Below are 60948 nucleotides of genomic sequence, written 5' to 3'. Positions count from 1 at the left end.
TTATTTTATTTATTGAAAAATACAAATTTACAAAACGTCAGAAAAAAAATAAATAATAAGGGTAAATGAGTTATCATTCCACTTCCAAAATACTATTGTATATCGTTTAAATGCTGCTTCCTCCAAGAGCACATGTTTGCACAGCCGGAAACCATCGGTCTCGGACCGGCTGTGCAAACACACTCCTCGCTTCCTCCTCCTCTTCCTCAGAGGAAGGCAGTGACGTCATGTGGGAGGGGCTTAATCGGCCTACACAGACAAACCTCATCCCTCAGTCTCTATTCTACTCCACATGTCAGTAAGTAGTTCCTCCGTCTCTCTCTCTTCTCACTGCTCAGTGTTTTTTCTCCATCCGTTAAAACGCTTTGTTGCTTTGTTGTGCGCGCGCGCTTGTGTTTGTGTCGCCGCTCAGGGCTCGTGCACACACACAACACGTCTGTTACACAACCTCCTGCAGATCACACGTGACAGTAAAAAAAATCAAATTAAAATCCTCAATGAATCAATAACCATCATTTGTTTCTTTTCAGAAGGTGACAATGGCATATTTTCTGAATAGTCTGGTGAACAATGACAGCAGGTACCTGATGTGCTTCCAGCTGTTCCTAGAGCGCTCCTCTGAGCATCAGTGCATGAAAGACTTCATCCACCAGCAGCTGCCTCACATACTGGACAGGTACATGACTGAGGGAGGGGGTCCATTACCTGGAAGAGCAAATCATATTTATTATCCAATCACATGAAACAAATCAATGTTTTTAAGCTGCAAAGATGTGCATTTCTTTGCTTTATTAGCTTTATAACAGCAGCACTGAACTCTATACTCATTTTAATAGTCTGGTGGGTCATAAATCTCACTTTATGGTGTTACAGATAATAAACATCCATAAAGCACCAGTGTAATAAACCTTGTTGTTGTAGTGAACCTACTTTTAAGCAGGCAATAGAAGAAACAGGCCTTATTTAATCTGGATTAAAAAATATTAATAAATACTTAATGAAAATTATTCTGACAACAAATAAAAAAGATTTAAAAAAAAATATTTACTAAAAAGTGGATGACACTCATTCTCCAGTTCATAGGGTTTTAATGTGTTTCTGACTGTTGATTCTTTCCAGTGTTGGTGATGGGAAATCTGATCTGAATGTGATTGGAGTTGGAAGTGGAGCGGGTAAGAACACCAGAGAGATATTATAGAAGTATCAGCTGTTAAGGTTAATAATAAATATTATCAGATCATTTCACCCTGTTATTTATTTATTTTATTTTTTTCCATTCAGTGTGTTTTATACTTTTATTTTGAAGGTGATTAATTTGGGTGATGACTTATATGTGATAATTGGGACAAAATTTAACTGATTTTTTTTTTTTTTTTTAATCAACGGTAAAATGTAAAAAAAAAAAGTAAAATATTTAATTTATTTAAGAATATGAGTTGGTGAGGGATTCATATTATGTGTTAAATATATATTCTGTTTATTGTAAACCTAAATAAATGTATTTTGGGATAGAATAACTATGTTCCTAAGTACCTAAACTCATTTTCTAACAGTCTACTAATTAATCTTAACATGAATAAAGAAATGACTGATACTTTTTGCTTGTTCTGCCCAGGGTTGCCAGATCTAAATGGCATTGTTATCTACAAAGTTTATGCTAAAACATAAACATAAAAAACATGTTTTTTTTTAACAGTTTTTGGCCATAGAAGAGAAGAATTTTGGGTCATCAAAGATGATATTATATATAAGGCTATATATGTATAAACGTTCTCTGCAAAACTGAAACAAAACTGGTAATGGGTCAATACATGACACCTAAATATTCTGTCCAACTGCGTTTCTTTTAGTTAAAAAATGTTTAAATTCATAAAAATATACAAAATATGTAGTGACTTGGTGTATTTGCACTCACTTTATTTTTTATTTTTTACATGTTACTTACTAAATTTGTTCTGTAATTTATTCTGTTATCCAAAGTGTCAAAATATCATGTTGTGCTACTGTACGGCCTTGAATGCTGTTTTGGAAAAAAAAAATCTTACTCTGTCTATTCAAATGTATTTTTTTGTTGTATTATAAGATTTCAAAGTATTTGTATATTTATTTATATTATAATATTCACGCAAACCTTGCCTGATGATGCCCATTTTCTGAAATATCATGCAGTGAAATCCTTATATTTAATTAACATATTCTAAATAAATTAAAAGTAAACCTATTTATTCAATGATAATTATGAATATACTTTACGTAATATTAATATTAAGTCGTGACATTTGTTCATGTGTTCGTGTGTGTAGGTGAGATTGACCTGGAGATGCTGTCTGTGCTTCATCAGAAACATCCAGGGCTGATGGTGGATATGGAGGTGGTGGATCCCAGCAGCCTGCAGCTGCACAGCTACAGAGGTATGGCCTCTGTGGGAACACATTTCTACATTTCTTGGCTATAAAAGCGTTGTTATATCTGGAATTCATTTCCTCATATTTGTGGTCCCACATTTTATTCTACTATCAAAATAAGGTCATGACGTTCTTTGGGTTTTGAAACTACCTGGTACTTTAGAGATGCTATGTCTTTAGCTGTGTAACATAAATAAATAACATAAGTTAATACAAATAACAAAAATGCATAAAACGGCAACAAAAACTACACAAAATGACAGAAAAATGTACAAAATGACAATACTGATTCAGAGAATTACTACAAAATGGTAACAAATACACATAGATTGATAGATAACTACACAAAACGCCTCCAAAAACATACAAATCAACAACAAAAATAGACAAAACGGCAAGTTTTTATAGACAACACAAACAAAATGACACAAAACGACAATACCATAGAATAGACTGAATTCTTTGTTTTTGTTTTTTTTGTTTTGTTTCATTAACATTTTTTAGATTGGCCATTGTGATCAAGAATGCTGAATCTGGTATTTTTAATAGAATGTCATATTGGACATTTAACACTAGAGGGCAGTAAATGGTAGCTTTTCTTCTAAGTTTAATGTTTTCATTGTCTACGATCAATCAGAAGAAAAGTACATTTTGTTTAGTTACTTCATAAAAAAATCTCTATTAGATATTATGTATTCTATTAGTTTTTATTAATCAATGGTCTCTGTGCAGATTTGGTTTCCAAAAAGCCAGATTTAGATTATGTTAAATTCACCTGGAACGAGATGACGTCATCAGAGTTTGAGGAGCGATGGCAACTGAAGAGAAGCACCAAGAAGGCCGACTTCATTCACATGATACAGGTTGGTCACGAGGAGGTTTTCACTACTGATATTTAATAAATGCATTCACGTGCTGTCATTTTTTTTCTGCTGAATTTGACAGATGCTGTACTACGTGAAAGATCCAGGTGCTACTATTAGCTTTTTCCAGAGTCTCCTCAACAAGAATGGGAAGCTTCTTATTATTCTAGTATCTGGTGAGTAGATGGAAATATAAGTCATTGAAACCTCTTTTTTTGTCTGATAAATTATTTTAATTTAATCATATTTCAGTTTTATTATAGACAAGTAGGACAATTGTTTAAGTCCATCCATCCATTCATTTTCTTCCACTTTATCCGGGGCTGGGTTGCTGAGGCAGCAGTCTCAGCAGAGATGCCCAGACCTCCCGATCCACGCACACCTCCTCCAGCCGTTCTGGGGGAACTCCGAGGCGACACCAGGCCAGCTCAGAAACATAGTCCCTCCAGCCTGTCCTGGGCCTTCCACGAGGCCTCTTCCCAATAGGACATGCCTGAAACACCTCCCGAGGGAGGCGACCAGGAAGCATCCCAAACAGATGCCCAAGCCACCTCAACTGGCTCCTTTCGACGTGAAGGAGCAGCGACTCTACTCCGAGCTCCTCCCGGGTGACTGAGCTTCTCACCCTATCTTGGAGGGTGCGCCCAGCCGCCCTGCGAAGGAAACTAATTTCGTCCGCCTGTATCCGCGATCTTGTCCTTTCGGTCATTACTCAAATCTCATGACCATAGGTGAGGGTAGGAACGTAGATCCATCGGTAAATTGAGAGCTTTGCCCCCCGACTCAGCTCCCTCATCACCACAACAGTCCAATACAGCCACCGCATCACTGCTGATGCCGCACAGATTCGTCTATCGCTCTCACGCTCCATCCGACCCTCACTCGTGAACAACACCCCAAGATATTTGACCTCCTCCACTTGAGGCAAGGACTCTCCACCGACCCAGAGAGTTGAAACCACCTTTTACCGCTTTAAGTCTGCTGTCTTTAATCCAGTGGTTCTCAAACTTCTTTGGGTATTCCCCACTTTCTTGACTAATAGCACATTTTCAAATTCTTTGAAGTAACAGGGAACAAGTAACATTCCCTCAATCAAAATTCAAAACCTATATTATTAAACCAATCACCAGCATGGAAAACAAATATAAAAGTGCAGTAGTCAAAAATACATGAATACTATTTCACATGCCTACATAAATAATTATTTTTGCACTTTAGTTCCGTGTTACATTTGATTCCCGGTCGCATTTCTAATGCAGTCAAATAATTGAATGCTATTTTTATTTCTGCTACATTTTTAGACTTCGCATTATTACTTTCTTTGCGTGTAGCCGTTTTGTTCAGTGTTACTGATCTTATATGAAAGTTCCCTCCTGTTTGTTGCGCCCCACACACTTTGAAAAGCACCGCTTTAAACTAAAAATATGAACACACATCATTATAGTGACACCTGCTCCAACACATTCTTGCCTTTTTTCTGATTTCTGTTTCTTTTCCATGTCTTTTATCCATCGCACCTCGTAGGAGAGAGCGGTTGGGGAAAACTGTGGCAATCCTACAAAGACCAGTTGTGTTGCACTGACATCAGTCAGTGTGTGACCACAGGAGACATCAAAAACCTCCTCAGCACTAAAGGAGTGAACTTCCACAGCTACGAACTTCCATCTCAAATGGACATCAGCGAGTGTTTCATTGAGGGAGATGAGAAGGGAGAGCTGCTTCTGGATTTCCTTACTGAGGTGCAGGACTTCAGTAAAACAGCCTCGCCTGAGCTCAAAGACGGGGTGTTGGATTTGCTCCGGCATCCAGACTGCAGCGTGCAGTCCAATGGGAAAGTTATTTTCAACAATACGCTGGAGGCCATAGTCATAGAGCAGCTGAACTGAAAACACAGGCAGGAGACTGGGTAGTTGGACGAAGATAATTGTAGAATTTATTATAAAGTGATTCAGCACATGGGCTCTTAACCAATCAAAACGCAGCCACGAGCGAGATAATGAAGGTGTCATTTGCTAATTAAAGATTAAACTTTTGCATAAAATGTGGTTATGGGGTCAATGGCCCTCATTTATCAACCGTTTGTACAATCAGGTCGAGCAAATCCACTTATACTTCGGTATTTATCGCTTCTACGCTACGCCGTGATCAGATCTCACGTCAGGTCTGACCTCATGTACGCAGCAAAATCTGACTGAGACTATTAAACAAGCCTCAGCTGTCATTTAAACATAAGCAGACACACTTTCAGAACAGATCAAAACTGACTGATTATTAAAACAAACTAAAATTATTTTTAAAAACCCCATGTTATTACTGATACCTGCACTTTTTTGGTTTTCCTTCAATAAACGCACTAATAAACTCTGCTAGGAGCACCGCTCACCAGCCTGACTCCTCCACTTTTTCTTGACCAAAATGTAAAGAATTGTCTTGATCAAATAGCAGAGATTAATTCAAACCTTAAATACGTAAATGCTGTTCATTGCCTCCCTTATTCTCTTCCACAGAGCGTTTAAAATGTGCTCTTTAAATTCCAGTTTTCATACTATTGAAAAGCACATCTTTGGTTTTTTTTTTCCACCTCAGCTGTAAGAACGTTGATTTTCATCTCGGAAACTTTTATTTTGTTTGACCTCAGTGGGCGGGGCCTCCGAACCAGGAATATTTGAGGATGTAACATGTTAATGATGATCGTCTATCTTCACCCAATCATTTGTGCGCTGGGATTGGTCAAATACAAAGGTTTCATCAAATGTCCTGTCATACGACCCAATGCGAACTCAGATTAGCACTCGTTTTCACGTAAGGTTGATAAATGAGGGCCAATGTGTTGAAAATCAGTGCACGACTGGTTTATCAAGAGTGCATTTTGATTAAAAATAAAACAAGTTTAGCTTGGATGGTGTGAGCACCAATGAACCTGGAAAGCTGTAACGAGGGCACAAAGCTAGCGCTGAGTCATGTTTGACACTGATTAACAAAATATCAATATTGTTTATTTTCTCTGACCATAGTTTGCCACGACTTCTTCAATCCAAGGGTTGCCAGGAAACAGCTGATCAGCTGTTATATTTTACATGTTCACAAAATGCCTTCTTTTTTAATCGCCTACGTGAAGTAATGTGAAAATGTAGCTTTGGATTTATTCATCATGTGATTCAGGATACAAATATGACTGCTGTGTTCTTTAGACTGTTATTATTGAAATATTTAGCTTTATTAAAACAAAATGTAAGACTCACCAATAGAATAAATGTATGATAAATAAATACTGTACACATTCTATTATCACTAACAGGCTTAACTACTGTAATATTATCCACTTTGGTCTACAAAAGAATATAATAAATCAACTCCAGATCATTCAAAATTCTGCATCAAGACCAGAAGGAAAGCACAAATTAGTATTTTAAAATCATTGCACTGTTTGCCTGTTTGATAGATTTTCAAGTTATTTTATTATTTTTTTGAAGCACTACACATTCTCTGGTACTATTCAAACTGTTCCAAAAAGATGGTGGAACGTCGCCGCACAAGGTGGAAACCTATTTATTTAGTCTGGCTTTAATGTAGTGCTTTATAATTTAATTTTTTGAATTATCTGATATGTTAAATCTTTTACTATGTTATTTTATTTTTTTACTTTTACTGTTTTTATGATAATTTTATTGTTTTATTGATTTATACATTATTCCCTTCGCTGCTTTATTTTTCATTTTTTTATTGAATTACTTTTGTGTGCATTAGTTTCTAAGCCTTTTTATAATGCTCCCTTTACTTCAGGAACGTTCTGTGAAGCACTTGGGACTACAATTGAATTTGTGAGGAAGGTGCTCTCGTGTTTAAATAAAGTTTGATTGAGTGGTGGATAAATCTGATGGTAACAGACTGACCACAAGATGACAAAAAAATCATGCTTAAATGTTAATGGAAATAACATTTAGCAGTCATAGGAACGCTGCCACTGTTAGAGGTGATACAGTTAATAGCTCAACTATTAAACGAGGCCAAAAGGCAACAGTTACTGTTTAACAGAAGACACTGTGTTACTGCTGAGGGTTAATGTACATCTATTGAAGTAAAACATCTGTCAGACTCACTCAGCTTTGTTTCCACATCTGATGATAGTATTATTCCTTTTCTCTGCCCCCCAAAGAGGTGTAAGCCTTTAATAAAAACCAATGTTAACAAATCTCTAGGTCATCCATTCATTAATCTCTATTTTTTTTTTTTTTTTTTTTTCAGTTTAAACATCATGATGACTTATCAAAGTTGTCAAGCAGGGGCGTCAAACTCATAATAAAAATGTTTGTCATAGTTTTTGTCGATTTTCATTTTCATGAGAATAACTAGGCTATGACTTATTTTTAAAAAACTGTTTTGTAATGTTAACATTAACTAAATCATAATGTATTTATATTTATATTTTTGTCAACTAATAAAAGGAAACTAAATTTTTTATAAAATGCATGAACTCATATCCTGAATATTTTTGACTACATATGTTTTAGTTTTAGTTGGCTAAAATGCTATTTACATGACTAAAATGAGACTATAACTGAAATAGTCCTGATGACTATATTTTGACTAAAACTAAGTTGCTATTTAGTCAAAAGAATATGACTATAATTAAATCAAAACTTGCTGTTAAAATTAACAGACATTAATAGGCCGTCCTTTGCACTTCCATATATAAATGTTGTGCAAAATATGTCACGCACTACGGAACAGGATTAGGGCCAATTTTGAGGAGAAAATAATTTTGTATAAAACAAGAATAAAGTCGATATTTTGTTTTCATTAGTCAACAAAAATATAAATATATTGTGATTTAGTTTATGTTCACGTTTTGATAAATAACAGACAAATATATAATATGGCCATTAAATTGTTAAATAAGGTAATATTATTATGAAATGTGTTTCATTATTCTTAAATATCTATTTCCACAATGGCCTTTTTGATTTCATAATGTCGTTTTCCACATTGACCTTTTTATTTCATAATATTAATAATGTCGTTCGGTTTGTCAATCAAAGAACATAAGGCGCCAAAAGCAGATAAATATCCATTCACGGACCGAGTAATGTTGTAATTCTCTTGTTAAAACCTTTACTGTTTTCATCTCCTAACCGTGGTTGGGGGACACAGGGGCGGTCCTTGCTCTCCAGAGCTGACTGTAGCTCCTCCTCCAGTGTTAAATGCTCAGAACTGCGCAGAAACAACAGCATGTGTTGGAGAACTGTACTTTATTAACTACCTGCACTGTAAACATTAACCTCGCTACCTGTCACGGTCACAGTGTTGGACTGAACCAGGTCTTAACACACGTGCACATCTGCTCCACTGACACGCACACACGCACGCGCATCGGCCACGCGCATGCACCCGCTCCCTCACTCAAAATGAATACATTCTGTCTGTCTGGGGCGCATCGCGCGGGCAGCATCAAGGAAAGGCGATCTGGCGCGCTCTGGAGTGCCTGGTCGGTGCGCCTGGGGGCCGGCGGGGCAGCTTGCAGCATCCCCTTGGTGCCCTCGGCGACTATGGGCGTGGTTGTCGTCCCTGGGGGCGCTGCTCTCTGTGCTGCTTCCGTTCCGGGTCCTTCTGGTCCGGACCCTGCTGGTTCTGGGCCCACCGGCTGCCCGTTCCGCGCGGCTCTGGGCGGGGGCCTTGGCTCCTCTGCTGGGGTCTCTGGCGGGGGGCTCTCTGGGCCCTTCCCTCGGGGGGTTGGGTGCTTGGGTGTGGGTGGGTGGGGGGGGGGCTGGATGCTGCAGCCTTGGGATTGGGGTCGGTGGGGGGATGCACTGGGTGCTCGGCTGCTTGGGGCTTCCTCGGATGTGTGTGTGGGGGGCGGTGGCTGCCTCTCGGCCTGGGATCTTGGGGGCATCTGGGGGGTTGCTCGGCCGTGGGGGGGTTGCCTGGGGCTCCCTGGCCCCCACTCTTTCTGCTGGCCTGGCTGCATCTGCGGGCCCAGGGCAGTTCCTGGGCTTGCAGTAGCAGTTTTTTTTTTGCACATATACTGGTATACGATGCACTGGCACGCCTTGGGATGTGGGATAAAACTCATACTGGGCTTAACTTTAGACACGTTAATCCCAAATACCTGCTTTAGGTACTACCATTCACTCATTCCCCCTGTTCACAGCCACCACCATTATAGCTAAGCTTCACACTTGTCACCATACTGGCTGGATTACACAACATAATAAGCACAATTTATTCTACAACCTCACATCTCACCCTCACTGCAAAACAGTCTATTCTTCCCCACCTTTTCTATTTCCTGCCTTGAGTCTCTCCTCCCTGCTCCCTTCCCCCTCCCCCTCCACTTAGGTGTAACACTGCTCTCCCTTTTTATATCCTCCCTATAATAAAAGATTTCTTACCCTTCCTTAGGGAGGGCTGGTGATGGAAGAAAAAAAAAAAAATGAATACATTCAAGCCAGACACATCTCACTGCACTTTTCTTGCTTTATTTTTTTTAATTTTTTTTTATTATTAATAATACTTTTATTTATTTTCCCTCCCTTTGCTACCACTGTGTCGATCAAAGAACGGCCATGACCGATGTCCAGGAAAACTAATCGATTTTAAAGGATCAAACCGAGGTCCAACCCACTAGCTTTGATTGACAGACTGAAGTCATTCTGCTGAAAAAGGACATTATGAAATAAAAAGACCATTGTGGAAATATATATTTAAGAATAATGAAACGTATTTCATAATAATATGACCTTATTTAACAATTTAATGGCCACATTATATATTTGTCTGTTATTTATCAAAATTGTATTTATTTCAAAATGTTTTTATTTATTTAATTATGACTCTTTTGGGCTTCCATAAAGAAAGGCCTTTAAATTTATATATGTTTTAATAAAGGCTGTGAGTTTCACGTACTGAGATAGTTTGATTTGCCAGCGGGTGCCGCTACAGGCTTATTTTTGCCTTGATGGTCGTAATTCCACACAGCTTCTGTCCATTTATATCACACAAGTGGCCAAAGGGCTCAAAATCACGTGAATTTATCACGTCGTCGATGCGTATATTATGGAAAGCCATCGAGGTAAAAAACACGTGTTAAATTCACGTCATTTTGACTAAGATGGCTTTCCATAGTTATATGGTTTAAACAATGGGACCGTTGACCAAGTTTCAGGTCGAATTCACACCCATACCTCTCGAGTATCCCGTTTTGGCTGGGAAACTCCCGTATTTTACTCCTCTTTCCCGCCATCTTCCCGTATTAGTATTTTCCCATAAATATCCCGTATTTTAAAGTAATAATAAATAAAAATGCCTTACTAAACTGAACACCGTCACTGGCCTCGCGAGAACTGCCACCTGCAATGGCCTGGGTGGCAGTTCTCGGGAGATTAGTGCCGACAGCTGCAACAAACCTGGAAACAACTCAGATCAGAGATGGATGTATGAAGACGTTCCAGTGAAAGAAAATAAAGAACTGGTGTAAATACGTTGTAAAATGTGACAGAGTTTATCTTCCTAAAGAGCATCAGGATGGGACACAGTTACACTGAGATTTAAACGTCTACCACAGCGGAAGGAACAACGCAAGTCATCATGAAAGATCAGCCAATCGCATGCGCCACAAATATACACTGCTTTCAAAAAGTGTTAAAGGATGTAAAGTCTGCAACAAATGTGTTGCGGTCTGGTGTGGACCCAAATGCAGAGAGAGATGGAGGCAGGATAGAAGCATATCGTTCCTGGAACCAGTCCATGTTTTTATTCCTCAAAGCAAAATCCAAAAAAACAAACACTCAAATCCAAGACAAGGGAGCAGGAACAGGGAGCAAGACCAGACACAGCAGGACACGAGGAAGGCAACAATGAACCTAACAACATCACACAATGATCCCGCAGTCATACTGTGTCCAAGCACTCAGCTCAATAGTGAGGTAAGCTTCATTGGGAATGGGCCACACCTGGGTGAAAACATGAGGGAGCTAATCAGGCACCAACCAAGCACACAGACATCACTGGGGGGTGGAGCCACAAGTAGGAAAACCTGAAACACAGACAAGAGTTAAACATGACTAGATTCAAACCGAATAAACAAAGACACATAATAACTTAAAAAGGACCCCAAGGGCTAAATTAACAGAACCTGACAAAATGTGTCTAATAAGTCATTCCTGAATACCAGAGAACCACATGAGTGAGCATGAGAAATTATCAGAAAATATATAATGAAAATAAAATGTAAATATCTAACTTAAAGACAAGCAATGTGAAATTAACACTAAATATGTGTTGACATGTATATAAACTGTAAGTATATTAAATAAACACATGTGCTTCATATACCCATTTATGTTTTTATTTAGGCTGTTTTTATAATTTAGGAATTAGGGCTGGGCGATATATCGAGATTCAAGATGTATCGAGTTTTCTATTTTATACTTTTATATAGGAAACTATAATATTTCATATATCAATATATCTATATCTATAGATTTAGACAGTTATATACAGCTTATTATGTATCAAAATACTAGTTTTAGGAGTCGTTGCTTTTACTTCTCAGAACAACATGTAAAGCTCGGTTAGATCATTTTCTGAGTGCACATATTGTGCAGCTGTTTGTTAATAAATGTCCCTATGTAGTATTTTGCATCAGCAAATTTAACCCAGAATTGTCTTTCTGGTCAGACTTTATTTGATAAAATTATCTAGATTTATATCATATATCACCATTTTGAGAAAATATATTGAAATATGAGTTTTGGTCTATATCACCAGCCCTAGTAGGAATGTTCACAGAATTTCAATGTTAATAAAGGTTGACCTACCAGATTCTAACCACATAATTGTATTTAGTGAGTGGTTGACAAGTGGGTATTTTAGATTTCTTGAACACCTGTCTTAAAATATAAGGGATAATGAAGCTTGGTTGGGCGGGTGGGACGGCTCGTAGTGGGCGCCAGAAAATTTGACAGGAATGGCCACCGCGTCGTGGAGATATTTGCTCCACATACACACAGACGTTCCTTGCTTTTATAGGTAGATGTCGATCAACAATAAAGTCTGATTCATTGATTTCAAACAATAAGCAAACAGTTCAACCCAAAACAAAACACACTAATAAGAACCCCCTCATTTGAACTATTATATTAAATTATATATATTTTTTTGCATTTATGTCCACTTTTTTATTTATTTATATTTAATTTTCAAATTATTTTCTTAATTGTTTTTTTTTACATTTACTTATTTATTGATGTATTTACATTTTTTTTTTTATTTATTTCCCCTTATATTTGTCTATTTGTATTTAATTATCACATTTCTATTTATAATATTATATATATATATATATATATATATATATATATATATATATTTATATAATTTATTTCCCAACTCATTATTTTTATTTTTTGATTTATTATTGTTGTTTGTTTTGCTTCATCCTCCTTTTTCATTATTTATTTTATTTTATTGAAATTTTATACAAATTTACAACAAGTCAGAAATAAATAAATACACATCTCACCCTCACTGTAAAACAATCTATTCTCCCCACCCTTTCTATTTCCTACCTTGAGTCTCTCCTCCCTGCTCCCTGCTCCCTTTCCCCTCCCCCTCCCTCTCCACTTAGGTGTAACACTGCTCTCCCTTTTTATATCCTCCCTCTAATAAAAGATTTCTTACCCTTCCTAAGGGAGGGCTGGTGATGGTCACAATTCAGCATTAAAATAAATACATTTATTTTATTGCAATAACAAAACATGCATTGCTGTCTCATAATGATTGCACTTCTTGTAGTGTTGACCTTTGACAGCATGTGCAGACAAGAGAGAAAAGAAAAAGAAATAAATAATAAGGGTAAATAGCACATGTTTGCACAGCTGTAAACCATCGGTTTAGGACCGGAGGAGTATTCCATGAAGCGGGTTATGTTCAAACTATGTTTGGGATCAAATGAGGAAAACTCTGAGTATCTCATTCCTAAATGCGAGGTATGTTCTTCTCTGAGTATGTTACCCTGGCAACATTGTCTGTGAACTAAACCTGGTTGCTGGCAGGTTTTATCAAAGAAACCCTGGGTTTCTACCTGGCTCCGCTCACCTGAACACCATTTCTGAACACTTTAATGAACCTTAACACTTTTCTCTGAAACACATTAGTAACATCACACACCACAGATGTGTCCACATCATTACTAATGTTGTGTTGCTTCACGGTTTGTTTTTTTTGTATGCAAACGGTAGTTTTCTTTAGAACATTGTGGAAACAGAGCATTACGTGAAAGATACTGAGAGGTTGATCTGCATTAAAACATCTACTGACGTCTGTAGTAAAGTTCCCTGAATACAAACCTGTGGAGAATGTAAAGGATGAAATGACAATTTAGATGAATCCACTTTTAAGGCTCGATTGTTGTTTTTTATTGTTATACTGTTAAATCTGTAGATCTTGTATCTTTGAAGGTATGATGGTGCAGTGAATTGCGATGCTGCTCTTGGAAGTGATGGGTCACGGGTTCGCGCCCCGCTTTAGTGTTTTTTTATGACATTTTTTAGGACGTCGAGATGACTGGTGAATTTATTACATTAAAAATCAATATAAATGATGCAATATCAAGCGGCAGGTCAGTGTCTTTATAGCCAGTGTAACGGGATGGCTCTCTATGTAGCCAACCTATGCTGCTGCCACGTCTCCTCAGACACATTATATTCATATTATTCCCCACTCGTTACATCACTGAAGCAATTAAGTGATGAAGCGACCAAAAACTGTGACTAATTACGGCTGATTTAAGCCACTATTGTCACTGAAGACTGAACGCACCTTTAGAACAGGCTCATATATCTCAAACATTGGCTTATTTCACCCCTTAGGGTGAATAAATCACTCTCTTCCGGGTGGTTGCCATGGCAGCTCGAGTAATCTCTGATCCATTGATGATGACTTTTTATCGCGCGTGCACGAAAGTAACCCAAGGTTTACATACTCAGGATTGATTGACCCACTTCATACGAGCTGTAATGGAATCAGATACCCAGAGTTTCCCATCGCGGGGTATGTTGACCCAGAGTTTATGGATAGACTCAGAGTTTGTTAACCCTCCTTTATGAAATACCCCTCGGCTGTGCAAACACACACCTCGCTTCCTCCTCCTCTTCCTCAGAGGAAAGCAGTGACGTCATGTGGGAGAGGCTTAATCGGCCTACATAGACAAACCTCAGTCTCTATTCTACTCCACATGTCAGTAAGTAGTTCTTCCGTCTCTCTCTCTTCTCACTGCTCAGTGTTTTTCTTCATCCGTTGAAACGTGTTTCTAAAAAAAAAAGCCTTAATTAATCAATAACCATCATTTGTTTCTTTTCAGAAGGTGACAATGGCATCTTTTCTGAATAGTCTGGTGAACAATGACAGCAGGTACCTGATGTGCTTCCAGCTGTTCCTAGAGCGCTCCTCTGAGCATCAGTGCATGAAAGACTTCATCCACCAGCAGCTGCCTCACATACTGGACAGGTACATGACTGAGGGAGGGGGTCCATTACCTGGAAGAGCAAATCATATTTATTATCCAATCACATGAAACAAATCAATGTTTTTAAGCTGCAAAGATGTGCATTTCTTTGCTTTATTAGCTTTATAACAGCAGCACTGAACTCTCAATCTCAATCTCAATCTTTTATTTGTATAGCGCCAAATCATAACCAATGGTATCTCAAGACACTTTACAGTAGAGCAGTCTTAAGGACGGACTCTTCATTTTATGGATACACACATATGCATACTGTATATACGTATATACACATACATATGTATCCCACACCCAACATGAATTCATCATGGTGGCAAGGAAAACCTTCTGTTAAGCAGCAGGAACCTTGTGTGGATCCCATTCCTATGATGAACAGCCATCCACGTTATGCTATGTTGGGTGTGTGCAGAGAAAAGGGTGGAGACAGAGTTGTTGAGACTCTGTAACTCCACACTGAGGATCCCACGGACCTGCAAGACAAAAGCCAGAAGGAGCACAGGAGCAAACACACAAGGGAAGAAGCAGACATAGAGGGAGTGTTTGAAAGAGGAATGGGACCCTCTCCGGTCTCTCTCTAACCTAAATGACCTCTCTCTTAACGCCCTCTCCAACCTCTCTCCAACCGAGCATGCCAGACCCCCCCGGCAGTCTATGCCTATTGCATCTTAATTATGAGCTATGAGCTGGTTCCTAACTAAAAGCTTTACCAAAGAGGAATGTTTTGAGCCTAACCTTAAAGGTAGAGAGGGTGTCTGCTCCCTGAACCGTGGTTGGTAGATGGTTCCAGAGAAGTGGGGCCTGATAACTGAAAGCTCTTCCTCCTATACTACTTTTAGAGACAAATGGAACAACGAGTAGTCCAGCATTTTGAGAGCGTAGTGTTCTGGGGGGATTGTATGGCACTACAAGCTCCTTGAGATAGACTGGTGCCTGTCCATTTAGGGCTTTATAAGTGAGAAGAAGAATCTTGAATTCTATTCTATATTTTATGGGAAGCCAATGCAGAGAGGCTAATACAGGAGTAATGTGATCTCTTCTCCTAGTTTTAGTCAGTACACGTGCTGCAGCATTTTGAACCAGCTGAAGTGTCTTAAGCGACTTGCTCGGGCAGCCTGCTAAAAGAGAATTACAATAATCCAGTCGAGAGGTAACAAAAGCATGGACTAGCTTTTCTATACTCATTTTAATAGTCTCATATATATATATATATATATATTTAAAGGCTGGGACTTAAATGCATTAATTGATTAACTCATTAATTAATGAGAGAAAAATAATGCACCAAAAAACAGTTTATTGCTTTTTTTTTTTTGCACACCAAACAGCATAGAACCTTTTTCATTTCATCAGTTCCTGGTATACACAATATACTGATGCACACAACACAACACAAGAAATGGGAAAACCAGAGGAAAAGTCATTGTTGTGCTTCATAAGCGTTAATTTTAGTTTACAATAACACCGGATGGAAAACAAAAGACCAGTAGTTTTCTGCTCATTCTCTGTGGATCTAAATAAAACTTTTGATTGTCAGAACGTAAAGAAAAAAAGATATTTAACATTGACTATGTAACTATAAATGAAACATGAACATATTATGAGTCATTTTGTTTTTTTGTTTTTGTGTGTTTTTGATGTCATTCTGTCAGTTTCTGTCGTCATTATGTAGTTGGTTTGTGTTCCTTCCGTGTGTTTCGCTGTAATTTTAGTTTATATTTTGCAGGTTTTTTTGGAGTCATTTTGTGCATTTATTTCAGGGGCCTATGTCTGATTTATTGTGTATTAAAGCTCCTAAATGTGTGGCCCTCATTCTCCAGTTTAGTGGCTCTTAATGTGTTTCTGACTGTTGATTCTTTCCAGTGTTGGTGATGGGAAATCTGATCTGAATGTGATTGGAGTTGGAAGTGGAGCGGGTAAGAACACCAGAGAGATATAATAGAAGTATCAGCTGTTAAGGTTAATAATAAATATTATCAGATCATTTCACCTTGTTATTATTACTGAATGATTGTTAAACATCTGTCCTGTCAGTACATTATTTAACTTCTATCAAAGTCACCTCATACATTATGCTGCTCTGAAGCATCGTTAGCTATAAATCACAACCCAATCATTTAATTTGAGCTGTGATGAATTTATAGTATTATAAAAGAGATCCATCACATGTTTTTTTCCATTCAGTGTGTTTTATACTTTTATTTTGAAGTTGATTAATTTGGGTGATGGCTTATATATGATAATTGGGACTTTGTTTTTTATCAAAGGTAAAATGTAAAAAAGTAATCTATTTAATTTATATAAGAATATGAGTTGGTGAGGGATTCATATTATGTGTTAAATATATATTCTGTTTATTGTAAACCTAAATAAATGTATTTTGGGATAGAATAACTATGTTCCTAAGTACCTAAACTCATTTTCTGACAGTCTACTAATTAATCTTAACATGAATAAAGAAATAACAGATACTTTTTGCTTGATCTGCCCAGGGTTGCCAGATCTAAATGGCATTGTTATATACAAAGTTTATGCTAAAACATAAACATAAAAAACATGTTTTTTTAATCAATTTTTGGCCATGGAAGAGCAGAATTTTGGGTTATCAAAGATGATATTATGGGTAAGGCATGGATTTTTCTTCTCAAAAATGTTCCACAATATGTTTAAACGTTCAAAACTGCAAAACTGAAACAATTATGGTATTTATGCGATAAAACTTGTAATGGCTCATTACGTGACACCTAAATATTTTGTCCGACTGCATTTCTTTTATTTAATATATATTTAAATGCATAAAAATATACAAAATATGTAGTTACTTAGTATATACTGTGTGGTCTCACTTTATTTATTTATTTTACTTACTGAAATTTCTTTTGTATTTTATTCTGTTTTCCAAAGTGTCAACATATCATGTAGTGCTACTGTACAGCCATGAATGCTGTTTTGAAAAAAAATCTTTAAAATTACTCTAAATCTATTCAAATGTGTTTTTTGTTGTATTATAGTAGTTTTTTATTTATTTCTATCATAATATTCATGCAAACCTTGCCTGATGATGCCCATTTTCTGAAATATCATGAAGTGAAATCCTTATATTTAATTGATCCACCTATTATAAATGAATTAAAAAATAAACCTATTTATTCAATGAGAGTTATGAATATACTTTACGTAATATTAATATTAAGTCGTGACATTTGTTCATGTGTTTGTGTGTGTAGGTGAGATTGACCTGGAGATGCTGTCTGTGCTTCATCAGAAACATCCAGGGCTGATGGTGGATATGGAGGTGGTGGAGCCCAGCAGCCTGCAGCTGCACAGCTACAGAGGTATGGCCTCTGTGGGAACCCCAGGGCACAGCACATTTTCTGAACACATTTCTTGGCTATAAAAGCGTCGTTATATCAGGAATTCATTTCCTCATATTTGTGGTCCCACATTTTATTCTACTATCAAAATAAGGTCCTGACGTTCTTTTGGTTTAAAAACTGCCTGGTACTTTAGAGATGCTATTTCTTTAGCTGTGTAACATAAATGTTATTATTATCAAAGAAAAGAAGCTGTACTTTCAATGACATCAACTAACAACACTATAATTTAGATGAAAGAAGATGTTCACTGGTGGCCCGTACATATACACCAAAAACACAAAAAATGAGTCCAAAAACACACAAATTCACAACAAAAATAAAAAAAAACAAGCCACTTCAAACACAAACAAGTTGACAACAGTGCACAAAATTACAACACTGACATGGAAAATGATTGAAAAATGACAACAAAAATTACACAAAATGAAGTAACAATATACAAAATTACAAAACTGACACAGAAAATGACTACAAAATGTACAAAAAATGGATAACTGTACAAAATGCCTCCAAAAACATATATATCAACAACAAAAATACACAGAATCACATAGGTTAATACAGAAAACAAAAATGCATAAAACAACAACAAAAACTACACAAAATAAGAGGAAAATATACAAAATGACAATACTGATTCAGAAAATTACTACAAAATGGTAACAAATACATATAGATTGATAAATAACTAGAGATGTAACGTTTCACTCAACTCCTGGTATGATTCGATTCACGATACTGGGTTCACAATACAAATCTTTCACGATTTATTTTTACAAAATGGGACTGTAGACAAATAATGATTGAAAAAATTTTTGGGAAAAAAAACTAGAAAATACTGTACTATTTTCTTTTTATTTTTCATTGTCAAAAGAATCCCTTGATAAACTATTCAGAACAATGCAATTTATCTAAAAATAAATCTTGAATGAAATAAATAAAGGAATAATACAAATGAAGAAGAAGCCTATTAATTTAAATTCTGGTTCTATAGTAAACAATGCAAAACTGCATAATAGTTCTTTTTCTTTTTAAAAGTGCAACTGAAAATGTATTTTGTGTCTTAACAATTGGACTTTAAAAAAAAAAAAAACAGTCTGCACTGTATTTATGTCAGATATTTATTTGGACCAGCAGAGGGCGCTGGTAACACAGTGATCGGTTGGCATGCAGCTAATCTGTGCTCGTGAAGAAGAGATGCTATGCTAGCAGACAGAGCTAAGAGAAAAACGTGACTTTTACAGATATTCACGTAATATTACAGATATTCTTTCGGTGCTAAACGGGTAAGGAATCATTTATTAACATGTAACATTAACATGTTTTAAGAGTAGAAGGCGGCCAGACAGAAAGTAGTAGCAGATTCCGCCCGCCGCCTCAGCATTTGGACAAGAGAAGGCTGTTTGAAAAGAAGTACTGCGATTCAATTTTCAGAAAATCGATATCAACCGTGATACCTATTAATCGATTTTTAACTGCCTTACGATTAATCATTACATCCCTATAGATAACTGCAACAAAAAAAAGCCTCCAAAACCATACAAATCAACAACAAAAAGTTTTTATAGACAACACAAAAAAATGACACAAAACGACAATACCATAAAATAGAATGAATTATTTGTTTGTTTGTTTTTTTAATTAAAAATGTTTAGATTGACCATTGTGATAAATAATGCTGAACCTGGTATTTTTAATAGAATGTCATATTGGACATTTAACACTAGAGGGCAGTAAATGGTAGCTTTTCTTCTAAGTTTAATGTTTTCATTGTCTACTATCAATCAGAAGAAAAGTACATTTTGTTTAGTTACTTCATAAAAAAAATCTCTATTAGATATTATGTATTCTATTAGTTTTTATTAATCAATGGTCTCTGTGCAGATTTGGTTTCCAAAAAGCCAGATTTAGATTATGTTACATTCACCTGGAACGAGATGACGTCATCAGAGTTTGAGGAGCGATGGAAACTGAAGAGAAGCACCAAGAAGGCCGACTTCATTCACATGATAGAGGTTGGTCATGAGGAGGTTTTTTTAATTTAATAAATTCATTCACGTGCTGTCATTTTTTCCGCTGAATTTGACAGATGCTGTACTTCGTGAAAGATCCAGGTGCTACTATTAGCTTTTTCCAGAGTCTCCTCAACAAGAATGGGAAGCTTCTTATTATTCTAGCATCTGGTGAGTAGATGGAACTATAAGTCATTGAAACCTCTTTTTTTGTCTTATAAATTAATTTAATTTCATCATATTTCAGTTTTATTATAGACAAGTAGGACAATTCTTTAAGTCTGCTGTCTTTATTCCAGTGGTTCTCAAACTTGTTGGGTATTCCCCACTTTCCTGACTAATAGCACATTTTCAAAATCATTGAACTAACAGGGAACAAGTAACATTCCCTCAATCAAAATTCAAAAACTATATTAAACCAATCACCAGCATGGAAAACAAATATAAAAGTGCAGTAGTCAAAACTACTATACTGTTTGTCGCGCCTCACACACTTTGAAAAGCACTGCTTTAAACTAAAAATATGAGCACACATCATTATAGTGACACCTGCTCCAACACATTCTTGCCTTTTTTCTGATTTCTGTTTCTTTTCCATGTCTTTTATCCATCGCACCTCGTAGGAGAGAGCGGTTGGGGAAAAGTGTGCCAATCCTACAAAGACCAGTTGTGTTGCACTGACATCATTCAGTGTGTGACCACAGGAGACATCAAAAGCATCCTCAGCACTAAAGGAGTGAACTTCCACAGCTACGAACTTCCATCTCAAATGGACATCAGCGAGTGTTTCATTGAGGGAGATGAGAAGGGAGAGCTGCTTCTGGATTTCCTTACTCAGGTGCAGGACTTCAGTAAAACAGCCTCGCCTGAGCTCAAAGACGGGGTGTTGGATTTGCTCCGGCATCCAGACTGCAGCGTGCAGTCCAATGGGAAAGTTATTTTCAACAATACGCTGGAGGCCATAGTCATAGCGCAGCTGAACTGAAAACACAGGCAGGAGACTGGGTAGTTGGACGAAGATAATTGTAGAATTTATTATAAAGCGATTCAGCACATGGGCTCTTAACCAATCAAAACGCAGCCACGAGCGAGATAATGAAGGAGTCATTTGCTAATTAAAGATTAAACTTTTGCACAAAATGTGGTTATGGGGTCAATGGCCCTCATTTATCAACCGTTTGTACAATCAGGTCGACCAAATCCACTTATACTTCGGTATTTATCGATTCTACGCTACGCCGTGATCAGATCTCACGTCAGGTCTGACCTCTTGTACGCAGCAAAATCTGACTGAGACTATTAAACAAGCCTCAGCTGTCATGTAAACATAAGCAGACACACTTTGTGTACACAATGTGTTTTTTTGGTTCTTTCTGTTGTGTTTTTGTATAATTGTAGTTTTTTGTTGCCATTCTGGGGTCATTTTGTGTATTTTTGTGCATTTCTGTTGTCATTTTTATTATTTATTATTATTTGTCATTGTTTTTTTTTTAATCTTTCAGTTGTCTTTTTCTGTATTTTTTGTATAAATATTTAATTTTGTGTATTTTGAGTCATTTTCATTTTTTTGTTGTATTTTTCTGTTATGTATGTTTTTTGGTCATGTGTATTTTTTTTTTTCATCTTTCAAGTTATCTTTTTGTATAATTGTTTTTGGTTGCTAGTAAAGTGCCTTAAGTAGAGTTGTCAATTATAGCCAAATGAGTATGTGTTTGAAGGTTGGATGTACAAAGAGTTGTACATACTCTGTAATCAGAATCAGAATCAGAATCAATTTTATTGTGTTATTTTGTTGTCATTTTGTGTATTTTTTGTGTAAATATTTAGTTTTGTGTATTGAGTCATTTTTATGTTTTTGTTGTTTGGTGTATGTTATGGCAATTATTATATTCATCATCATATCGTCAAATGTGTGTTCATGTGTACAATTTGTCATGTTTTAATATGCAATGACTGCAATACTCTTTGCACTTTTGAACAGCTGATTCATGTTAGATTAACAATACAAATTGTATTGTATCCACAGTGCAACACACTCAAACTCACATGCAGATATACACGCACACACACTATCAAGGACAGATACCAGTGGCGCAGGCCTTCCTCGTAATATACACGTCTTCATCATCCTCCAAGGTTTCCACTGTTGGGAGCATCTGACTCCCTTTTTTTTTTCTTTCTTTCAGGATTGGGACTTCTTCTCATATCTGTATAAAGCTTAAGCTGTGAAACTGTTAGTCAGTCCTGTATATCCTGAGCCGGGGACAAGACCTTTTGGACCATCCTGCTTAGTACCTGGCCGCCTTTTCTTCCCACAGGATGGGACTCTCCTTTTTTTTGTACTCTTTTTCATTTACACATTTTTTTTTTTTTTTTTTTTTTTTTAATAAAATCATCATTCTCTGACTGGACATCATCATTCAACACAGAGCATAATTCATGTCACCAAATGAGGTCAACCGCAAATTTGCTGTGACATGTATTTTTCTGTAATGTATGTTTTTTGGAGCCTTTTTGTGTGTGTGTTTTTATCTTTCAGTTTTCTTTTTGTGCATTTTTTGTGCATGTGTTTTTGGTTGCCATTATAGAGTGATTCTGGAGTCAATTTGTGTACTTTTTGTATCAATATTTAGTTTTTTGTTTTATTTTACTCATTTAGTATATTTTTATTATAAATAAATAAATACCTTGTGTGTGTGTTCCCGGGAAATGTTTGAGACGCTGATAACCAAACTCCATAGACATTGTAGCGCCAATCAGAAAAGTAACAAAACTGCGCATAACAAAACGTAAAGCTCCAAACTACATGAGTGAGTCAGTAAATTAAAGTATTATCTACAATTCGGCTGTCTTTTCTTAAAAAACAAAAATAATTTTTTACCTTCGAACCGAGTGGTCAGAGCTTAGCTTCCATGCACGGCACCACAGAGAATCCGCAGTTTTCCAGATGGAGAATTGAACGGGTTCGGAAAGTTGTCTGCAAAAGACTCACCAGTGGCTGATGGTTTCAAATGATCTATTCAGAGAGCTCCGTGTCTCGGTCTAAACTATCTTCTTCTTTCTCACTCGTGTGTTTACAGTCCGTGTCTGCTTTGCTGTGTGCGCAGCGATTGGCTCTGGCCGCACACATGACTCTTGCTCGGGTGAGGAGCTGTGCAGTGAAATAGATATAGATGCATATATACACCCTGAGGTCAAAAGCTGAATAGGTTTCATTTCGGGGCCGTCCAGAAGTGAAATAAATATTTTGAAATGACCAAATTACTCCAAAATAACAGATACACACACTTGGGGTATTTGGAACCCATTGACTAAGTTTCAGGTCGAACCCGCACCGCGTCGGGGAGATATTTGCTCCACACACACAAGCACGCACGCACGCACACACACACAGACGTTCCTTGCTTTTATAGGTAGATTTAAACATTATTCCCTTCTCTGCTTTATTTTTCATTTTTTTATTAAATTAACCTGTTTATAATGTTATCTCTACTTCAGGAATTTGTGAGGAAGGTGCTCTCGTGTATAAATAAAGTTTGATTGAGTGGTGGATAAATCTGATGGTGACAGACTGACCACAAGATGACAAAAAAAATCATGCTTAAATATTAATGGAAATAACATTTAGCAGACATAGGAACGCTGCCACTGTTAGAGGTGATACAGTTAATAGCTCAACTATTAGACAAGGCCAAAGGGCAACAGTTACTGTTTAATAGAAGACGCTGTGTTACTGCTGAGGGTTAATGTACATCTATTGAAGTAAAACATCTGTCAGACTCACTCAGCTTTGTTTCCACATCTGATGATAGTATTATTCCTTTTCTCTGCCCCCCAAAGAGGTGTAAGCCTTTAATAAAAACCAATGTTAACAAATCTCTAGGTCATCCATTCATTAATCCCTATTTTTTGTATTTCTTTTTTTTTTTTTATCAGTTTAAACATCATTAAGACTTCCATCAAAGTTGTAAAGCAGGGGCGTCAAACTCATTTTAGTTCAGGGACCAAAGAAGCTCTTGGACCAGTTTTATCTGTAGTTGGCCAAAGATTCAGGGAAAAAAACAAGTAATTTGAACATTAATCTGTGTTAATTTTGTCTAATAAAAATGTTTGTCATAGTTTTTGTCGATTTTCATTTTCATGACAATAACGAGGCTATGACTTATTTAAAAAACAAAACAAAACAGTGTTTTGTAATGTTAACATTAACAAAATCATAATGTATTTATATTTATATTTTTGTCGGCTAATAAAAGGAAACTAAAATTTTTGAATTTTTATAAAATGCATGAACTCATATCCTGAATATTTTTGACTACATATGTTTTAGTTTTAGTTGACTAAAATGCTATTTACATGACTAAAACTCGACTATAACTGAAATAGTCCTGATGACTATATTTTGACTAAAACTAAGTTGATATTTAGTCAAAAGAATATGACTATAATTAAATCAAAACTTGCTGTTAAAATTAACAGACATTAATAGGCCGTCCTTTGCACTTCCATATATATATGTTGTGCAAATAATGTCATGCACGACGGAATAAGGATTATTATTATTATTATTATTATTATTATTATTATTATTATTATTATTATTATTGCCTCCTGCATCCTCACTAATAAACATGCTTAAGTTTATATCGATAAATGTGCTCTCTGATAAGAGCAGTGGCTGGAAATTGAAGTGTCCTTGTTTGTTATTTTAGCCTCCGCCTCCTGTGTCTGCAGTAGTTACATAATCAAGTCTCAATGGGACAAACTCCAACTTCCTCCAGCACACTCACACACTTGAGCTTGAGTCTTCAACACTTGAACGCTGCCAAATTACCAAGGTAATCATTCATTGTTGTTTTGTTTTTTTTTTCCAACTATACTTATAATGTTTACACTGATTTGTATGTAACTGTAGGATTCAGTCATGGCTGCAGACGCACCACACACATGTTATGAAGGCTGCTCTGTTCCGAGCTTCCAGCTCTACTTGCAACGCTCAGGGGAGCACCAGGCAATGATGCAGAGTCTGCACAGCCTCCTGCCTGCACAGTTCCTCAGGTACCAACTGCAACTGCATTGGTTTCATTTTCTCTGGCACCCAAAGTAAATAAAAAAAAAACAAATTAAAAACTTCAAAAGCAAAACTACAAGAAAAAAAACATACATACAATTACCCCAAAAACACACATTATGACAACAAAAGTGCACAATATTACTTGCTAAACACACAAGACGACATCTTCGAAACTACACAAAATGACAGAAAAGTGTATGAAATGACAACAAACTACTCAGAAAGGACTCAAAAAAGACAATATAACAAGAAGAATGCGTAAAACGACTTGCAAAACAGACATGCTGACAACAAAAAATATACATAATGACTTCAAAAGTACACAAATTGACAGAAACAATGCACAAAACTACTTCCAAAACAGACAAGAAAACTATACAAAATGACAACAAACTATTCAAAAAGGACTCAAAAAAGACAATATGACAGGAAAAACGCACAAAACTACTTGTAAAACAGACAAGATGACCACAAGATTACACAAAAATGTATAAATCAACAAAAAACTACTCAAAAAATACAATATGACAAGAAAAATGCACAAAACTATTTGCAAAACAGGCAAAAAATTACAGAGAAAACAAAAAAACAACAGCTACAATATACTAAATGGCGTCATAACAACACACACACACAAAAACTAAGATAAATATTAGCAAAATGACAGCAAACACAGACAGAAACCCTTTGTTTTTTCCTGTGTTAATGCTCACATTCTTCATTATTCATTATATATTGTGGCCCTGGGATCACATTTTCGTGGCTCTCACTGTGATAACAGTCAACCATCTTTGGTATTTGGTTAAACAGTCATTTGAGTGATTGTTAATTTGTTAACTTTATATTTTTCATATATATTTCATATATTTATCTTGCAGCATTGCAGCTGGTAAAAACAGCCTGGATGTTCTTGGTGTTGGGAGCGGTGGAGGTAATGACATTTGTACATTCCATGATAGAATGATTATGAAACTAGTTTTTTCTGTCACATGATAATAACTTGTTTTCTTCTTAAAAGATAAATTATGTAAGAGGTAATTGGGGTTAATGACATTACGTCAGTCGCTCCTCGGACTCACTATATCAGTCGAGGTTAAAAATCAATGGGTTTACGTCAGAGGTTACTGTAAGTAACCATACATTGGTAAAACACATATCAACTCAATTAAGGTCAACCTTTTAAGGTAAATTTTAACTCTTTATCAAGAACACACAAAACAACTGTTGCATTTCCTGTTGACGGATTTAATTCCTCTTCCTTGTTTTCCAGGTGAGATGGACGTCCAGATCCTCTCCCTGCTGCAGTCTACGATCCCCTCTGTCCCCATCACTGCTGGGGTTGTGGAGGGAAGCTCCAAGCTCGTCGACAATTTCAAAGGTAATGAAGGACTTCACACATTGTATATTTTATTTTTATGTTTTCTTTCAGTGGTGGAGGTTAACCGTTATTATTATATTCAACATGCATGCCCAGGGTCGTGAGTTAGGATCAGAGTTGGGGTCAATTATAATTGTAACCATGTTCCTGATAAATAATTACAATTATTACATCGTTGTAATCATAATTGAATTTTCATTTATAATTAATTAAACGTAAAATTGTGGAACCATGTTACATTTCTATGGCTTAAAGACGCAGTCCGCAACTCTCCGATCCCTCTCTCCCCCTCCCTCCCCGCTGCTCTCTTGTTCTGCCTCCAAACTCTCCAAAGTCCCTCCCTCAGAGGAGCTAACCAGCTAACGTTAGCCCGACAGCAACATCACAGTAATATAACATGCTCTGTTAAAAGCATATTACTGCAGCGCTTCTCTCTCTCAATGTGCACACACCTCAGCAGCAACAACACAGTGTCACTTACAGCAGCCCACATGGAGGCTGAACAACACATGCACTACAGAGTTCTAGTGTAACAATTACGAATCAAACATAATGTAAATCAAGCAGCAGTAATTACCTTCCAAGCAGAAAAGTTGCAAATTCCATCTTCTACTCCTCCAGACTATGCACTGTAAAAAAGACAGCGCTACAGGTCTGGGAAAGGGGCGGGGACTGTGAGCAACAGCTGTCAGACAGTCAATCAAACACAATCATGGCTCTGATTGGTTCCTTTTGTTCGGTCGTGGTCAGTGTTTGGAATACAGGCGTTTAAAATAATGGCGTTTTTTTTTTCAGTAACGGGGTAATCTAACTAATTACTCTTTACGCCGTTACAACGCCATTACTGAACGTTAAATGCGGTGCGTTGCATATATTGATTGAATAAACTGTGATCCGAAAGCAACCCTGGCTTCTTACGCAGCTGTAGTGAGGAAGTGAGTTAAAAACAAGGTGAGTGATTATGATTGGCTAAGGCGGCGTCATGTGTAACTATAACTAACTACTTTTTTAACGTAATGTTCCCAACACTGGTCGCGGTGCATTCTGGCAATCTGCCAAAGGCTGCAGGAACAGCAGGGGGCGGGGCTTTAAGAGAGTGGCAGATTGCACCTTTAAACATACGTTGTTTTTTTCCATGTTGTAGTCGCTTTACAAAGCTAGTCATTTCTGGGGTCACCACTCCTCTCAGAGATACCCGAGGTCAGTGGAGAGAACTAGCGCCCTCATACGGCCTCAAGTAAACGCGAGACTGGGAAGCACCAGATACTATTTATCCTATAGCTAGGGACTGCAGTAGGCAGCCACTGTGTCGTGCCCAGGGAGCAGTTAAGCAGTTGGGGGTTAAGGGACTTGCTCAACATCCCAGAGTGTTGGCCCATGTGAGACCCGAACAGGCGACTGTCCGATTACAAGCCCGCTGTCCTTTACCTTAACCACTAGGCCACCACTCCCCCAATGCTTGACACAAGCATGGCCACTTTGCACTATTTATTTATTTATTGATAATATGTGTTTATGTGTACGTGTAAGTGGTTAACATTGGAATATGTCCAATGGTATTTGAATAAAAAGCCTTCATCTATACCTGTTACGCTGCTATATAACACAAATGGAGTGAAATTCAGGCTTCTTTTCTTTCTGTTTTGTCTTAAACTCACAGCTTTGGTGGGAAAGACTGCCGACATGCAGACGATTACCTTTGACTGGCACATCATGCACAGCGGGGACTATGAGAAGGAAGTGTTGGCTAAAGCCAACGTGAAGAAGTTTGACTTTATACACATGATTCAGGTCGAGTTTGTTCCATCCTTTGGAACGTTTACAGAATAGAAGTGTAGGTGGTTAAACTGTTTACTTTGTGTCTCCTTGGAACAGATGATCTACTATGTGGACAACCTTTCTGAAACCATCAAATTCTACCACGGTCTTCTGAAGAGCAATGGTAGGCTGATGATCATCGTTGAAGCAGGTGAGATAAGGATGCTGATTGTTATCCATTTTTTATGCCATCACAGAATTTTTTTGTTCAAAATTGTCATTCATTCCGATTTGGAATTTCAGCCATTCAACTTTTAAAATATTCAGCTGTCTGATGGCTAATGCTAGGCTAATGCTAGCTAATGTTATTGCTAGGGTAATGCTTGGCTAATGTTAATGCTAGGGTAATGCTAGGCTAATGTTAATGCTCGGCTAATGCAAGAAAATGCTAATGCTAGATTAATGTTAAAGTTAGGCTAATGTTAGGTAATGTTAATGTCAACGCTAGTTAATGCTAATGCTAGATTAATGTTAGGGTAATGTTAGGTTAATGTTTGCTAATGCTAATGTTAGCCATGCGTTAATGCTAATGCTAGGTTACTGTCAATGCTAGTTAATGCTATTTAGTGCTAAAGCTAGGTTTGTACTAGGTTAATGCCAATACTAGATTAATGTTAATGCTAGCCTAATACTACTTAATGTTAATGATAATGTTAATTCTAGGCTAGCTAATGCTAGTTAATGCTAATGATAGATTAATGTTAATGTTAGGCTAATGCTAGGTTAATGCTAATGTTAGGCTAATGGTAGTTAATGTCAATGCTAATGCTAGCTGATGCTAATGCTAGCTGATGCTTATACTAGGTTCATGTTAATGTTAGGCTAATGCTAGGCGAATACTAATGTTAGCTAATGCTATGTTAATGCGAGGCTAATGTTAATGCTAGATAATTCTAATGCTAGTTAATGCTAGGCTAATGACTAGCTAATGTTAATGTAGTGTTTAATGATGCAGAGCAGCACCTCCATCCTCACTTACATTTTCAGGAAATGCAAATATTTTAGTAGTAATAATGTTCTATGTCAAGCATGTTGCAAAGGCAGCACAGGAAAAAACAAAACAATAATCAGTGATTTATCTTTTCCGACCACTCAGCCAACAGTGGTTGGGACGTTCTGTGGAAGACTCACTGCAAAGACCTGTGTGTCGGCGCCATCACCGAGTACCGCTCATCACGGGAGGTCATCGCCTCCCTGGAAAGTCTGGGTCTGAAATATGACGAGCATGATATTCCCAACTCCTATGACATCACCGACTGCTTTGATCCCAGCAGCGTGGACGGAGAGCGTCTAATGAGCTTCATGACGGGAACAGATCATTTCAGTCAGTCTTTCACCTCGGAGGTCAGAGCGAAGATGCTGAACCTTCTGAAAAACACATGCAGCACTCAGAAAGATGGAAAGGTTTTCTTTAACAGTGCTTTGAAATGCATTCTTGTTCATGCTTAGGTATGTCTGATGCTAATCTGATCAATGATCAATGGGACTAGAGCAACAAGCAGTGCCTTCACTTTCAAGGAGGGCAAAGTCAGTCGTGGGTTGTGACACAATTTTTTTCTGTAATAAGCTTTTAAGGTTTTAATGAAGCCCGAAAAGGTTTTACATGTTGAATAAATAAACATAAAATCCCATTTGAGGTCATGTTTACTTTACCTATAGTAATCAGTCAAAAAGAATTGGGAATCAATGACCATATTGATATAATTCTAAAAAATGACAGTTAATATTCAGATTTTTTCTGAGATTGAGAGGTATTAAAGTACCTTCTAATAATTATAACACCTTCATTCTCTCTACTTTGAAATAATCTGTTCTGGTTTCATTCATTCGGACAACTTTTTTTTCAGGAAATTTATATTGATCTCCTGACAAATTTTGAGTGCCAATTGTCAGTCTTCCTCAGAGGCAATGACAGTGAGAAAGAACTCATGATACATTGAAAGCGATATAAAAAAATCATAATAGATTTTTTTTTGCTGTTGTTTATTTGATTTCTATGAAAAACACTTATGCAGATTGTTAATTGCACTTTTTTTTTTATTGGAAAGTAGAAATATGAAACCTCAAAAAAAAACGTTTTTGTTTTCTATCATTCGATTCCTATTCAAGACACTTTGTTTAGAATGACTTCAGTCGTTCACTGCCAGCCATTTTCAGAGCAGGCGTTTTAGATGATTTTCACTGATTTAAAACCCACAGAATATTGTGTACTATGACAATCTGAAACCAGATTCTGAAAGATTAGACTATAGTTTTATCAGAAAAAAAATAATACATTTTATTTAAAAGCGCTTTTCGAGACTCTCTATGACACTTTACAGCATGAAAACAAGAGCATTGATAGAAGAAAATATGACAGAGAAAAGAAGTGAGTGAGTGGGTGGGCGGTTTAGATCATTAAAAGCTGAGTGAAACAGGTGAGTTTTGAGTAGTGATTTGAAGGATGGGAGGTCAGTGCAGTTGCAGATGTGGCTTGGGAGGGAGTTCCATAGGGTGGGGGCAGCTACAGAGAAAGCTCTGTCCCCCCCTGGTTCTGTGCTTTTTTTTTTTTGTTTCTAGCCTTTTTCATTCTTCCGTAATCAGCAGTTGAATAGAGGCAAGTTTCAAACAAATTTAGGAATTATGGACACCACTGTGCTCTCAGGAACCTTGAGTGCTGCAGAAATGCTTTAGTAACCTTGGCCTGATCTGTGCCTTGCCACAATTCTGTCTCTGAGCTCCTTGGGCAGTTCCTTCAACCTCATGATTCTCATTTGCTCTGAAATGCACTGTGAGCTGTAAGGTCTTATATAGACTGTGTGTGTATTTCCTAATCATGTCCAATCAGTTTAATTAAACACAGTTGGACTGCAATGAAGGAGCAGAAACATCTCGAGGAGGATCAGAAGAAATGGACAGCATGTGAGTTAAATGTGTGTCACAGCTATGTGATATTTCAGTTTTTTTTTTTTTTAAAGAAATTTACAAAAATTTCTACATTTCTGTTTTTTTTTCTGTCAAGATGGGGTGCTGAGTGTACATTAATGAGAAATAAAATGAACTTTTTTGATTTTAGCAAACGGCTGCAATGAAACAAAGAGTGAAAAATGTAAAGGGGTCTGAATACTAGCGTGTACATTAATATAGGCTACAAAGTTTAATTTTTTAACATCAATGAAAAAATGTAGCTTGGCTCAAAAAACGTTTGAAAAACACTGATCTAACTGCTAGCATTGTACAAAAGAAAGGTAGTTTATATTTCCTTCTTCCTTTTTCATGCTTAGATCGTCACAGACACAATGCAGAGACTAAAATGCACAATGTACTGTTAGTGATCTCCTGGCTTGGCAGAAGAACTAAGGGACTTTGTTGTGGCACGCCCTATTACTATGAAATAAGGTGTTTTTCAAGGGTCAATGACACACAATCAAAGATAAATGAAATGAAACACTAAATCCTCTGAGATGATGTTTATTTAGAATGGAGCAGAAGCGGACAGGCATGTGGTGCAGGAAGGGCTTATTTACACACCAGCAAACATATGGGGCGCAGATTGTAAGATAAAATAAACACCAACATTTCACAACATGTGGCAACAAACCAAGTTTAAAAAACTTGTTTTTTACAGCAACATTTGAGAAATGTGTGATATTTAAATTACTTGGAAAAGTATGATGTCAATGTTAAATCTAAATCTTTTTATTTCTTACACCACACACATGATAATGACAATAAAAGCATTCAATTTTCATTCCATAATGTTTAATATCAAATCTAAACCCAAATGTTATTTCCTAATGTTACATTTAAATATAAATCTAAATGCTAAATGTTGAATAGTAGATATAAATCTAAATGCCATATATAAATGTTACATTTACATTTAAATGTTAAATCTAAATGCCATATCTAAATGTTACGTTTACAGTTAAATGCTGAATGTTACATCTAAATATTAAATGTTAAATCTAAATGTGGAGTGCAATCAGTTCGTCTAAATAGACCGCGGATTGCACTCATTCACTTCAATGACATTTATTTTTGTACTCTTTGTGAATTTGCTTATTATCTAACTATTTAGTTTCACCCATGACTTTTAGATTTAAACATTTAACATTTAGATTTAATATTTAGATTCCACATTTGATATCTAGATTTTGAATAAACATTTAACATTTAAGATTTATACTTAAAATTCAGATTTAAGATTTAGATTTAAAATTGACTTTTATAAGAAATGTAAATAACACACATTTTACAAAAATTGTTGTAAATCTGATCAAAAGTAACATAAAAAAATTCACATGTTTTTTAAATGTGGTTTGTTGCTAACTGTTGCGAAAAGTTGCTGTTTATTTTAGCATGTGCAACTTTACAACCAGTCCACCATGTGAGTCGGCACGTACAGTATGAGCTGACCAGCGTGTTTGGACTCATTCTGTTGATTGTGTTGCCATAGTGATGGATCAGTGAGAGAATCTGATCTCATAGTAGCAGATGTAAAAGTTCACGTGTTATGTAAGAACACTTTTTGAAAACTTGCCAACCCCCACTCCTGTGTTGGGACAGGCTGTTCTCGTTCCTCCCCTTTCACTTCCTTTCAACAGCCCATTTCAGCTGGTCCGTCACTGGTATTTGTCATGTTACACTGGGGCACAGAAGACTGGTGATTAGTTTATAACCGTTTATATAAAACAAATACTCAAACGTTAATGGAAAAGGGATGTTTTTAACACCATATTTTGACTCAAGCCCAAATAAACCATAATTTAAAAAGTAAAAGGGTCACAAATGAAAACTGAATTGAATAAATATGTCATAGGTGAGATTGTCTTGATGAGCAGGCAACACGACCAACCTGTTCAACATATTCAGAGCCTTTGTTCTCTAAATAAACATGTCATTTCAGCCGGTATGTGATATAATACAATCAATAGCACAGTTTTTACTTGTGTTGCTTTATCTTGTTTTTTAGGGATAGGGCGATACACTGAGTTTACGATACGATACGGTACGATAGACCAGTGGTTCTCAGACTTTTTTGGCTCAAGTACCCCCTTTCTTTTATTTCTAAATCCAACTACAACATTTTGCTTAGAAAACTATTTAAAAACAGCTATAGAGCATAATGATGGAATGAGCAAGTGATAACACGCACTTTAAAGAATGTCATTTTCTAAATAAGTGGAAAGAAACAGTATTTAGTGCTTCCTGAATAGCTTTATTTTGATAGTTATCATTTTCGGTCATCTCACGTCTGGGGTTGGGACCAAGACTGACACTTTAGTTGTTAATTTTCTACTCTCTCTCTCTGAAGTACCCCTGTAGTGCCATTGCGTACCCCTAGGGGTACACGTACCCTCCATTTGAGAAACACCGCAATAGACAATAATGGGATTTTTGGAAAGGAAGAAAAAAACCAAAAACTTTGAAGTTGAAAAGCTCCACGTTTCAAATTTGTAATGCACCAAAAGTTCGGCCACCAAAAACCACTTTAATTCTCCAAAATAACAAACCGAAACAGGATGTTTCAAACACCGCGAGTGTCTGGAAACGGGCCAACGTTCATGTCCAAGGAGCTGCTGTATTTCAATACATGTTTCTGTGAGAGAACATGTTTAATTTGACACTTTTTCATCAACCCAATCATTTATTGGCCTGTACAATACTATTTAATGTATGAGTGGGGTCAAGTTAAACACTTTATTGTTTTACTTTACATTGTGCATTGTTGGAATGTCAGTGTCGACTACTTATTTACATATGTTTTGAATTCATTTTTTATTTGAAGCATGACTGATTGATTTTAATGAGGTTAATACACATCTATAGCCATAAATGATATGGGACTAATATCTGGCAGAGTAATTCATTTCGGTTTTCCGCCTTGGTTTTCTCATTTTTGGTTTCGGACAAGAATTTTAATTTCAGTTCATCCCTACTTTAAATAACTCTAATATCTCCACCCTACACAGACTATACTATTACAGTAGTGAAAAATAAAGCAGAATAGATAATAATAATAACAATAATAATAATAATACAAATATGACACAGATATTTACAACAATCAAGCTGTGAGGTGACAGTGATGAATTGTAATATATTATATATTGTTGCAGGCAATGCAGCAACAAAAATCAGCAGAGGTTCAGTTTTATAAACTAATAAGAAAGTGTTTCTTTTGTTTTTATTAAATTGATCATTTATTTGGAATTTGGAGATAAAACCTGCAGTTTTTAACGTTATTTCCTCATAATTTCATGATAATTTTGTATTTATTGTCATTATAGCACATCCATTCCATATCTCAGGAATTGAATTTATTTTTTCCCTGAGTTTGGCTTATGTGAGACTCATCATTTGAAGATAAAATTAGTTTAGAGTCACTGTATTATAAGGTATATTCAAGCAAATGCAGAGTACTTTTTGAGTATGATGGTCAGCATATCACAATTATAGTTTGTTGTTAAATTTTGCACAAATACAGAAACTTTTCATTCATTTTTTTCCCCTAAATTTGATAAACAATAACAAGTGTTTGATTTGAGGAATTCAGCCGAGTTTTAAACCCAGTTTACTGGACCAGTTTACTGATTCTAAAAATCCACAAAATGACTCATAAAAGTAAAAAAAAATGACAACAAAGACAGACACAACAACAACTTAAACAAATAAAATGAGTATCAAAAACACAACACGTTTGCAGAATAACTCCAAAGACACACAAAATATAGAAAACAACAACATAAATACAGAAAGTGACCCCGAAAATGCACAAGCCAACAAGAAAAATGCAGAAAATATCATGAAATGACAACAAGAACACAAAAAAATAACAAAAACACACAATAAAGACAAAACCCTTTCCCTTCACTGTTAATGCTCTGATTGGTCAGTATTGTAATTTATTCTGACATGAATATTGCACAAATACAGACACTTTATTTCCTTTTTCCCTCCTAAATTCGACAAACATTAACAAGTGTTTGAAATGATGACTTCAGCTGAAGTTTTAACTCAGTTCACATAGAACACTGGCAGATTATTATCTTCTCCTTTATCTCCTTTGTTTGTGTTGTCTGTTTAATACAGGTCAAATTGTTCCATTTCTTAGTATTGCATTAACTGAGCTGTGACAGTTAATGTACACTTGGAGAATAAAAGCATCATTGGGCGTTATGACTCTCCTCTGGGAGGGCGGAGCTTCAGGGAATATCAAAACACTGTGATAATACACTGTGTGTGTACATTCAGGAGCTTTATCTGCACGTTTGCATCACAGCAGGTACGTTTTCTTCAAAAGACTGAAGAACATCTTCATATTCTTACCATTATCTTAATTATCGACTGTTTTTGGCTTTTGATCATTTGTTTTTCTCTGTTTTTATGTTAATTCCAAAGGATTCTGATTCCTTGTAGGATCCAACGATGGCAGGAAGAAAAAAAAAGAGCACTTGCTATGAGGGAAGATATGTTGAAAACTTCAACTTCTACTTGAAACACACTGAACTAGACAAGCTTATTTCTCACGAACTTGACCAAGTTCTGCAAGAACAACTTAAAAGGTACAAAGATGAAGATTAATGATCATTTCATCAAAGATAAAAACATCAAAGTTTGTCTCCCAACACTCGGTTTCCTTGTTCCTTGTTTTGGGAATGGTGACAATGTGTTTTGTATTTTCTTTTAATTTTTTTTTTACTTTTAGCAGATTTTTTTATTTTTACATTATCTGAAACAATATATTATTGCAAAAATCCTTAGCATATTAAAACTTCTATAAAAGGCATGTCAACCTCAAAATCCATTAACCAAATTCAGCCTGCAGGAGTTTTTATTCACTAAAATGATGCAGTTTCCCTCAAATAATCCCACAGAATTCCCACAAATTACAGTACAATTTCTGACAAAATGATTCCCACATTCCCAAAATATGACCTGGCCAAGAGGCACCAACGGGAACACATGTAAAAAAAAAACATACATGAATAACATGAAAACATAGCATAAAACAAAGTAAACAAGTAAAAGCATGGAAACATTTGCAAGTCAATCTGTCAAAATCATTTTAACATCTCTATATTTTTTATCTTTACATTTATCTATAACATGGATAAGTTGTTCAATCTTCTTGTGTCTCGTGCAGCGTTGGTGCCAATAAAAGCAGTCTGGACGTTCTTGGCGTTGGAAGTGGTGGAGGTAAGTAAAATATGAAGAACTGCTGAGATACTGTAAGATAATTAATATAACAATGAATGATCTAATGATAAATGACATCTGTGGTCTTCAAACGTCTAGCATGATGGAGCAACAAGTCCTTTTGAATCCCCGGTGAGGTCATTTTTCCTTGCCTTACATTTACTTTTAATTTGTAGCACACTTTACATTGTAAAATCTAAAGAAAATAAGCAGTATAGATTAAAATAATTGTAATAAACACCCAATTTAAATAATTAACTTCTTTATTGCCTTAAAAAAAGAAAAAATAAGCGCCAAAGGTGAAAATATCAAAGGAAGTGAGTTTTGTTTCCTTCCTCACACCTGACACAAAGTGTGTTCAAATCTATTTAGATGAGCACTTTATTGATCACTTGAGAAGACTTTCTCAGAAAAATCAAGGTTCCAGCAGCATTAAAGGTTTTCACACATCTCCATTTGAACCCTAACAACTTAGTATCTGAGGTTTATTTTCCCAAACTCACCTGTTTTCTGGAGTTTTAACCATCTGAAAAGTCCCTTTATTGACGCTTCTATAAACAGGCGGTTTTGGGGCCTTCATGCATATGCATGAGTGGGTGTGTCTGTAGAGTAGACGCAGACTTCATTCCTCGCTCTGAGAGGCTAATCACCATTGAGATTTTCTTTTGCTAGAAGCGGGCTTGTAATCGGAGGGTCACTGGTTCGAATCTCACCCAGGCCATCACAGTGGGATGTTGAGCAAGTCCCTTAACCACCAACTGCTCCCCTGACGCCGCCCTGTGGCTGCCCACTGCTCCTCAGGAATGGGTCAAATTCAGGGAACAAACTTGTGTAAACATATGTGGCAATTTATTTATTATTTTTCACAACACATGGATATTTTAGTGGCTAAATTTGATTGTGAGTCAGACAAACGCTGCTCCGCGGCATGTGTTTATCACAGCAGGGTCAGTCAGCTGTTTCAGCTGTTTCAAACGATAGTTCATTGCTACGTTGCATTGGGTCACAAACACGTCAGATCATCTCAAAGGCGATATACTGTAACGGCTACGAAAAGTGGAAGTGATTGTAACTGCTCCCTGAGCGCTACACCGTGGCTGCCCACTGCTCCTCAGTGATGGGTTAAATGCAGAGAACACATTTTGTGTGTGTAGCTTTACATATATGACAATAAAGTATAATGTATCTGCAGTGTTTGTTTTAGCTGTGAGGTAGTTTGAGAGGGAGGAGCTCACATTCTTATAGAGTAGGAGGAGCCAGGATTGTCAGGAGGAGGAGTTTCCGCGATGTGATGTCACAACGCGAGAAAAATCCAACTCTCCCGTTTGGAGCTGACTTTTTACAAAATGTGGAATAACAAAGGAGGGAGGAAACAGAACTTTTTCAACTTTGGCCCTCTGAATGAGACTAAAGGAATGTCTATCACTGTAGCAAAACCATTATAAAGTGATTTTTTTCATAATACTGCTCCTTTAAAAAGCAGCAAACAGGGTCAACATAAAATATAAATACAGAATATAAAGAATAAACAGAATATGCATATATTTGTGTATATATTATAGGTGAAAAGGATGTCCAGATACTTTCTCTGCTACAGTCTCTCTTCCCTTCTACACCCATCACTACTGACATTGTGGATGGAAGCTCTGAGCTTATAAACAACTTTAAAGGTAAAGGCATACTGTATATGACACAATCATTTCTAAAACATTTGGAAATAGTCTTAAGATGCTAGCTTTTGTTTGTTACAGTTGATTTACTCCTAATACTGTGGATTCAAACAATATGTATTTGAGGCTAAAAATATCAGATATTCTACTATTTAATGAGGTTGTGTTTGTTCCGTTTTAATGCTTTATGTTTAGCCTTGGTTGCAAAGACCGACACCCTTCAGACGATCCCGTTCACCTGGCACGTGATGCGCAGTGAGGACTTTGAGCTGCAAGTGAAGGCATCACCAGATGTGAAGAAGTTTGACTTCATACACATGATTCATGTAATTAGATTTACTGATGAACATTTTCATTTTTGGACATATTTCACTTTAAAAGATAATGTTAGCTTGGCTGGATCCATCCTAAGATACTTAAACTTGACTTTACCTGGCCGGCATGCTTTTTTAAGTTCAAAATATTTATATTATGATGTATTATTTCTGAAATTCAGGAAATAAATTAAAAAAGCGTTTCTTCCAAAAAAACTGGGCCAAAAGGCCCCAAAAGAAAAAACAAAAAAAAACGAAAGTTGATTTCTCATTTATTTGCAACGGTTGGTGGTACCGTATCATTGGCACATACCAATATATAAATGGGGCCCATTACCCCGTATACGTCACAGGGGTGCCAAGGGTCCCCGGGGGCCCTATTTTTCAAATGACTACTCCTCCGTTAGTTCTCGTTATATCGAAATGCAGTTTGGCATGAATATACTGTGAATGAATATGATGACACGCTCTGAGCCATTTTTTGGAAATGGAGCCCGGGGGCCCACCCCCCATTTCTGGTAATTACCAAAGTGTATGGGAACAGTCGTGTGATATATTGTTGTAAAGGTAATTCAACGTAGATTGAAATTATGCTTTGCACAATTTGATTTGTTTTACTCGGTGGAACCAAGTCATTTGACTGAATTCTCTGTAACTGGGTACGTGCTATTTGGCGCGGAGACGTTCCGCGGACCCGGCCGTAGTTCATCTCAACTTGTTGATTAAATACAGGTACAGTTTAAAAAAGCAGCTTTAAATATTCAAATTGTTTGCCGCAATTTTGTACAAATTTTCTAATGCTTGTTTTGGTGTAAAATAATTACCGGGATTCATGAAAGTAAGGTTTTTTTTTTTTTTGAATTTGCCTCGTTTTTTTATGATTTTATTAAGCCTTGTGATTTTTTTAAGCATCAATTATGCCTTTGTTTTGGCACAACTTTTCATTCTGTGAAAACACCAGAAATGTTGTTTTGCCAGTGTTTTTGGCATCACATTGGCATCAGTAGTGGATGAGAACAACTTATGGTAAAAATACAGGTACCGATTCAAAAAGGATTGTTTTGGTGTAAATTAAATACTTGGATTCATAATTGAGTTTTTTTTTTTTTTTCTTAAACTTGCCTTGTCTTTATATGATTTTATTTAAATAAAAAAAATCTCCCCAGGTGATCTACTACATGGAAGACGTTGATGAAACACTCAGATTTTACCACAGTCTGCTAAAGAATAATGGGAGGATAATGATTGTTTTAAATGCAGGTGAGTGATTCTTATGTTTGTCAAGTTTTATTAAAAAAATCATGTTTTTGACGTGTATTGTAATGTGTAATCATTTCATTCATACCTCAGCTGGCCATGGCTGGGACTCTCTGTGGACCACCTACAAGAAGGAGCTCCAGACCAGTGACTTCCCAGTTTACAACTCATCAGCACATGTTAAAACCAGCCTGGAGAACCATGGTTTCACATACGAGGAACACATCATTCCCAGCAGCATTGACATCACCGAGTGCTTTAACCCAAACAGCACAACTGGAGAATCTCTGCTGAGTTTTATGACGGAGACGAGACATTTTCAGCAGTCCTTCACCCCTGAGATCAGGGCGGGGATTTTAGATCATCTCCGGAACAAATGTAGCACAGAGCAGGACGGCAAGCTCATACTTGATAAGACTTATACTTGTTTTTTTGTACATGCTTGAATTCATACAACGTTAAAGTTATCATACGTCATCATTTTATACAAAAAGTTCCTCCAGAAATCATTTGTGCATTTAAAATTACAATGTACACTGGCAGCTAAACCTAGAGCAGCAGAACTAGACCAAGGCTCAGCTCAAACTCATTGCTCAAGGACCAAAATCCGGAGAAAGTTAAAATGACAAAGAAAACATGAATCATTGTGTCAATGAAACTCAACAATATTTGCAGGGGCTCACAGTTTCCAGGTGCTTACAGTGCATGATTTCAGTCATTTTTAACGTTAAACAAAAATGCAAACAAAATCATTATCATTTTTTTTTCCAATTATGACAATATTTAACTGTATCTGTTTTATAGCTGCAGCATTTTGAATCAACTGCAGACTTTTCATCTGATTTACAGAGTCATCCTGACAGTAAATAGTTTCTAATTTTGGTGATACTTTGATAATTCTTTTGGGTGGTAAACTTTATGAAACTCGCTAGCCTATAGCTGCTGTCCCTGTAGATCCTGCACTTTTCATTTTGTTCTAATAATAAATACTAAGAAATCATTGAACTGTATAAGATTGTTCATCACAATTGTCTAAGCAATAAAAAATTAAACATGCATATTTTCTATTTCAGTGTTTTTAAAACAATCTGTATGTAGTCGTCCGCAATCAGACTTTTTGTAGCAAAGTTTGAAAGACACAATGTTTAGCTTTTAACAATAACCTCAGGCACTCTAAAAGCTTCTTGAACAGCTTGAATGTCTATGACATCTACATAAAGGCAGAAATATATACTGTATATATATAAAATAAAGGAATCAACAGTTCCAACTACCTGTCCCATATTGAACTGATATTTACATATTTCTGTGAAAATCTAAACGGACTGTTTCCCACCAAATATGTTGCCAGTGCACTTTAAACTACTGTATCTCTGTCAATATTTACCATTTTAAATAATCAAACAGTTTCTAAAAGCTTGGATGTTTTGCTTTACAGCCAATAAGAAATCATTATAGTATCTCAGCTCACATGTGTGGGGAAAGACTTTGAAGCTGGCGCTTTGTTTGGCAACCTTAAAAAAAAAAAATGCTCAACAGAGTGAAGAAGAAAAGAAAGCACCAAACCAAACAGAGGATAGCTACTGTACATACAGTACTTCCAGGTTTTTTATTGTCATTTTCATGTTTTTATAAAAACAATATTTGTTCCTCTGGGCCAGCAGCATATAAAGAAAATAAATATTAATGGAAATACAGTGTTATATAAACATAATACAGCAGAGATAAAAAAAAATAAATAAAGAAATAAAGAAAATACGCACAGAATACAAGTTCAGTCAAAATAGGAGTAAAATTTGTAGGTCAGGGGCATATTTGAGTAGCACACTCATTTTTAGTTTGTTGCAGGCAATACAGCAACAAAAATCCCCAAAAAACTTCTGCTTTTATTATGACTTCTCTCTTCTTCTCATTTGACTGCAGACGTTCAGTTTTATGAACTAATAAGAGTTTTTTTAGTTTTCATTAAATTGATTGTTAATTTGGAATTTGGAGATAAAACCTGCAGTTTTTTAACGTTATTGTTTCCTTATTGGTCATAATTTTATGATAATTTGTATTTGATATCATTATAATGTGTCACATTCCTTATTTTCTGAATCCCTGCTGTGATTTTCTGTGCAATCTCAGGGATTGAAGTTATTTTTTTCCTCAGTTTGGTTTGTGTATGACTCGTTATTTAAATGCAGAGTACTTTTTGAGTATGATGAAGGTCAGCATATCACAATTAAAGTTTGTGGTTAAATTTAGCACAAATACAGAAACTTTTCATTCATTTTTTCCCTTAAATTTGAAAAAAACAATAACAAGTGTTTGATTTGAGGAATTCAGCCGAGTTTTAAACCCAGTTTACTGGACCATGAACACTGATTCTAAAAATCCACAAAATGACTCATACGACATACAATGACAACAAAGACAGCCAACAACAACCACTTAAACAAATAAAATGAGCACAAAAACACAAGACATTTGCAGAATAACTCCAAAGACACACAAACTGTTTACAAAAATGACAGGAAAATATAGAAAACAACAACATAAATACAGAAAGTGACCCCAAAAATGCACAAATTAACAAGAAAAATGCAGAAAATTTCATAAAATGACAAGAACACAAAAAATAACAAACACACACACAAAAGACAAAACCCTTTCCCCTCACTGTGTTAATGCTCTGATTGGTCAGTATTCTATTTTATTCTGAAATGAATATTGCACAAATACAGACACTTTTAATTCCTTTTTCCCTCCTAAATTCAATAAACAATAGCAAGTGTTCGATATGATGACTTCAGCTGTTTTTAACCCAGTTTACTCCGAGAACACTGGCAGATTATTATCTTTTCCTTTATCTCCTTTGTTCAAATATGGTTTTGGCTACAAACCCAGAGAGGAGTGTTGTCTGTTTAATACAGGTCAAGTTGTTCCATTTCTTAGTATTGCATTAACTGAGCTGTGCCAGTTAAAGTACACTTGGAGAATAAAAGCACAATGCATCATTGTGGATGTTATGACTCTCCTTTGGGAGGGCGGAGCTTCAGGGAATATCAAAACACTGTGATAATACACTGTGTGTGTGTACATTCAGGAGCTTTATCTGCACGTTTGCATCACAGCAGGTACGTTTTCTTCAAAACAGTGAAGAACTTCTTCATATTCTTACCATTATCTTAATTATCGACTGTTTTTGGCTTTTGATCATGTGTTTTTCTCTGTTTTTGTGTTAATTCCGAAGGATTCTGATTCCTTGTAGGATCCAACGATGGCAGGAGAAGGACAGGAAACTTGTTATGAGGGAACATGTGTTAAAAACTTCAACTTCTACTTGAAACACACTGAACAGGACAAGCTTATTTCTCGTGATCTTCACAAAGTTCTGCAAGAACAACTTAAAAGGTACAAAGATGAAGATTAATGATCACCTCATCAAAGATAAAAACATCAAAGTTCGTCTCTCAACTCTCGGATTCCTTGTTCCTTGTTTTGGGAATGGTGACAATGTGTCATGTATTTTCTTTTAACTTTTATTGACTTTTAGCAGATTTTTTTATTTTTACATTATCTGAAACAATATATTATTGCAAAAATCCTTAGCATATTAAAACTTCTATAAAAGGCATGTCAACCTCAAAATCCATTAACCAAATTCAGCCTGCAGGAGTTTTTATTCACTAAAATAAATTGCAATAATTGCATATAGTTTGCAAGAACTATGTCTCTTTTCCTAAAATGATGCGGTTTCCCTCAAATAATCCCACAGAATTCCCACAAATTACAGTACAATTTCTGACTTAATTATTCCCACATTCCCAAAATATGACCTGGCCAAGAGGCACCAACGGGAACACATGTACCAAAAAAACATACATGAATAACATGAAAACATAGCATAAAACAAAGTAAACAAGTAAAAGCATGGAAACATTTGCAATTTTCTTGTGTCTCGTGCAGAGTTGGTGCCAATAAAAGCAGTCTGGACGTTCTTGGCGTTGGAAGTGGTGGAGGTAAGTAAAATATGAAGAACTGCTGAGTGCACTGTAAGATAATTAATATAACAATGAATGATCTAATGATAAATGACATCTGTGGTCTTCAAACGTCTAGCATGATGGAGCAACAAGTCCTTTTGAATCCCCGGTGAGGTCATTTTTCCATGCCTTACATTTACTTTTAATTTGTAGCACACTTTACATTGTAAAATCTAAAGAAAATAAGCAGTATAGACTAAAATAATTGTAATAAACACCCAATTTAAATAATTAACTTCTTAAAAGCAACTACATATATATGTTTTAATGCCTTAAAAAAGAAAAAATATGTGCCAAAGGTGAAAATGTCAAAGGAAGTGAGTTTTGTTTCCTTCCTCACACCTGACACAAAGTGTGTTCAAATCTATTTAGATGAGCACTTTATTGATCACTTGAGAAGACTTTCTCAGAAAAATCAAGGTTCCAGCAGCATTAAAGGTTTTCACACATCTCCATTTGAACCCTAACAACTTAGTATCTGAGGTTTATTTTCCCAAACTCACCTGTTTTCTGGAGTTTTAACCATCTGAAAAGTCCCTTTATTGACGCTTCTATAAACAGGCGGTTTTGGGGCCTTCATGCATATGCATGAGTGGGTGTGTCTATAGAGTAGACTTACTATCTAACGATCTCTAAGAAAAGCTGTCCGCTTTGAAGATACCTCGAACGGAGTAAAAAAAGGAACAAGGGCAATAACTCCAGAAAAAATAAATTGCGCGCTTCTCATTTTCGAACTCCATCAAGGTATTGATACCCTGAAGCCACACACCAAATTTGGTTATCCTATCTTAAACACTTTCTGAGAAAAGCTTTCCCCTTTAACTCGGATGGACGGTCGCACGGACGGACGGAGCTCAAACCTATATCCCCCTTTCACATTTTGTGGCGGGGGATAATAAACAGAATATGCATATATTTGTGTTATATATTATAGGTGAAAAGGATGTCCAGATACTTTCTCTGCTACAGTCTCTCTTCCCTTCTACACCCATCACTACTGACATTGTGGATGGAAGCTCTGAGCTTATAAACAACTTTAAAGGTAAAGGCATACTGTATATGACACAATCATTTCTAAAACATTTGGCAATAGTCTTAAGATGCTAGCTTTGGTTTGTTACAGTTGATTATCTCCTAATACTGTGGATTCAAACAATATGTATTTGAGGCCAAAAATATCAGATATTCTACTATTTAATGAGGTTGTGTTTGTTCCGTTTTAATGCTTTATGTTTAGCCTTGGTTGCAAAGACCGACACCCTTCAGAGGATCCCGTTCACCTGGCACGTGATGCGCAGTGAGGACTTTGAGCTGCAAGTGAAGGCATCACGAGATGTGAAGAAGTTTGACTTCATACACATGATTCATGTAATTAGATTTACTGATGAACATTTTCATTTTTGGACATATTTCACTTTAAAAGATAATGTTAGCTTGGCTGGATCAATCCTAAGATACTTAAACTTGACTTTACCTGGCCGGCATGCTTTTTTAAGTTCAAAATATTTATATTATGATGTATTATTTCTGAAATTCAGGAAATAAATTAAAAAGGCGTTTCTTCCAAAAAAACTGGAGAATTTACTCACAAACAACTGTCGGAGCAGATTGTTTTTTGACTCCATCACAAACTTTGGGTTTCCAGACAAAAGATCATGTGACCTGAATGTTGGAAAAGTTTCATGCATTGCATTGTGGGAAATGGGAATCCCATAGAGGAATGCAAAAATGTTGCAGAAGCAGAAAAGTTTCGTTACGGTGTGATTTTACTTCATTCTTACGTGATTTCTTGTGGGATGTTAAATTTAAGCTGAATTTGCGTGGAAAGCCACGTTATCTACGTATGCAGAACATTTAATACTGAAAACACCAGAAATGACACTTTTTGTCAGTGTTTTTGGTGTCACATTGGCCTCAGTAGTGGATGAGAACAACTTTTTAGGCCGGGCTACTCAAAATACCACTCACTATTTTCTTCTTGTTCTTCTTCTTTTTACCCCTCTGTTATTCATGAAAAGGATGGGCCTGAAATTATGTAGGTATAATCTATGGATGTGTACGCATCAATGCGCTTAACCCAATTTTTTATTTGGGGCCCAGGGGGCGCCAAAGGGCCCATAAGAAAAAAAAAAAACAAAAGTTGATTTTTCATTTATTTGTGAGTCAAATATTACGACGGTTGGTGGTACCGTATCATTGGCACATACCAATACATAAACGAGGCCCATTACCTTGTACATGTGACATGGGTGCCAGGGGTCCCCGGGAGCAGTATTTTTCAAATGGTTACTCTTCCATCGAAATGCGGTTTGGCATCAATACTCTGTGAATGAATGTGACGACACGCTCGGAGCCATTTTTTTTAAATGGGGCCCAGGGGCCTACCCCCATTTCTGGCAATTTCCAAGAAATTGGAAGGATCGCGAGAGGCCCATCCCCTTTTTCTGTAATTTCTAAATTTTGGAAACATAGTCATGTGATATATCGTTTCAAAGGCAATTCAACGTAGATTATGATTTTATGTTGCATAATTTGATTTGTTTTACTCGGTGGAACTAAGTAATTTGACTGAATTCTCTGTAACTGGGTACGTGCTATTTGGCGCGGAGACGATCCTCGGGCCCGGCCGTAGTTCATCTCAACTTGTTGATTAAATACAGGTACAGTTTAAAAAAGCAGCTTTAAATATTCAAATTGTTTGCCTACAAATTATCTAATGCATGTTTTGGTGTATAATAAATACCCGAATTCCGGTAATTTAGTTTGTTTTTTTTTGGTTTTTTTAAACTTGCCTCGTCTTTTTATGATTTTTAATAAGCCTTATGATTGTTAAGCAACAATATCAATTATGCCTTTGTTTAGGCACAACTTTTCATTCTGTGAAATCACCAGAAATGTTGTTTTGCCAGTGTTTTTGGCATCACATTGGCATCAGTAGTGGATGAGAACAACTTTTTCATAAAATGCAGGTACCGATTAAAAAAGCAGCTTTGAATATTCAAAATTTTTGCCACAATTTTGTCCAAATTATCTATGGCTTGTTTTGGTGTAAAATGAATACCCAGATGCTTGTAATTGAGTTTTTTTTTTAAACTTTATTGTCTTTATATGATTTTATTTAAATAAAAAAATCTCCCCAGGTGATCTACTACATGGAAGACGTTGATGAAACACTCAGATTTTACCACAGTCTGCTAAAGAATAATGGGAGGATAATGATTGTTTTAAATGCAGGTGAGTGATTCTTATGTTTGTCATGTTTTATTAAAAAAAATCATGTTTTTGACGTGTATTGTAATGTGTAATCATTTCATTCATACCTCAGCTGGCCATGGCTGGGACTCTCTGTGGACCACCTACAAGAAGGAGCTCCAGACCAGTGAGTTCCCAGTTTACAACTCATCAGCACTTGTTAAAACCAGCCTGGAGAACCAAGGTTTCACATACGAGGAACACATCATTCCCACCAGCTTTGACATCACCGAGTGCTTTAACCCAAACAGCACAACTGGAGAATCTCTGCTGAGTTTTATGACGGCGACGAGACATTTTCAGCAGTCCTTCACACCTGAGATCAGGGCGGGGATTTTAGATCATCTCCGGAACAAATGTAGCACAGAGCAGGACGGCAAGATCTTATTTGATAAGACTTATACTTGTTTTTTTGTACATGCTTGAATTCATACAACGTTAAAGTTATCATACGTCATCATTTTATACAAAAAGTTCCTCCAGAAATCATTTGTGCATTTGAAATTACAATGTACACTGGCAGCTAAACCTAGAGCAGCAGAACTAGACCAAGGCTCAGCTCAAACTCATTGCTCGAGGACCAAAATTTGCTTGGATATTGTCGATTTTTTACATATTTTGTATTTTATGTATACGTAGAAGTGCATGCTATGGCACAATAATGATGGAATTACTCGTTTTCCCGCATTAAATCTTTGGCTCACTTGAGATCAATCTGCCCCGTATTTGGCCCCTGAACTAAAATGAGTGTGACAACCCTGCTGCAGTTCTTTTATATTTCAAACTGTGTCAAATAAAAAGGAAAAGAACTGAAAGATTACCTAAACTAGCCATAACGGTACACTTGTCATGTAAGTAAGTCTTAAGCCTTAAAAGTAGAGAGTGATGGTAACCAGTACTAAAGCTGGTTTCATGGGGAGCCTGAAAGCTGAACACTCTACCTATCATTTAACTTTTAGTTACTGGAGCAGGTCTTTAAGATGTACGAGAGCAGCGATTCTCAACTGGTGTGTCGGGACCCAAAAGAGGGTCGCAGACCAGTCTTGGGTGGGTCGCAGACAGCTGGTCAAAAACAAATAAACACTTTTTTACACAAAGCTAATACTGGATAAATCTGTTCTCTTCTGCGTGTACCTGTTATTATAGCTTCAGCATTTTGAATCAACTGCAGACTTTTTGTTTGATTTACAGAGTCATCCTGACAGTAAATAGTTTCTAATTTTGGAGATATTTTGATATTTTTTTTGGGTGGTAAACTTTATGAAACTCGCTAGCCTATAGCTGCTATCCCTGTAGATCCTGCACTTTTCATTTTGTTCTAATAATAACTACGAAGTGAACTGTATACTGTATATTGAACTGTATACAATTGTTCATCATAAGTGTCTTTGCAACAAAAAAATAAACATAACGCATGCATGTTTTCTTTTTCAGTGTTTTTAAAACAATCTTCATGGAGTCGTCCGCAATCAGACTTTTTGTAGCAAAGTCTGAAAGACACAATGTTTAGCTTTTAACAATAACCTCAGGCACTCTAAAAGCTTCTTGAACATCTTGAATGTCTATGACATCTATATATATATATATATATATATATATATATATATATATATATATATATATATATATATATATAGATGTGTGCTGAAGTGTCAGGGCACCCCTTTAATAACAGCATATTTTATGTATTAAAAAGTCTCCCTGGTACATGGGAAAAAAGACAATATTATCAGGAAACATTAATGCATAGTTACAATTTATTTCATAAATTAAACAGAATTGCAAAAATAAAAAAAACATTATTTTGGCATGTGCAAAAGTCAGGACACCCTGAGAGTTTCAAAGTGTCAGACTCTTTTCACAAGCTCAGACCTTTACCAGCTCATTAGTCCTGAAGCATGTGTCAACAATTGTCATTATGGAGCACCAGCTGATGCATATTTCAGGGTTTCTTAAATACGGCGACTCTACAAACCTTGTGCAAACACTCAGCAACAATGGGTTCCACTGAGAAGCTTTGTAAGACTGGAAAAATGAAAGTTATTGATGCCCACAATGCTGGGGAGGGCTACAAGACAATAGCAAAGCGTTTAGAGCTTGCAGTTTCCACAGTGTGAGATATAATTAAGAGATGGCAGGTGAGGTGAACTGTGGAGGTCAAGAAGAGATCTGGAAGACCAAGGAAACCCTCTGAGAGAACAGCAATAGGCTGGTCAGAAAGATTAATCAAAACCCACATTTGACTTTGAAAGACCTGCAGGAAGATTTAGCAGACTCTGGAGTGGTGGTGCACCCTTCCACTGTGCAGCGATACTTGCACAAACAAGACCCTCAGAGAAAAAGGAGCAGTATTTTATGAAAAGAACACCTTGCCAACTGTTAAATATGGGGGTGGATCCATCATGCTTTGGGGTTGTTGCAGCCAGTGGGACAGGAAGCATTTCTCGGGTGGAGGGAAAAATGGATTCTATTAATTACCTGTAACTTCTGGAGGCATGTCTCACAGCATCTGTAAAAAAAAAGCTGAAGATGGTTTTTACAACAGGATAATGATCCTAAACATACCTCAAAATCCACCATGGATTACCTCAAGAAATACAAGCTAAAGGTTTTGGAATGGCCTTCACAGTCTCCAGACTTAAACATCATTGAAAATCTGTGGGTGGATCTTAAAAGAGCTGTGCAGGTGACACAACCCAAGAATATTGCAGAATTGGAAACCTTTTGCAAGGAAAATGGAGGGAAATCCCAAATAATAGAATCCAGAGACTTGTAGTTGGCTATAAAAGCATTGAACAAGCTGTGATATCTGCCAGAAGTGGTCCTACTAAGTACTGAATGTAATGATGCTGTAGGGTGCCCTGGCTTTTGCACATGCCAAAATGTTTTTTTTATTTTTGTAATTTTATTTAATTTATAATATAAAATATAACCATGCATTAATGTTTCCTGATATTGTCTTTTTTTCCCATAAACCAGGGAGACTAAAAATATGAATATTTCTTTGAATACATAAAATATGTTTTGAAAGAGGTGCACTGACTCTCACACAACTATATATATATAAAACTGACTGTGAAAAAACCATTGCAAAAATATAACCAAGCCTATTTATCATTATATCCAAACCACTACTGCCTCCTATCGGCCACAACACACATTACGTCTACTGTAAAATTGGATTAGATTTGGTTAATCTTTGATTAATTTAGAGTTTAGCTCAATAAAACATCACCAAAGATAGGTTTAATGTTTAAAGAATAAGTTAAAGTTGAGTTCTCTTTGTTTTACCTGAGACTTGGTTGCAGATTCAAAACAATTAAACCTCTATCAAACTAGTCATACATCAACATCAGGGACACTAACACATAGCAATGCAACTTTGGCAACACTTTTTTTTTTAAAAGATATAAAGTATCGCTCACTAAGTTACAAGCATATCATTCCCATAAAGCAAAGGTGGGCATTTGTTATCACAGTGAGGGCAAAAAAATGTGATTGCATTTGTGAGCCGAAGGCCACATTCTCAACATTCATGTCAGCATTTAATCATTATGAGCATTGCTACAGGGAAGAACACAGGTTATTGTTGGAGTCATTTTGTATGTTTTGTTCTACATACAAAATGTCTTTTTTGTGTGTGTTTTCTCATTTTGTGTTTTTGTCTTGTTCATTTTTGTCATCGTTTCGTGTGTTTTTAAAGTCATTTGGTTCATTTTCATGTAATTTATTTTGTGACTTTGTGTGCATAGGCCTTATCTGTTGTTTTGTACATTTCTCTCATTTTTTATTTTTGTTAGTCATTTTATGTGTTAAGTGGTTTTCTGCATTTTTGTTTAGTGTAATTTTCTGCAATTTTGCGTGTTATTTTAGGTCACTTTGTGCGTTTACTTTGGAGGCTACGAAAGATTAGGGCGAGGGCAGCATGTGGCCCCCGGACCGCAAGTTGTCCACGTTTGCCATAAAGGATGGATGAAGGACACAAAGCCAAACCCTGATCCACTCACTGTGAGATTTATTATTATTATTATTATTATTATTATGAATATTATTTATTATTAGTATTAGTCAAAATTTTTATTTTTTATGCCTTGACAAAACTACATGTATGTATACCTTTTCTGAACTATATTTGATAGTGAACATGCATATTTGCCATGCTGCACAAACTCCAGTAGGTGTCAGAGTGGTTCCAACAACAGCTCAACATGACACCAATCTTGAGCCTGGGAACCATTTGGTGTCGCAAATGGTTCTCTTTAAACAACAGGCGTTTGGAATGAATGGGTTGAGTTCACTTCTCACACATCCAGCTGCTCGCTCCATGCTGGAACCATTTGGCCCAGCGTGAACACACACTCTCCTGTCAAACCACGGAGGTCTTGTCTCCAGCTATCTCGCAAATGTATTCTGGCTGCTCATTTACCTCATTAGCTTTAATAGATGAGTAATGAAATTCATCAAAAATCCTTGTCAGTGCATTCCCCCTGATGTCAGCGGGCTTTCAGCACCTGCTCAGGTCCCATTACCTGGAGTCCTCACTGGGCCCCCCCTCATAGCAGCCAGTGACAGAGCATTAGTCACTAAGATAATCATCCTCAAGTCACCATTTGCAGCTACTTCTCTTCAAGAATGTATAGCACATGGTGTCTGATCATCAATGTTGACATCTGGTGTAGTTTCAATATTACCTTTATTTCCATGTGATCCATTATAAAGAGAATGGTGTTAATTCCATGGACGTTAATGTTGTACTTCAGACCAAACTATCCAAGACCAAAATGCAACAAGACCAAGACTTTCGGAAGTTGAGACTGAGTCAAGACCAAAACCATAAAAAGCATCTTGAACAGTAAAATGGCATTGTCTCTTTATTTTAACAGACAAAAACTAAGGCTGAGTTTGAAATGTCATACTAACATACTACTCATACTAAGTCTGTAGTGCGTTCACATTAGATAGTATGAAAAGACTGAGTATGTGAGAAATACCCGGATGGATACTATATGGGGACATTTTTGAAGTATGCACAGTGGGCACACTAGTCATACTCAACCGCCCCGTGATGTAATGTGAGCGAAATGTAAAATGGTCCTGGGACCACCTTCAAACTAAAAGTCAAACATCCCCTTTTCAAAACAAAAGCATCTCTTCTTTTTTTTTTTTTAGCGCTTTTGTAAATAGGGCTCTTGTTTTGAAGATGACCAGAAGTTTTGTCAGTAGCATAATGGCCGGGCTCCGAAAATCTCCATAATGTTGGCGTGAAATGTGTTTCCATGGGTTTTCTGGATTAAATGAGCACATGTTGATATTCTACTTGGTCACTTTCTAGCTTAAAATGCTTTCAGAACAAAGATATTTAGCCTCAGTGTGCTTCAGGTTTTTGTCGTTGTAGGTTTGAAATACATATAGCAGGGGTGCCAAACTGATTTTAGTTCAGGGGCCAAATTTTGGACCAGTTTGAGCTTAAGTGGACCACAGATTTTAGGTGGAAAACAGAGCAAATTCAACAGTCATGTAACCTCGTTTGAACTTCCACATATAAATGATAAAGTATGAGAATATCAGATCTGCAATTAAATTGACGTGATTTTAGGAGTTTTTCTTGAATAATTTGAAGAAAACTTGCCAGATTTTGGAAAAATGTAAAGTTCTTTCAACAATTTGTGATTAAAAATGACTGCCATCATGTGATATGAGAACTGGAAAACTGAGCTCTGCAAATACTGTGGATTTTATTTGAATTGGTGTATTTGGAGGGGCTGAGAGCTCAATTGAATTAGTTGGTGATTGATAAAATGTTTCATGTTTTCTCTATCATTTTTGGTTTTTCGAGTGGGCCAAATTTGATGCTCTAAAGGGCCGGATTTGGCCCCCAGGCCTTGAGTTTGACACGTGTGATTTAGTTAACATTCGGGTTATTCTCACCGACTCAAACTTTTCATATTATCTAATGTGAACGCACTATATACTCATTTTGATGTCAGACTTAGTATGAGTAGTATGTTAGTACGTGATTTCGAACACAGCCCAAGGCTGCCAAAATGTGATCTTGAGTGCTCCAACATTACTGGACATTGTGTTTATTTACCTGCCTTGGCTTGTTATTAATGAAAAGCCATATCTTCGTATCTGGCTTTTTTTTCGTTCTTTTCGCATGAATGGATTGATCCGTATACTGTAGAAACAGTGGAAAGAATGACTGTCATCAGATTATTCATTTGCTACAACATAGCCAGTGGCGTGATGTTCCAGCTAAGTCCTGACGGAGCTGCAGGAAGCTTCCAGGAAATCTTGTTTTATTTTCTGGAGCAGACGCGTCTCTTCAGTCCATCTGGCTGACAATCAGAGCAGAAGCTTTAACCTCTGGCTCAGAGCTGTTCATCAATGCAAATTCACGCACATTTACTGTAATGATGCCATGTGTTCAAAGTGCGCGTGTTGTTCTTACATCTGTGTGGTTAAGTTCGCTCTTTAGTAAGAACTAATCTGGTTAGGAAATCGTTTTAGCTCAGATGACTTGTATTTTTTTAGGATTATTGAAGTCAGTGAACACAAAAGGTTAGCAACCCAACCCGTTAGCTTTAGGCATCAAATAGAGGCAGATATATTTACCTCCGGATGCTACGGTTTTCTTCACAGCCCCAACCAAGGTCATCTACAGTTTCTAGATCCAGAAGTGAGCATGTTTACCTGATGGATTCCTCAGTTGTCTCAATGAGACCATGCAGACTCCTGTGCATTTTTTCTATCAGCCTCACAGAGACCAGAACAGGACATAAAGCCACCATTAAATACATCACATAATATTTAATGGGCAGTGCGTAGATGGCCTGAAATACAGCCTGGATATCAGTCCTTTGAGTGGCCCCTGAGGCTTCTTTTATTGTGGAGCATTTATCCCATTAAGCAGGTGCTGTTATTTAGGGCAGTGGTTCTCCACCTTTTCTGCCCGAGACCCCCAAATTAATGTTGGCAGAGACCAGGGATGACCACCGTAGCTGAAGGTGGTTGAACACAGACATGAACGTTGACGAAAAAGTAGGAACAAGTAGTTTAAACTGCCAAATAATGGGCATGATAAAGCGTGAATCTGGTCAAATTGGCAAAAATAAGCATGAATTATGGTGAAAAAAGCTTAAAAGTGACAAAAATGGGTCAACATTTGTGACGATACCGTAGGCAGGAAAAGTGGTAGATGTAAATCCTTGTTTTAATTAGAAATAAAATGGGTTAAAAGTGACAAAAAATGGAAAATGTGGTGAAATGGTGTTTTAAAGAACACAGAAATTGTCTTAAAGTTGCAATTTAGAATGACCAAAAACTGAGAGAAAAATTGGTAAAAAAGGGTTCCGAGTGTTAATATTGAATGATTAATAGGAACAATTAGTTTAAACTGGGAAATAATGGGCATGGAAAATTGTGAATGTGATTAAAATGGCAAAAATGATGGTGAAAAAAAGGGTCAACATATGCAACATTAGGTGGGAAAAGTGGTGGAAATGTCTTGAAAGTGGAAAAAAGGCTTTGAAATTTGATGGAAACATTACAGAAATGGGAGTAAAATGTAGCAAAAATGCATCAAAAAGAGCAAAAATATCATAAGAAAGCGTTGAAAATAGGATAAAATATGGCCAGTTTGGTGTAGTTGCAAAGAAAGGGTAAAAATAAGCAAAAATGGGCTTAAATTGAAATAAAAATAAAGTTTCTTTAAGGCATCTGGCGACTTCCTCCCAGTGTCTCGCAAGTTGCCAATAACGAATGAGGATACAGTTAATGAAGCCTCGATGGACCAGTGCAAGTGCTCTATTTTCTTATGCAAGAGTTTTCAGGCTCTAATGAGAAAGTTAATGTACACAAATGTATTTGTCGATTAAGAAATTCTGTTGACAAATCTGCATTTGTGTCAACGTTGGTGCAACATTGGTGTTTTTATCTGTGTACACTGTGGTAATTGTGCCTTTGCTTTTAAATGGACTCCTGAGGATGATGATGGCCATATGCAACAAAGTTTAGTTAAATGTATCTCTGTATGTCAATATTATGTGTCAATAAGAATCTGAATATCAGATGTGAAGTCATAATGTCAATCTAATTTAAAAATACAACAATGAGATTTCTGCCTGATCAAGTTTACCCAATGTTTACCTAAAATAAGGGCTCAATAACGTACAATGTGACTAAGTTTTGTACTTGATAAGAGTTGGGAGAAAATGTCACGAGCTGACCCTTTCTCGTCCAATTCTGATTAGTTACAGACAAGGTGAGTTTATTACTGTAAGTATTTATCATGTGTTCGATGACTAAAAGTTGAAGGAAAATAAGTTGACTTTTAAAGGAGTTTCCATGTGTCTGACAAAGGATTTGTTATTCAAAGGAAACAACTTATTAATACATTCAGCATTACTGTCTTTGGGCAATGCGTGCTCCTTTAATTTAAAGTGTTTCCTCCACTCGTGCACTTTGTGTGCCGCGGGAGTCGCCGAGGGCTCGAGGCTGCCTAATTAGACACCTCGCTAAACGCTTCGCTTAACCAACGCTAGCTCGTTTGAAGCTGTTTCTGTCATTTCCTGCATTTGGTGGCTTGAGCAGCAACAAACAAGAAGCCCTCATAAAGTTTTACTATTGAATCATTTTGACATCCTAAAGCACATGTGTCAAACTCATGGCATGGGGGCCAAATCCGGCCCTTTGGAGCATCCAATTTGTCCGGTGTACCCCTTATTGCATTTTTGTCAAATCATGTCAGTGTACCCCCTTTTCACATAATAAGTACCTTCTAAATAATTTCATATGCATTTTCATTTGTAGAACAGTGGAGAGTCCTAAACCCCTAACTGTGTCTAGAACTTTGGTTTCCTGAGGCTTAATCTACAAATTCAAAAAAATTAGTAGAATTTAAAATGGAATTTATTTAAAAAAAAAAAAAAAAACATGCATTTTTATGTAATTACTTCAATAGTAAGTAAGTATGGTCTCTTTTGTAAAAAGTAGCTAATTATTGTCTCCTATTGTCAGAAGTGTGATAAAATGGCCTCTACAGCATGAACTACTCTCGTTTTAATAAATGACAAACTAATATAGTATTTTATTGAGCAATTTGTCCAAACAATAACCTAAAAAGGAACTAGGAACCTTTCCTTATTATTTTCAAATGAATTGTGTAATATTTCTGAGTACCCCCTGCAATGTGCTCATGTACCCCTAGGGGTGCACGTACCCCTGTTTGAGAACCTCTGGTGTAAATGAAACTCAACTCTCCTGGTGCTTATATTGCATGAGTGCAGTCATTTTTGAATGTTAAACAGTTGAGAAGACTCAAAATTCTTACAAAATCCTTCAATTTTTCCTCAAATGATCCCTTAATTAAATAAAAATGTGTCACAAAATCAATAAATTTGAAGTGAAGATCCTGTTGGGACTGATATATGTAATTTATTGCTTGGATATTGTTGGTTTCCCACATATTTTTGTATTTCATGTATACGTAGAAGTGCCAACTATGGCACAATAATGTTGAAATTACTGGTCTTTCTGCATAAAATCTGAGGCCCACCAAACTGCACCATATTTGACCCCTGAACTAAAATGAGTTTGACGCCCCTGTCCTTACGTTACTTAACCAATTGTGATGCATTGATGATGTTTGAGGAGAAAGTGTCGGACTTTTATTGATGTTTCTGCGAAAGATAAATCAGGCGGAAATTACTCAGTGTGGTCAAATGCGACTGATACTGAATATTGCGATTCTGACGATCGTCGCCTTCATTGCATCGACGCGGGCCGTTAAATTACCTTATCATTTAAACACCCGCAGATGACATCAGCTGTGTTTTATTACCATCATTACTGGGGGCTGATGTCTGCTTTTCCCGCAGCCACATTTGTTTCCAGATCCACTGCTTGCACTAAAGAACTCAAACGGAGCAATCCTTGCCAGAAGTTAATACCAGTAGCAGGGATATTTGTACTTAATCCCTGTCATGAGTGAAAGAAAATGAGACCTCACATTTCCCTGCAGATCTGCCATGGCTGTATTATTCCTCACTGCATTAATCAAATTGTATCTCGTCTTTTCTTTTTTTTTTTGCTTTTATTAAATGCCATTTCTGGCACACATTCATTCATTGGATTTTTAAATATCTTTCTTCTCGTGGGGGGTGTTTGATTGTGCTTATGAAATGAGGTTAGAAACTTTGGAGTGCTATTTAAAGTGCAAGTCCCTAGAGCTGGCGACTTCCTGCCTCACGAACCGCGGATCAGAATCGAAGGGAATCCTTATATATTTCATTTAGTCATGCCTGGGTTTCCAATTAAACCTATTCTAATGAAATGTTCTGCGTATCTGTCAATCCGGTCTGTTCATTAAATGCTGATTATAGCTAGAATAAAGGTAGTAAGGGCTCTTGATAAGTCCAAGGAGCTCACCAAGTAGTAGAAGAAGCTCAGGCCAGATGTAGGAGTTTGGGATATTTGTGTTTTCATCCACATCCTAAACATCGTGTGTCAAACTCAAGGCCCAGGGGTCAAATCTGGTCCTTAAAAAACATCCAAATCGGCCCGAAGAGGAAAGTAAAAACTGGCTGAGAAAACAGTGTAAATTACCAAATAATTGAGTTGTTGATATCTTAGTAGGGTTGCAAAGGGGCGCAAAATATCTAGCAAATTTCCACGCTTGGGAATTTTGGCAATATTTAAAAAAAAAATAGGAACTTTTCATGGGAAATATTTATTGAAATGAAGAAATTGGGAATAATTTTATTTCCAAACATAACTATTGGCATTTATGCACAATAATACAGTTTAAAAAACAACATTTGAATAGGTTTATTTGGGAGTAGACCTTTGCAATTATTCAAGAGGAGTTTCATTGATTTTGTAAAAATTCAATGAAACTGAAAAGCTTGTATAACACAATGGAATTCATTTTTACTCTGAAATTTGTTGAAAGAAAACCACATTTTTTTAGTAAATCCTGCTCAATCCCCAAACTATTTGACAAAAGTTCCCCAAATTAAATATATATCGTCACTACCTGTCACCTTTTGCTTGGATATTGTCAGTTGCTCATATACTACATACTTTTATATCATGTATACAGTACATGGAAATGCAAAGTAACACTAATGTTCCACCACCCACCTCTGTGGCCCACTTGAGATCAAACTTATCTGTATTTGGCCCCTGAACCAAAATTAGTTTGAGACCTCTGCGCTAAACATTCCGTTTGTTGTTATTTTCACGACAATGTCTTTACAAAATACAAAATATTATAAAAACAATCAAACATTTTAAACATAACTATGATGGTAGAGGCTAAGAAGACCACAAGGTATATTATATATATTAAGTCAAATACAATAGTAAACCATTAACATATACTAAGAGCTATAGATAAAATATGAAAAATTAAACTTTTCCAAAAAATCTAAAGCGTCTGCATTTGATTTTTTTTTTTGAAAAAGTTGAATATAGATTAACTTTTTTAAAAACAGAGGTAAATTATTGCAAGGAGAAGGTCCTCTATGTTTTACAGTTCATTGGTTAATTATAGTTAATACAGTATGGAAGATAAAAATCACTGCAATGTCTTGTTGAGAAAATCAAAAGAATATTTGAGTAAATGACTTTTATTTGTAGTACCGTAAACATGTTTTTCCATCATTCTTAGGGTGATTTCTTGTTTTTTCTTCCCAAATAAGAAGATTTGACCATTTTTGTTCTCGTTTGTTCCCAGTATTCCCTGTGATGTCAGAATGAAGTAAAAACATTTCTATGCACCCATCTACGTGACTCCACATTCATCCACATCCAAGAAAACCCCCCAGAACTTGGTATATTGGTGTAGAATAATAATTATGCTGTTTGACTCTACATAAGTTTCTGATTTTGTGCAGAAAGTACAACACAATCTGGAGACTGCTGCTCATATCCATCCATGATGAATTACCAGATGTCATTTTCCACCTTTGTACATTTGTTGCCCCTGATATTTGCACGTAACATTCCTCCCTCTCTCCGCCCCTCCTTCAGTTCTTCCTGAATTCGATTCCACTTGCAAATCAATACAGCTATTGATGGGCTTCAGATAAAAACCATTATGGCAACCAGCTCTAATTCTTCAGCTGAATTGATTTCATTTGAAATGATCCATGTACATCCAGCGCGGGACACATGAGTGTGTTTTACCTTGACTCGGTGCGAGAGAGACGTTATTCATCACTGGGGGGGAGAGAGAGAATGTCCCTTCTTCACACACCAATAAAACGCAGAGTAATGAAGCTTCTGTGGGTGCTGTCAAGCCAACACTGCTTTATAAAGGATGACACAATTATATTTTACCAGCTCACCAAAAATGCTGACAAGCCTCAGTTCAATAAAACCCAATTCTGCACCTAGAGAAGCATGCTGCATGGTTTCTTTTCTTCAGATCCATATCTCAAGGAGTGCATCATGTCAATGCCTTGAAAAGCTTGTCTGAAACACTAGAAGCAGCTATAACATTGTGTGAATGCTCATTTGGAATAAAGGCTAAGTAATGTCTAAAAGTTTATGTTTAATGCAGTGTGAAAAGTAACTTTGCAGCATTTTACGCACACATTTAAATTACATATTTCCTCCATTTTAAAAAAAAAAAGAAAGAGAAAAAAAGCAATGCATTGCAAACAGAAGCTAATGCTGCATCACCGTCAATCAGTCAACTTAGAAAATGTTTGTCTAAAGCATGATGGATGATGTGTTGACAACATTTAAAGACGACGTTTCCTAAACCTGAAATCTTGCGTGTTCAGAGACAGCCAGCGTGACGCCTCAGACAGCCGACGCCCTGCTGCTCCACGCTTTGCAAACGGCTGCATCTTAGTGGACCACGTGCTTCTTCTTCTTTTTATTATTATTTTTTTTTTCTTTCTCCCTCTCCCTAGAGAGACACACATCTGGCCTTGGATAATCTCTCCTTAGTCTTCAACTGTGTAATACATGCAAAGCTCTGCTTCATGTAATTCCCAACTGCTCTTTTTTTTTTTTTCTCCCTTCAACATCTGAAACCGGCCACAAGCATCTTCTGTGTTTGGTTACCAAGCATTTTTTTTTTTTTTTTTTTTTAGCAAAACTCAAGAATCTGGTGCTGGAAGATAAACTAAAGCCACAAGAATAATTGAACATGATTTGAACACAGAATAAAAAGTAATTTGGGTGAAGTTTAACAGACTTTCATTTGATGACAGCAATAGAAATACCTTCATTGTTGATATTCAGTGGCTTATTCCACACCCTGCATGTAGGGCTGGGCAATATCTCAATATTTTCTCTCAAAATGGCGATATATGATATAAATCTTGATCATTTTAATTTTTAATTTTTTTTGCCATACAAGACAAATACATTATAATACTGTGTGTGTGTGTGTGTGTGTGTGTGTGTGTGTGTGTGTGTGTGTGTGTGTGTGTGTGTGTGTGTGTGTGTGTGTGTGTGCGTGCGTGCGTGCGTGTGTGTGTGTGTGTGTGTGTGTGTGTGTGTGTGTGTGTGTGTGTGTGTGTGTGATATTATAATTATAATAATGGTATTGTGCTATTAGAGGGTGAGGGGAGGAAACAATAAGTTAATAATAGTCAAATATGTGGGAAATATATATATATATATATATATATAATAAAATTGAGAGAAGAAAGGGAAAATGCCAAAAAAAAAAAAAAGACATTATTATTATTATTATTATTATTATTATTATTATTATTATTATTATTATAAATTTAAACTCTAAGGAAAGGGGATCAATGATAGTTTCAACCTGGCACCC

The 60948-nt window shown here is 36.4% G+C and overlaps 5 protein-coding genes across 8 annotated transcripts; all 5 read left to right on the top strand.

The window, feature by feature from the left end:
• Nucleotides 1-214: 214 nt before the first annotated feature.
• Nucleotides 215-7460, top strand: LOC114455653 (histamine N-methyltransferase-like). 2 transcript variants are annotated; one of them, XM_028437030.1, is made up of 7 exons: nt 215-298; nt 531-676; nt 1120-1172; nt 2304-2411; nt 3138-3268; nt 3351-3444; nt 4793-7460. In XM_028437030.1, the coding sequence occupies exons 1-7, from the start codon at nt 293-295 to the stop codon at nt 5152-5154; spliced, it is 900 nt and encodes a 299-aa protein (XP_028292831.1). In that variant the 5' UTR covers nt 215-292; the 3' UTR covers nt 5155-7460. The 2 variants fall into 2 exon arrangements, with proteins under 2 accessions (XP_028292831.1, XP_028292832.1); XM_028437031.1 differs by having other exon boundaries at nt 245-298; nt 534-676; nt 4793-5154.
• A 7024-nt stretch (nt 7461-14484) lies between these two features.
• Nucleotides 14485-21587, top strand: LOC114455404 (histamine N-methyltransferase-like). The gene is made up of 7 exons (XM_028436623.1): nt 14485-14507; nt 14628-14773; nt 16650-16702; nt 18014-18121; nt 20048-20178; nt 20253-20346; nt 20799-21587. The coding sequence occupies exons 1-7, from the start codon at nt 14502-14504 to the stop codon at nt 21158-21160; spliced, it is 900 nt and encodes a 299-aa protein (XP_028292424.1). The 5' UTR covers nt 14485-14501; the 3' UTR covers nt 21161-21587.
• Nucleotides 21588-24910: 3323 nt separating this feature from the next.
• Nucleotides 24911-30081, top strand: LOC114454913 (histamine N-methyltransferase A-like). Its single transcript, XM_028435835.1, has 7 exons — nt 24911-25013; nt 25091-25233; nt 26128-26180; nt 26520-26627; nt 28288-28418; nt 28503-28596; nt 29542-30081. Exons 2-7 carry the CDS (start codon nt 25100-25102, stop codon nt 29892-29894), a joined length of 873 nt encoding a protein of 290 aa, XP_028291636.1. The 5' UTR covers nt 24911-25013; nt 25091-25099; the 3' UTR covers nt 29895-30081.
• A 941-nt stretch (nt 30082-31022) lies between these two features.
• Nucleotides 31023-40927, top strand: LOC114454911 (histamine N-methyltransferase A-like). 2 transcript variants are annotated; one of them, XM_028435832.1, is made up of 8 exons: nt 31023-31346; nt 35520-35712; nt 35847-35992; nt 36574-36626; nt 38189-38296; nt 38492-38622; nt 39777-39870; nt 39961-40927. In XM_028435832.1, exons 3-8 carry the CDS (start codon nt 35856-35858, stop codon nt 40311-40313), a joined length of 876 nt encoding a protein of 291 aa, XP_028291633.1. In that variant the 5' UTR covers nt 31023-31346; nt 35520-35712; nt 35847-35855; the 3' UTR covers nt 40314-40927. The 2 variants fall into 2 exon arrangements, with proteins under 2 accessions (XP_028291633.1, XP_028291632.1); XM_028435831.1 differs by having other exon boundaries at nt 31025-31346; nt 35829-35992.
• A 1907-nt stretch (nt 40928-42834) lies between these two features.
• Nucleotides 42835-47970, top strand: LOC114454912 (histamine N-methyltransferase-like). Of its 2 annotated transcripts, none has more exons than XM_028435833.1 (7): nt 42835-42989; nt 43106-43266; nt 43822-43874; nt 44833-44940; nt 45136-45266; nt 47039-47132; nt 47224-47970. In XM_028435833.1, exons 2-7 carry the CDS (start codon nt 43133-43135, stop codon nt 47574-47576), a joined length of 873 nt encoding a protein of 290 aa, XP_028291634.1. In that variant the 5' UTR covers nt 42835-42989; nt 43106-43132; the 3' UTR covers nt 47577-47970. The 2 variants fall into 2 exon arrangements, with proteins under 2 accessions (XP_028291634.1, XP_028291635.1); XM_028435834.1 differs by having other exon boundaries at nt 42866-42989; nt 43124-43266.
• Nucleotides 47971-60948: the final 12978 nt, after the last annotated feature.

The sequence above is a fragment of the Gouania willdenowi genome, chromosome 21 (genome assembly GCF_900634775.1).
Source record: "Gouania willdenowi chromosome 21, fGouWil2.1, whole genome shotgun sequence".
Taxonomy (NCBI): Eukaryota; Metazoa; Chordata; class Actinopteri; order Blenniiformes; family Gobiesocidae; genus Gouania; species Gouania willdenowi.
This window is presented reverse-complemented; position numbering and strand designations above follow the sequence as displayed.

What these genes read in the sequence shown, in the direction of transcription:
- LOC114455653 (XM_028437030.1), top strand. An exon ending in CTGCCTCACATACTGGACAG is followed by an intron (nt 677 to 1,119) that starts GTACATGACTGA and finishes GATTCTTTCCAG; the next exon opens with TGTTGGTGATGGGAAATCTG. An exon ending in TCTTATTATTCTAGTATCTG is followed by an intron (nt 3,445 to 4,792) that starts GTGAGTAGATGG and finishes CGCACCTCGTAG; the next exon opens with GAGAGAGCGGTTGGGGAAAA.
- LOC114455404 (XM_028436623.1), top strand. An exon ending in CTGCCTCACATACTGGACAG is followed by an intron (nt 14,774 to 16,649) that starts GTACATGACTGA and finishes GATTCTTTCCAG; the next exon opens with TGTTGGTGATGGGAAATCTG. An exon ending in TGGAGTTGGAAGTGGAGCGG is followed by an intron (nt 16,703 to 18,013) that starts GTAAGAACACCA and finishes TTGTGTGTGTAG; the next exon opens with GTGAGATTGACCTGGAGATG.
- LOC114454913 (XM_028435835.1), top strand. Translation starts at nt 25,100, where the DNA reads ATGGCTGCAGACGCACCACACACATGTTATGAAGGCTGCTCTGTTCCG. An exon ending in TGGTGTTGGGAGCGGTGGAG is followed by an intron (nt 26,181 to 26,519) that starts GTAATGACATTT and finishes CTTGTTTTCCAG; the next exon opens with GTGAGATGGACGTCCAGATC. An exon ending in GCTCGTCGACAATTTCAAAG is followed by an intron (nt 26,628 to 28,287) that starts GTAATGAAGGAC and finishes TTAAACTCACAG; the next exon opens with CTTTGGTGGGAAAGACTGCC.
- LOC114454911 (XM_028435832.1), top strand. Translation starts at nt 35,856, where the DNA reads ATGGCAGGAAGAAAAAAAAAGAGCACTTGCTATGAGGGAAGATATGTT. An exon ending in GCTTATAAACAACTTTAAAG is followed by an intron (nt 38,297 to 38,491) that starts GTAAAGGCATAC and finishes CTTTATGTTTAG; the next exon opens with CCTTGGTTGCAAAGACCGAC. An exon ending in ACTTCATACACATGATTCAT is followed by an intron (nt 38,623 to 39,776) that starts GTAATTAGATTT and finishes AAATCTCCCCAG; the next exon opens with GTGATCTACTACATGGAAGA.
- LOC114454912 (XM_028435833.1), top strand. Translation starts at nt 43,133, where the DNA reads ATGGCAGGAGAAGGACAGGAAACTTGTTATGAGGGAACATGTGTTAAA. An exon ending in CTGCAAGAACAACTTAAAAG is followed by an intron (nt 43,267 to 43,821) that starts GTACAAAGATGA and finishes TGTCTCGTGCAG; the next exon opens with AGTTGGTGCCAATAAAAGCA. An exon ending in GCTTATAAACAACTTTAAAG is followed by an intron (nt 44,941 to 45,135) that starts GTAAAGGCATAC and finishes CTTTATGTTTAG; the next exon opens with CCTTGGTTGCAAAGACCGAC.